This window comes from Pteronotus mesoamericanus, unplaced genomic scaffold (assembly GCF_021234165.1).
Source record: "Pteronotus mesoamericanus isolate MK-2021 breed Mesoamerican mustached bat unplaced genomic scaffold, CSHL_Meso_final scaffold_85, whole genome shotgun sequence".
Lineage (NCBI taxonomy): Eukaryota > Metazoa > Chordata > Mammalia > Chiroptera > Mormoopidae > Pteronotus > Pteronotus mesoamericanus.
Window position 1 is genome coordinate 39,025,077 of NW_026555329.1, and position 72,089 is coordinate 39,097,165.

The following is a 72,089-nucleotide window of genomic DNA, read 5'->3' on the forward strand; positions in this document are numbered from 1 at the left end:
TTATGAATCTGTCACAGTTTAATTAATCTTTTTTTGAATTGTATACTTTATTTTTTTTAATTTTTAAATCATGTTTATTCAATTACAGTTGTCTCAACTTTTCTCCCTTTACTCCCCTCCACTCATCCCACCCCCACCCCTGACTCCCACAGTCAATTCCCACTCTGTTGTCCATGTCCATGGGTCATTCATACATGTTCTTTGTCTAGTCCCTTCCCCTTCTTTCCACCATTGTCCTCTTGCCCCATCCCCTCTGGTCACTTTCAGTCTGCTCCATGTTTCCATGCCTGTGGTCTATTTTGTTCATTAGTTTATTTTGTTGAATAGATTCCACTTATAGGTGAGATCATATGGTATTTGTCTTTCAACAATTGGCTTATTTCACTTAGCGTAATATTCTCCAGTTCCATTCATGTTGTCACAAAAGGTAGGAGTTTCTTCATTTCTTTCTTTCTTTCTTTCTTTCTTTCTTTCTTTCTTTCTTTCTTTCTTTCTTTCTTTTTTTCCTTCCTTCCTTCCTTTCTTTCTTTTTAAATGCAGATTTATTTCATTTATTTATTTTTTAAATGTCAAGATCCATGATAAAATATTAAAAAATTTAAATCCATTATAAATTCTCAGCAATTAAAACATGACACCAACACAATAATAATCAAGTAGATCAATGAAATATAATGAGCATTCTAGAAACAAACATATATATATATATAAAAATGTAATATATGATTAAATTGATATTTCAAATCAATGGAGAAAATAAGGCTTATTCAACAAATAAGGTGCATGGACCACTATTACTTGACATAAAACAAATATAGAGCCCTATTTCACACATTATACAAGAAATATTCAGGTGAGTTAAAAATCAATATGCAGAATCTAAGGAGTTTTAGGAGGAAATACAAACTAATGTTTTTCTTACCCTGAAGTAACATATTCAAACCCAAAAGCTATAAAGTAAGATGTGACAATATGACTACATTAACATTTAAGACTATATAGTAATATACATATAAAAAAGTTAAAGGAAAAGTAATAGAATGGGAAAATATTTGCCACACATCTGAAAAAAGGTTAATAGTTGTTTGTTGTTGTTGTTGTTGTTGTTTAGGGAAAAAAACTTCCACAAACCTTTAATCAATAAATGAATAAAGAATACCAAAAAATCATTTAAAGCTTTTTTAAAATAATATAAATAGGCAAGAAATATACAAAAGCAGGTTTAGTTTCAACAAATAATAAAGGAACAATTAAAACAACACATCACTGTCACAATCAGATTAATACATATTAAAAATATTGGTAATATCAAGTATTGGCAACTGTGAAAGGAACTGGGTATTCATAGATGACTCTTCATCTTTTTCAAGCAATCCCTTTAGCATATATGGCAGTGCTGGTTTGGTGGAGGTGTATTCTTTTAGCCTTCTTTTGTCTGGGAAACACCTTATTTCACCTTCCATTTTAATTGAGAGCCTTACTGGGTAGAGCAGTCTTGGTTACAGGCCTTTGCTTTTCATGAATATTTTCATTGGAATATTTCTTGCCACTTCCTTCTGGGTTGCAGTGTGTCTATTGAGAAGTCAGCTGCTAGCCATATCAAGGCTCCCTTATATGTTACTACCTCTTTCTCCCTTGCTTCATTTAGGATTCTCTGTTGTCACTGATGCTTGCCATTTTAATGATGTCTCTTGGAGTGGGCCTCATTGGGTTCCTCTTGAATGGGATCCTCTGTGCTTCCTGGACTTGTGTGGCTTTTCTCTCTACCAATTAGGGAAGTTTTCCATTATTATTTTTTCAGATAGGTTCTCTATCCCTTGCTCTTCTTCTTCTCTTTCTGGTATCCCTATTATACAGATATTATTCTGTTTCAGGTTTTCCTGAATTCCCCTTAACCCCTCTTCATTCTTTTGGAGTCTCTTTTCATTTTCTTGCTCTTTCTGGGAGCTTTTTTCTAACTTGTCCTCCAGCTCGCTGATTTGATCCTCGGCTTCATCTAGCCTGCTTTTGAGTTCTTCTACTGTGTTCTTCAATTCAGAAATTGTATTCTTCACTTTCTCTTGTCTCTTATTGATAGTTTCTATGTCCTTTTTCATGCTAATATAGTTTGCAGTAAGTTCCTCATAGTTTCTCTGTAGTTTTTTGTAATTCCCTCTGAGCTCACTGAGCTTATTGAGCTTCCTTAGAACCATTGTTTGGAACTCTGTATCTGCTAGCTTACTTTCCTCTTCTTCATTTAGTTCTATTTCTGGGGATTCTTCCTTTCCCTTTGAGTGGAGCTATTTCTTTGTTTTCCCATTGTTTGTGAGACTATTCTTTTTTGCTTCTAATTCTTAAAATGGTCTTGATTTCCCAATTTTGTGGTGTGAACTTCTTTGGTAGGAGACCACTCTTTTTACTTTCAGGATCTGCCTCTGACAATGTCAGATGTTGACTCTGTCTGACCTTAGGCAGTCTGTTTGAGACTTCCAGGAATCTACTATCTGTGGCTGTCTCCTTCAGTTGTTAATCTAGTCACTCTGCACTCAGCAGGCCAGCTTAGACAGCTCACGGAGGCGGGGAATCCATCCTAGGGTCAGGGCTATTGCATCCTTTCACACTGCTGCTCAGGGGAGTGGTCTGCCTGAGCAAGATGGCTGCTGCCGTATGGGGGAGGAGTCAGCACTGGGATCCCATGGGCTACTCTCTCAGTTCTCTCCCCAAAGCCTCCATCTCCAGTCTCTCCTCAAGTGTCTCCAGACCACCCTGTGCCTCTTTAGCCAGGGACCTACTATCTGTGGCTGCCACTTTGCACTCAGCAAGCATCTTAGACAGCACAGGGTGCGGTGGAATCCCATCTGGGGGTGGGTCTATTGTGTCCTTTAACGCTGCTGCTGCTCAGGGGGAGTGATCTCTGCCTGAGCAAGATGGCTGCTGCCGCATAGGAGATGAGTCAGCACTGGGATCCCATGGGCTACTCTCTCGGTTCTCTCCCCAAAGTCTCCTTCCCCAGTCTCTCCTCGGGTTCTCCAGCCCACTCTGCCCCTACCATTGCTGGAGACCAGAGCAAGTGGCTGCAAATAAAGATTTATGTGTTGGTCTTTTAAATGGTTCTTCGTGTCTCCAGCTGCCTGTCTCTGGCAGAGAGCAACCCTGCCGCTTTCCGCAGCTAGCTGTTTTCTCTGTACTTTTTGGGCTCTGGTGCTGTAGGCTGGAGATCCCTGCTTTCGGTCTTTGGGTTAGACCCCACTCTTCTCAGGGGGATCCAAATGGCCCTTTCAGTATCCTTCTGGTGCTGCCACCTGTGGGCATCCTGCCCACCTTCTCAAGTCTCTACCACACCCCTTATCAGTTAGATTGCGCTAAAGCTGATTCTTCTGTCTCCGAGGTTATAAGGCTCCTCTCTCACTATTGTTCAGTTGTTTGTTCCAGGTGATTGCTCCACAATTTAGTTGTAATTCCAGGTTGGTCCTGGGAGGAGATCAGTGTGACTTCCACTCACTCCTCCCATCTTGATTCTCCTAATTAGCTCATCTTTTACTGATAAACATCTAGATTATTTCTCTTTTTACCATTATATCAATACTGCAATCAACACTCTAAAACATTTATCTTTGCATACTTATCCAATTATTTCCTCAGGACAAATACCTATAAGTAGAGTTACTAGGTCAAAAGTATATGCCTTTCATGTGCATTGATATGAATTGCCACATATCCCACTAAAGACATTTAATATGTATTGTCAAATTTCCCTCCAAAATGATTATGCCAATTTATTCTTCAATTAACAGTGTACATAAGGGCCAGAATATCCATTTTTACAAACACAAGTTTAATGTCTCTATTTTCTTTTAGACCTTACACTATTTTATTTTATTTTATTATTTTCTTTAGTTCTGGAGGCTTCTCACAAATTTTAATATGTTGTGTTTTTAGCTTGATTAAGTTCAAAGTGTTCTCTAATTTCCCTTTTGATTACTTCTTTGACCCATGGTTATTGAAAAGTGTGTGATTTTATTTCAAAAATTAGTGTCTCTATAGATCTTTCTGTTATTGATTTCCAGTTTTACTCCATTGTAGTCAGAGAATATAAGGTATGATTTTAATCCTTTAAATTTATTGAAATTTGTTTTATGGCCCAGAATATGGTCAGTCTTGGTACACTGGGTTTTTCTATTCTTTTAAATTTGAATCTCTATATTTTCTGGAGTTTATTTTGGCATCATATGTGAGAGAGATGTTTAACTTTGTTTTTATTCAAGTAGTTATACAATTATCCCAGTACCATTTCCTAAATAATCTATATAGAATAATTTCTCCCCTGACATGGTATTTATAACACAACATTTATATTTAAGAATTACCATGGTTGACCAAATCACAGTTATCAAGAGCAAAGACTCATAGAAAATAGGGAATTGTTTGGGGGAACATGGCATTAGGAGGGGGAAAAAACTATAATAATTAAATATTCTAGAAAATAAAATTCAATTTTAAACCAAATCTGTGTTGGCTGGTAAGATATCACTGTTTAAAAATATATAAAGTAATTCCTACTTTTAAAAGTCACTTACTGAATGCTAGGCACTCTTCTAATAATATTGTATGTATTATGAAAAAACTATAATAATTAAATATTCTAGAAAATAAAATTCAATTTTAAACCAAATCTGTGTTGGCTGGTAAGATATCACTGTTTAAAAATATATAAAGTAATTCCTACTTTTAAAAGTCACTTACTGAATGCTAGGCACTCTTCTAATAATATTGTATGTATTAAATGCCTCATAATAAGCCTATGAAATAGGTACAATTGTTATTCAAATTTTATAGATAAGGAAACTATGACACATGGAAGTATATATTGTAACTGAAATATATTGACTCATTTTGGAATTGTCTCTTTAATTTTATTGAACTTTCTAGCACTATACCTCAGTTCTCATTTCCAAAGCTTTAAAATATATTTTAGTATCTGATAGGGTTAGCTCTCCTTATAGCTCTTCTTCAAAAATTCCCAGCTATTCTTACATGCATATTTTTCTGTGTGTATTTCTTAAATCATTTTTTAAGTTACAATAAGCTCATTAGGATTATTATGAGAGTATATTAAACTATTATGACAATTCCACTAAATTAAGCCATTGATACTATGGAAACTTCCTGTCCAAGAGAGTACTTTTTTCCCTTAATTGAGTTTTTATTTCTCTCAGTAGAATTTATAGTTTTGTCATATAAGCTCTGCAGAGTCATTATTAAGTTTGCTCCTAAATATATTATATATTTATTCTTCTTGCCAGGGTTATTTCTTATTATACTATTTAATTAGTTATCATTAATAGAGAAAACATTAATATTTTAATATTTATAGTCCATCTGGCTTCTTTGCTTAATGCTTTTATTAGTTTTTCTGTTCTTCCCTTCTGTTTTTTAGATAGACTATCATATACATTGCAAATAATAATAATTGTATCATTCTGATACATATTATATTTATTATATATTCTTGGCTTTATATTGGCCAGAGCTTCAAGAACAATTAAAGTGTTTTGTAAGTGATATGTGGGTTAATTAAATTATTCCCAAGAGCTTGTTTATATCTAAGAAGGCAAGTTCAACTGTTAGCTAGATATTTAATGTATGTCTAGTTTTGCTGGTTTATGTTATTTTCAAGTTGTAGTACATGTAGTGTTATATACTGAACATTATTACATTCCTACACCTTCATTAGATATGATCATTTTATGCATAGTATAAAAACTTATAAATTTCATATTCAAAATAATTATAAAACTTATAATGATTGCATCATTGTTTTCATGATAAATTATTAATTGAACCTAAATGTTTTTGATACAAAATTCTAGCTCTTGAACATAATTGTCATATAAAATGCTCCTATGAAAAAGTACAGTCTGCTTTGGCCATCCACTTTATTTTGGTTTCCAAGGACATATTCCAGCAAAAATCAGGGACTGCACATATAAAGCTAACTTAGGTACTACAAAGCTTCTATAAGCTGTTGGATGTCATGATGGAATGCTGGGTATGTTGGCATTGGGGTAGTGAGCTAGAGCCAAGTTGGGGGATTCTAAAAGCAGGAGAGTCACAAATGTTGCAAACTCTGAAGGCCAAACACAATAATATAGCTAACAACAAAAAAATGCCACAGGACCTGTAATGACCATTGCATATATTAAATATGAGCCCAAGAGAGAGTTTCCCAAACTGTTCAAATTGTATTTAGAAGTTTCCTACAGATTGCTTAATCAAAGCCATACAGAATTTCCTGAGCTTTGATTTTGTAAGGGTAAATCCCAGTAAATCCCAAATCCCCCAAATCCCAGTAAATATTTTAATAATTTTAAAATGTATTTTATAAAATTATCAAATTGGTGTGAATAATCAGGAAATAACTTGTAAATACAAAAATGAAACAAACATTTTTCAGTTGCCACACAACATGTTTGGTTGACTCCTTGAGTTGCTACTAAAAAGAGAATTGGATCATCACAACTCAAGTTATAAACAATGTGAGAATTTTACTTTTGATTCACTAATTTTATTTAGAACTGGAGATCTCTCTCTTTTTATTAATCATGTGTTCTACCATGTAATTGCTATAAAATGAATACTCATCTTTACTCAGCTTGAAGACAAAGAATTTTTCAAATGAGTATGTGATACCTTGGCAGATATTTTTACACTTCAATGTTGAAGTCACTCTATGAGGTAGGCATGGGAGTGAAGCAACAACCAGATTCTGTTAAAGGTGTCTTCAATTTAACTCCTTTGCTCTTTGCTTATAGTAATCAGAGACCCATGTAACACCCCCAACCTCCCCACATCCCTCATCTCTCCTCCTTTTGCTCTTTTCTCCCAGATGTCAACTAATTTGTGACCAGAGGACAAGCAGCTCCTGGTGTAGGAGGTAGAGATTTTAAAAAAGCTGTTTTGGAGGGCAGTGTTCTAGGTGAGTTGGAGCTGGCCACATCTGGCTTAGGCAGAGTGAGGTCTGTGTTTGACCCCAATGGACCTCTGATCTGTGGGCTATATCATCTCAGTGAAGCATGGTGAACATGTTCTCCTGGGCTGTCTTCAGCCTTGCTGAGGAGCAAAACAGCAATAGGATTCAGGTGTGGACTTTATCTTTGAAGAAGGGAAGGTGGCTGTCTACAGTCATGATCTGAGAGATGCGAGAAAAGTCCCTTTGAATGCCCAAGACTTGCCAATCTCCATTGTTGACCTGCTTCCAGTCATTAGTCATGGCATTCCCAAATACAGGGGGTTTAAAAATATTTTAACAATAAATTTTAACCTGTGGTAAGCAGGGATCAAGATTTCTTATTTTATTTCTTCTGTGATCATAACCAATTACCTTGGAAAGTGATTCCTTAATAGTAAATGGTCAGCCTGCCAAGAGCTGTGAAAAGTCTGAAATTCTACTCTATAGGCAAATTAAGAAAATAGCCTATTATTGTTCCATGGATGCTGGAGGAAGGCACAAGACTTCTAGATCAGAGACAAAGGATTTTATCACTCAGAGCCCAGAAGGCAGCACAAACTTCAGGTTTATGTCAATTCCCAGTTCTCCTCAAATTCCACAGAGCCATCTGGATGGATGCTGTATATGTGGTAGATTTGCATTACAGCTAAGAAACTCCAAATTTAAGGAACCCCAGTCTTTTACATCAGTCTACAAGCAAATCTATTCATTCTTTGCTTCCAATATCTGCATTATATTGGACAGTAAACAAATCTGTTCTTTGCTCCATAGGGAGACACTATCTCTATCTTCCAATGCTGTTCACTATGCAAACATCCTTGAAAAGATATTCCACAAATCAGTATGTTGAACACCAAAAACTAATATAATGTTATATGTCAACTATATCTCATTTTTAAAAAAAAAGAAATGAAAGAAAGGACAAAACTACAGATCTCATGTGGGGGAGAGGGAGAGATTATTCAAAACAGAAACAGTCAATGTCTACACATGTAAAATATGCAGAAATGTTAGAGACCCATCAATCCACTCAGGCTGCTATAACAAAAATACCACTTATTGGGTGGCTTAAACAACAAACTTATTTCTCACAGTCCTGGAGGCTGGGAAGTCCAAAATCAAGGTGCTAGTAGATTCAGTGTCTGATGAAGGCCCACTTTCTGGTTTAGAGATGCTGCCTTCATGCTGTGTCCTCATAAAGCAAAAAGGGTGAGGAAGCCCTCTGGTTTCTTTTTTATAAGGACACTAATTTCATTCATGAGGGCCCCACCTTTATGATCTAATCATCTCCTAAATGCCCCACCTTCAAATACCATTACATTGAGGATTAGGTTTCAACGTATGAGTTTGGGGGCAGGAGGATACAAGTATTCAGTTTATAGCAAGATCCATGAAGAATTGTCTCCCAACACAACTCTAGTTATCAAACCCTTGGCAAGACCACAGTCTATAGACTCATCATTGGTATCTTACCTCACATTGAGTACTATAAGAAGGCAATGTTTTCTCCCTCTTAATAAGAGGGTTTCGAAAGAGAACCACATTTTGATTTGGAAGAGAATAAGGAAGATGAGGCCAGCAGTGCACTGTTGCCCTTTCCACTGTTCCTCATCTCGGGGGCCTTTGCAGCATTACAAGGTCAGCTTTGAACCAGATGCAATCACTTGAGCCACAGAGAGTGTGAGAATAAAAATATTAGCATTATTTCCATGGCACCATTCATGTAGTGATTATAGAAACAATCGACATCAGCATATTACAATGTTTATTTTGTTCTTGAATGTTATGACACCCTAGGAGGAAAATTATCTTTATTTGGAAAAGGTTTAAATGAAAGTACAGGTTATGTATCTTTGTTGAAATAATAGTGAAAATGGATTTGTTAAAACCATATGGAAAAGAAGAAGAAATCAGTCAAAAACAGAAATCTAAAAATGAGAGAACCACAGTTTAGTAATCACACTATGAAAATGGGTATCAGAGATCCACATAAAGAAAGTTTCCTAAAATTCAAGGTACAATATGTCATCAGTTAATTCTACTTTTAAGTGATTACTCATGGTACTAACAAATTACCTAATTTTTTACAATCACAATTTGAGTTATTCTTTGTCTTTGTGGTGTTATAGAAATAATAATTGAACTGGAAGTCAGGGGACATTGCTGCATGTCTTCTCAGCATGGCTTTGGGTGTTACTTTCTTCCTCAGTAAAATAAGGGGCTACACAGCTTATCACAGGCTGTCTAGCTCTCAAATGCTAATGCACCCTTCAGAAAAGGGAATTTAATTCATTTTATCCCATTATTAAATGATTAATTTAATCCCATTATTAACTGCAAAATATTCATATATGAAAATGGACTATGCATGCCTGAAAAATTACCATGAAGAAAATCACAACCTAAATTGATAAAATCCAGATTACATGAACAAATCCACATAAATTCTTAGAGGTTATCTAGTTCATAGTTCTATTCAGTGCTGTTTTTTCATTCCCTTCTTGTCAATATAACTTCAGAGTTATAGATTCTCCACCTGCCCCCAGAATAAAAGTTGTCCCTTTAGAATCCAATGATTGATAAAACATAATGCAAAACAAGAATGAATTCCATACTGCTTTTGAAATTAAAAATTATTTTATTTATCAGATACATCTGAAAAATAATAAATAATTCACATTATTAATGTGAATACAATGTGGAGCGTGTATGATCTCACAGATCCGCTGCAATAACCGGTGTCTTTGTCCTCTCACCAGCCCTACTCCTAAGGGTCTGCAGCCCATATGCCAAGAACTAGTCCTTTATCATATGCCACCATAGAATAATTCTAGCAGTAAAGGGACTTTAATAAACATGATTTCTAATACACTTTCTTCAAAGAATAATAAAAATGAAGTAGGAGGATATTATTTATCAGTAACAAAACTAAAGCTAGAACTCAGGTGTCTTGATTCCTTATTTTATTGCTATCTTGGAACATGGCCAATCATCCTATTTGTTGTAGGTGTTACTGGTGCCCTACCCAGATCCTATTTACTTGTCCAATGTCTCCATTCTCCGCCTATTGTGAGTGTTGGCCACTGACAGCTATACCCTTCACCTGAGAATTACCTCCAGCAACGTTGTCTTGCTGGGAAATGTTTATGAGGGTATGCCTTCCCTTGCCTCACTCTCCCCAACCCCCCATGTTGTACAGTACAAACATACCATGGGCAGCCCACAGGCATTGGCTGACTGATATAGGGGCATCACAACTCCCTGTGGGTCAGGTTGAGGTCAGACTTTAGTTGAACTCGTATCTCTGTCCAGCTTCTTCCCTGTCTTATCCTGCTTCCCTTATTCTTATATAGGTTTCTCTCAATGAATCATTTGCAAAAGAATTTCCATTTCAGGTTCTGCTTCTAAAGGACCTGACCTAAGACACCCTCCTTGAACATCTCCAAAAATAGAGCTGACAACACTTTAAAGCATGTGATTCAGTTTTTTGGACAGCTCTGATCATCAGAAAGTTTTCGGGTTTTTTAACTATAGTAAGAGCCCATCTGGCTCTATCATTTCTACCCATGGTTCTATGCAGAATGAGTCTCATTTCTTTTCCACATGATAGCCCCTCAGATGTGTGAGGTAGGGAAATGTGTTTTTCTTAAATATTTCTTCTAGGCTATGAGAAAAAAAAGAAAGGTCTTTTTAAATAAAAATCAGTGTAATATTTTAACTCAAGGTAATGTATATCTGATATTACAAAAAGAAAAATAATGGAAAATAAACCAGGAGAGAATTTGAAGAAAGCAATGTTCAAATCCACTGGGGGACAGATGGAAGAAGAGACTATCCCAATACAGGAGTTAGGAGGAGATCAAATCTCAGGAAAAAAAATAATAATAAAGACAGAAACTACTTAAAAATTGAACAATGAGTGACCTCAAGGATCCCATGAAAAATAGCTCATTAATTCTCAGAAGGTGTCATAGAAATAGGTGAGGAAAAAATCTAGAACTCAAATGTGTATATGTATATATACGTATATATAAACAGTATATATACATTTAAGATTTTTAGGTAAGGAATGATGATACTGAAATACTGTCTCAGAAGTATCCAGACTTATTGATAAGATGCATACAATAAAAGAGTATGCCTTGTCCAAAGAGAAAATGTTTCATTGAAAGTATAGGCTAGGAAAACTCTGTGTTGAGAACACAGACACAGATACACTCATATACACACAAAGAGAATATATATTCTCTTTTATTGTTGTATTCCAGGCATTCACCTCATAGAAAAAAATGTGTACATTCCTATGGAAATTCAAAATCCAAGGGTAAGGAGCATTTAAGAGAGGATAAACCCAAATATGAAATAGAGTTGACCTGTGAACAACATGGATCAATCAATTGTGCAAGTTCCATTTATAGGCAATTTCTTTAAATGAAGAACTGTAATGCTTTCAATTCATGGTTGGGAGTTTGGAGACATTGAGAGTCAACTATATGCACTGATCTATGCCACTTTATATAGGAGACTTGAGCCCCAGTAGATTTTGGTGTTCACGATGGGTCCTGGAACAAATGCCCCACAGATACTGAGGAACAACTTAGCTATTGGTGGAATTAAAAGTTATTTGTGGATTTTTGACTGTGCAACAGTTGGTGTCCCTAACCTTCACATTGTTCAAAGGCTGACTTTAGTATCTTAAAGGAATAAAATATAGATAGCCCTCCAGATAAAGAAAATTAGGCTTATAAATGCTGAATAGCATTTATTGGAGTTTTATAATTTAAAATGTCCTTGCCGTATTTTGTTTTACTTCTTATACTCTCACAGTAACCTTATCAGATAAATAATGAATTATGGTCATTTTATAGAAGTTATGTGTGATTGATTGACATGTCCAAATCACTCAGCTCATAAACGGTAGATCCAAGGCTTCAGCATGGGTCTTCTAACTCTATGTTCTTGCCACCTCACTATGCTGTCTTACAATACATGCAGCAAAACCACTACAGAACTGGACTTCTGGAATCTGTTAGTTAACAGCACCCATTAGTCTCCTGAGACTGCCATTATACAGTACCACAAACTGGGTGGCTTAAAAAAAGAGAAATTTATTGTCTTACAGTTTGGCAGCTAGAAGTCTGAAATCAAGATGTCAATAGAGCCATGATCTCTTTTAAGGCTCCAGGGGGAAATCCTTTCTGTCCCTTTCTAGCCTCTCATGGTTGCTTACAATCCTTGGCATTCTATGGCTTGTAGAGACATCACTCCAATCTCTGCCTCCATCTTCACATGGTGTTCTTACTGTATGTATTTCCCTGTGTCCAAATTTCCCCTTATTTACATGATTGGTGTCTTATAGAGACCATAAGTGTGTCTTACAAGGACACCAATCATGTAGAATTTATCTCCCTGCCTATCCATACTCTATCTCCAAATATGGTCACACTTACGGGTTATAGGTAGACATAAATGTGGGAGGACATAGTCAACCTAGTACCCAGCTGAAAACAAGTCACTTGTTCTCAGTTATGTTATTGACAATTTTTGCTCAGAAGATATAGGAAGAATTTTAGGAAACTTCTGTCCCGGATCCCAGTTTGACCAACAAGAAAGAATAAGGCACCATATGTAAAAACAAGAAAATCTCAGGATATACTGGTTTTGATGTTTTACAATAGTGAAAAAGGTACTAGTGAGGGCTTCAGTAAGGGAGCTTCAAAAATAGTAAAGAAAATAATAGTGCCCAAATAATTTTCAAAAGGGATGTGAACTCTAAAAATGGGATTCCTTCAGCATTATAAAAAATTGATGCTGTTGAGTAAGAAATACAGGCTGCCTGAAAAGAAAATGCAATAGGGATAATAGTGTCTAATGACTGGCTGTAAGTGAGGTGCTGTGCTTGAACTGAAAAAATAAACAGCATAAGGAGAGAGGTGGCTTGTAAGCAAACACCTCTCAGAGGAATTGAAAGGAGCATTCAACCTGGAATCAGAAGACTTCAATCCAAGCTCCTGTGGCTCAGTGGGTTCTCTGATGAATTCACAAAGATGCATGGTGTAGACAGAGTCATGGATATAAATAAAGAAAGAGAAAGAAAAACAGGGTAGAGTAATATGAGAGAATAAAGCCTTAAGATAAATTGGGGGGATGGGTACTGAGAAGAATACGAAATACTATAAGAAAACTGTTTTTCTTTTTTTTTTTTTTTCCTTTTTAATCTGTGTAGTCAGGAGAAGATCAGAGAAGGAATAGTTATGCCTGATCTCAGACAATATAACCTTAACAAATGATAGCATAACCAAAGAACCATTCAATTTTCTGCTTCATTTCCATAATCTTTCTCATGAAGAATGACTATCAGTTGTGGAGTAAACACTGTTAAGAGAGAATTAAAACTTACAATATGAAAAGAGATAGGAAGAGGTCCTCACCCATTCAAAACTTCAGTTAATACAAATTCTATCCCTTAATGGGAAGAGTTGGTAGATGAGATCAGACAACTGCTGCTGAGAAAGAAGAAGAACAAAGGATGCATCTGGTGACTGAAAAAGGTTTCCATTCTTAAAAAGAGTGAGATTTATATATAAAAGAGTGAGCCCCATGCAGATTCTGAGCAAAATTCTAGAATGGATGATTTGTAAGCAATAAGGAAATGCTGACCACTAGCAATGACTGTGACTTTACTAAAAGCAAGTCATGTCAACCTAATCTCATTTCTTTTCTAGGATTTGGTTGCCAGTGAGTCAGAGGAAGGCATGAGCACAGCATGTATTGGTTTTAACATAATATTTATAAGATCTTATAGTGTGCTTACTTTTACTGTTAAAATGGAGAAATGTAGGTCAGGTGATAGGAAGATGTCTGAGTAGCTAGATTCGTAGCTAGGCAACCAAAGTCACTCAAAGTGTGCTGGTAAAATGTTTGGACATAGCCTTAATAGGCAACTCCAAGAATGTATGATTTGCCTATTCCTGTTCAATGTATTTGTCAAAAACATGGAAACCTAAGAACTCAGGTTTATTAATACTTGGATGACAAAAATTTGATACAGCTAATAACACCATGACACAATTCAAAAACATTTCTTCACTTAGAAACCAGAATCATCACAAAGAAACTATAAATTATTTGGAATAAATGTGAGGTCCTGTTCTTAGACCAGAGAGAGGAGGAGGAGGAGGAAGAGGAGGAGGAGAAGGAGAAGGAGAAGAAGAAGGAGGAGGAGGAGGAGGAGGAAGAGGAGGAGGAGGAGGAGGAGAAGGAGAAGAAGAAGGAGGCGGCCAATAACATTTATTGAACATCACTACGTATTATATCTTCACATGAATTACATTTATTTAACTTCACAACAAACATATTATACTTAGAATAGTTAAAACTATTATAATTCACAAAATCCAAGGCTCAGAGAGGCTAAGTAAATTTTTTTTAAGTTACACAGTTAGCAAATGGTAGAGGCAGAACTCAAATCCAGGTCTAACTCCAAAGTTTGTGGTTTCAACCATTTCACGATTTTCATTGATGCATAATGTAATAAATGTGTCATAGGCTTATTTTGAGTTTTAAGTAAAAGCACCTAGACAAAAGTGTCTAATAATATTGCATAATGGTCATTCAATAATGTTTTCTTCTTTGCATAATACTTAACATTTAGAAGAAAAGTGATAGTTGAATTCAAATATTTTAAGACTTGATAAAATCTATGTAGCTTAAAATGAAAAACTATTAATGTAGCTAAAAATTGCACTGGGATAGATTTTTGTTCAAAAGAATTAGCATTTTGCCATGTTGAATCTGTTTGGCTGTAGAAGAATCTGGCTGAGCAGACCCAAAGTAGAAAATGTTCCTTATCAGCATTGCTCAGGACTGTCTGAGAAGAGGGTGCTTGAACCCGGAGGAGCAATCACTAGGTGACTTCTCAGAGTCTTCTGAATCTAAGATTCAATAAAGAAAATGGTTTCAAAGCTAAATGGTGTGAAGAGGAATTCTTGAGAATCAGATTCAAAGCTACAAGGAAACTTGAAGCCATCAACTATCTCAGTTAAAGAAGGTGTAGTCCAAAACCTAATTCTCCATCCTAATTCTATTAGGAAGGTATGAAACCCATGGAGCACTTCACTTATTTTGTTCTATTTATTTTTAGTATGTTTCTTGAAGTTAAAGCAACCATCAATACCCCTGTTTTACTGACTGGAAAATGGAAGAGATTCCACAGCTAATGAATGGCCCAGAAGGATGGAAAGTCGGTTCCTGCAGACATCTGGTAATCTTTCTAGGACATTACTGTTCTCCCAGCACCAATTAGCTCAGCAGATCTTGCCAAGATTTTTAAAAATCAAACAAAGCAAAAATTAATTTTGATTCTTTTAAAAATATGTATTCAAAATATTGTATTTATACAAAGTTTATAAGAAACACATTCAAGAAAAAAACTCATTAAATCTAATTTGCCACTAACAAGAATGTTCACGAATTGGGAGCTTAAATTAGGATATCTTTCTAAGGAAGATTTGTTGAATGTCATGACCTAACAGAGTTAAATATTTTAAACATTTTGATTTGTTACCATAAGCATAGGTAGATACTAAGTAATCAGAAATTTTTATCACCTTAAAATAATTTAAATGACGAATGACTGTATAACTTATTTCTTTGTACACTTTATACAGGGTGGGACAAAAGTAGGTTTACAGTTTGTATAAAAATAATACAATAATAAATAATAATACAAGAATAAACTTTTGCATACTCACAACTGTACACCTACTTTTGCCTTACCCTGTATACATTTTTCTAAATATATAATAAAATATCAGTGTTTCTTTTTCTTTTTCTTCTGTTTAAGCTCAGTGTTTCTCTGGGTGAATTTTAACAAAAAAATTTTGAGGGACTTTGGACTGGCTGGGAGCCCGAGAATGTTTCTTTTGCTGCCATTCTTTATTGACTGTAAATATTTCAGTTAAAAGAAAGTCATGTGAGAGCAAGTGGTTAGATCTTTCTGGGTTTAAAAACAGAAAAGTAGTTCTGCTTTCTTTGTCACCCTTCCTATCAGTAGCTACCTAACTTTGCTTTCTGATGTTATGCAGGAAATGGATGCTTTTAGATATCAAACTCTTATACATGCTTACTTTTTTGTCCTTTGATCCCTCACCTTTCTGCCTCTTTGAGATATCAAAACACCACAAAGCTTTTGACTTGAATGGTGTCAAAACACAAAGACACACAAGTATTGATTCAGCTCATAAATCCTCAAAAGCAAAGTTATTCTACCTCAGCCAAATGCCCAGCACTTGTGACTTAAGGTAGTGAATCATAGGGTAAGGAAGTGAATCACAGCCGCCCAAGAATTCTTTTTATTTTTTTTTAGCTCTTTCTGAGGAATTGTAGAGATCAGAATTCAAAGCTGCCTGGAAGGTATTAAGATGAAGTTTTCCTCCCCTACAACATATCAGAAATTACACAATCAACAACCTTCAAAGTAATTTGCTTACTTAAAAAAAAAGAAGTAAACAGCCCTGGCTGATGTGGCTCAGTGGGTTCGGTGTCATCCTACAAACTGAAAGGTTGTTGATTTGATTCCAGGTAAGGGCAGGTCCCTCGGTTGTAGGCAACCAATGAATGTTTCTCTCCCTCTCTTTCTCCCTCCCTTCCCCACTCTAAAAATAAATAAATAAAAAATTTTAAATAATAAAAATAAAATAAAAAAAGTAAACATTTTTTTAAATTTCCAACAAATTGCTACAGAAAACAGTTTATTAACTTTTATGTAGTCACAGCACATGTTGCCTGGTCTGATGCTTCTTTTCTTATTTTTTCTTCTCTCATCCTTTTGTTCCACTAAACTGACTCACCACCACATTTTTACCACCCCTTCCCATCACCACCACTTCTTCCCCTTTCTCTTTCACCTAGACAATCCCTGGAGATGGTTGCCCAAGAGCTGGGTAATAAACCCAGAAAGTTCCTAAGACTTCAAGTTTAGGTGGGTCAGGAAAGTCTTACTTAGGTGGGGAACGTGGTAAGACAGGCCGGTTCATGTAAATTCATTCATGTGTAAGGTAATTGGCTAATTGGTATAAATGTAAAATGCTAAAATTAAAATCTCTGACAAACAGCCCATTCTGTAAAACAAAACAAAAAAAAAAACCCTTCTCTTCAACAATTGATTCATTCTATATTTGTCCTGCCAATCTTCCCATTTTTAATGATATCATCCTTCCATTGTTTCCATGAGCTTTGGGCAAACCTCATCACTTAGCACATCCAATAAATTGGAGTAAGTTCAATTGTTCATCTTTGTATTTGCTGAGGATAACCAAGATAAAAAAAGGAATTGTTTAATATTAGGAAACTAACTTTAAAAAGTACACTACTCATTAGACTGAAAACCAAAGCAAACTTCCAGAAGTTAGATTCAGCAATTTGAAAGTCAGACCATGTGAATCAATTGTCCAGAGCAGGAAGCTTGCTCCTCTTTACTGCTAATGTATATGCCTATGTTTTAGAAGTAAATGCAATGTGGACTTTCATGAAACTTTAATACCCATATACCTAAATCATGACTTATAAATATAAAACTCAGCAACATTTTTTGAACAGCTCACATTTCGTAAGAAGTGTTTCTATAACAAGTAAATGAAATAAGCAGTTTTTACTCTTCTCTCATTATTCTGGAAGACAGTGTTCAAGTACCAAGCCAGCAGGGACACTAGAACACCACAAGTAAACCCTGTACCACAGTAACTTCAGTTTACAGCAGTACACTGTTTCCACCAAGGGACAAGGGCACATAATGTTTTTAAAGGCATTTTTTAAAAACACAGACCCAGATTATGCATCGGCCCATGAAAAGAAATAATCACATCTGCCCGCCTACAGCCTCTTCACTTTAATATGCCCCATTTCCTCTCTGTAACTGGGTTTCATGGGAGAGGAGGTAGCTTCTGTCGTTCAATACTTCATGAAAGCAACAAAGGATTATTCACTGAATTATGCTTAGGAATAAATCATGCTTAGTTCACTTAACAATTATATTATATATCAACTTTTATACCACAAGTTTTTAAATGGTATCCAGATAAAATTACAGAGTGAGTCTGAGGGTTCTTCACAACTCTCCTAAACAAGCATGCCTTCCTCCTTTTGCAAGTCCATTTTCTCTTTGTTGCCAAGTTCTGGGCAACCTTCCATTCATTCATTCGCCAAATCTTCACTGAGTACATCCTAGGTGTCAATACTGTTCTAGGCTCAGTGAAGAAAAAGAGCATGAATAAAAATCATGGAAGTCACATTCTACTGGGGTGAGACACAGAATAGCCAATAAACATAATAAATAATAGTGTGAGGGAATCTGGGACTCTGGGCAAACTCTGGAACTTTAAACAGGGTGGTCAGGGTGGTCTTATTGAGAAGCTGACATTTGAACAAAGATTTGAGAGTGATGTAAAAGGAAGGCATAAGCTTACTTGAAGAAAGGGCAGGTAAGGGAGAGGGAGGACAGAGGGCTGAGGCTATGAGACAGGGTGTGTTCTTGATGTGTCCAAGGAAGTGGAAGGACCGTCAGTAAAGGCAAGGTTCCCAGATAAAGCAGGACCCTGGAAGGATTTAGGCTTTTACTCTGAAGGAAACAGAAGGACCTAATCTGGCTGAAGTGTCTGGCTGCTGCCTTGGACAGCAGGCATGAGAAACTAGCCAGAGACTGAGGCCATCATCAGGGTGATGGCAGTATGGACCATATGGCCACAGTGGGAGTGGTAAGAAAGCATCACACTCCAGATACACTCTGAAGAGAGAGTCAGCACAAGTCCTTATGGACTGTGAGAGAAAGGCTGAGTCCAGGATATTGGCCTGAGCAAGTAGAAGGATGGAGGAAAGGCTGTAGGGGTAAGATCAAGAGTTCAGGTTTGGATATGTTTTAGACATCAAAGTAGAGGAAATGAGGAAGCAAGGGGATATCAGCCTATAAAGGAGAAGATCCAGGCTGGAGCTATAAACTCAAGGTTTGGATGATACTTAAATCTACGAAACTGGCTGAGATCACCTGGGGAGTGAGTATAGATGGAGAAGGTAAAAGATCCAAAGTCCAGAGTCATTGCAGATGTAATTAGTCATGTTAAGATGAGGTCTTATTAGAATATGGTGGGCCCCTAAATCCAGTATGGCTAGTGTCTTTATAGAAAAGCAAGAGTTGGACACAGAAACACACACAGAGGGAACACCATGCGAAGATGAAGGCAGGGATTGGTGTAATGTGTCTACAAACCAATGAATGCCAAAGATTGCCAGGAAACCCCCAAGGCCAGGATAGAGCCATGAAACAGATTCTCCCTGGCAGCCTTCAGGAAAAAAAACAAACCTTCTGACATCTTGATCTTGGATTTTAAGCCTCCAAAACTGCGTAAGAATAAACACTTGTTGTTTAAGCCACCCAGTGTGGGGCACTCTGTTATGCAGCCCTAGCAAACGGAGCTAGAAAGAGTGGGTGTGCTAGAGTAGGTGGGAGTTGGAGAGGGAAATGCACACATTGTGATCATGGAGGGCACACAGCAATGGGTAATGATGGGACTGGTATGACAATGGCAGTAATGAAAGGTAAGAGGCCATATTGTTAGAGGAGGTAAACAGGGAACTGAGAAGCCAGGGGAATGGAGGAACAATCTACGTGTATCTTGAAACTGCCAAGAATCAAGGCTGGAATAGGACAGTGACACGAGACAGGTACGGAGGAACAAACCCAAGACAATAGATATAAGCAAAATAGAACAGGAGACACAACCTGATGACCTGAGATTTGATCTAAGACACTTTTTAGAGAAGAAAGAGAATAATCCAGAGGCAGTGAGGAACAAAAAAATAAATGCAGCCCTCCTCTAGGCTCCATAGCTCAGAACTGTGATGGAGAAAACCACAGCCACCACATGACAGGGCTGCAGGAGAATAGAAAGGCCATGTTTCCAACAGAGAGCCAGGTTTTTATCAGAGCACTTTGGTGGCAGAAACATTCAGGGGTGAGGCTAAGGATATCAAGTTTTGCTAGTAATTGACTGTGAGCTGTAGAAGGCCCAGAAGAGAGAAGGATTGGGGGAGCATAGGAGATGCCTCTTCTAAGTTCAGAACCAATGCCAATCCATATTGGACTGATTACTTCCTTTGTTCAAAGCTGATGTATTAGTAGCAATCAACCCTCAGTCTCCAGCTGTTATTACTCAAACACTTTATCTTAGAGAACCCTCATTGACTCCATTTTCTGGCTCTAGTAATTCTTCCCCAATACATGGTTATTACACAGCATAAAGCAATAGTGAAGCTTGACTTTTTTCCCTGGGCCCTGGAAATCATGGCTGTTGCAGCTGCCTGATCCTTCCCAGAAAGGCATTCTTTCTTTTTGCTGCAATGGAGGTGGGGACAGGAGGAGGAAAGAAACTAAATTACCCCTGAGTATCTCCTAAAGATACTCCCACCATTCTTCAACATACAGCATGATCATAGCATCCTCTATTCTGTGGTTACTTTGAGGGTCTCCCCCAGTAGACATTCCCTTTCTTACAGCATCCCAGAGTTGATCGATTTCATGCCCACTTAGGGTGTACCATGCAGTCTTTATTCCTAACAGTGTATTTATAATACTTTACAGCAACCTTACAAAAGCTGAGATTGCACCCCTATAGAACACTCACTTATTCATTCAACAAATATTTATTGAGTACTTCCAGACAATAGCAGGAGCTCATTAAGCACACAGGGCGGGCAAAAGTAGGTTTACAGTTGTGAGTATGTGAAACAGAGTTTCCTCTTGTATTCTTATTTACTAATAACTATATTATTTTCAATATGAACAACTGTAAACCTGCTTTTGCCCAAACTTGGGTAGTAAATAAACAAATTTATATGAAACATTGGATCCAGTAGTGATAAATTACATGGCAAAAAAGCAAAGAAAGAGGATAGAAAATGAAAGCAGGAAGTGATACATTAGTACCAATCAAGTTTCACGTCTTCATGTCCACTGAGGTAAACTCCCTTTTGAAATTCGTTGCACATTGCAACAAATTTCAAGCAGTTTCAAAGGATTTACTGCAGCCGGTTTGCTGCTCTGCCTAGAACACGTGAGGCTGTAAAAAGTCAGCATAAGTGTAGCATCTTCAGCTTTGTTGATCTAGAAATCCAATTTTGTCTGTTCACCCAGGGATGATCAGACTCTGGAGAACCAACCCCAGCTAGCCATCCTAAGGAGATCTTTCTATAAACCAAAATGTTAATTTCTTGATCTATATTAGGAGCCATATCTGGCCAGACAGCCAGGCTCTGCTCTTTGCCCATGTCTTTCTGCAAGGGAAGTCCCCATAGAAAAACACATTAAATGTTTGGCTACCATGGAAACCCAAAGGGACCCCTTTGCATGGATCTAGGCCTGAAAGTGTGTGATTTGAAGAGCAGACTGACTTTGTGTGATTAGAAAAAGACACCCTTCCTTCTGGTGAACACAGGCCAATGTTGGGACATGCAGCTTAACAAAGGGAAGGAGGACTAGATTTCAGCTCTGACTCATTTCTTAGGATAGATGCTCTTATGCAGTGAACAACCTGGATAACTGTATAAACCTAATGGAACCGAAGAATTAAAATGAAAGTAATTGAGTGTTTTAAGGAACATTGCCTTTAAGGTATCAAGTGAAGTGAATGTCATGTAATGAGGTCTTTTACACCTTGTAGTGTGTGTGAAATACATAAAAAATAAATCAAAGTATCCTTTGTTAATCCACTTGTAAAATAATTGATCCAACTTTGAACACATCTTTTTTTTTCTTATGTGCAAGTCTAGTTGACAATATTTTAAAGTCGTTCTGAAAAGTGTTCACATTTCTACTCTATCTCACGCCAAGAAAAAGTTAGGGCAACTTGAGTGATGTGGGAGAGGCTGGAATCCTGGGGAGAATGAGGTTAGACACCCTGGATTCCAGCCTTTCCCAAAAAGCTGAAATCAGCCAGTTCAGCAAAACAGAATTATGCGCCATCTATCTCTCACCTCATAGGTGAGAGGACAACAGACAGGCTTAGAAAATTTGGCCCTGCTACACAGGTCTGATTTTGCTTCCTCACCGGGGTCTGCCAACAGTACAGCCAAGCCGGGAGGTCACATTTACTTTTCTCTTGTCCATTTTTCCTTCCCTGGGGCCTGAACAGTGTCTTGATCAGAAGAAATCAATTCTAAGACATTAATAATTTGAAAATGTTAATCAGGTCTGCCCCTGTCATTTGTGGGACCTGAGACAAGAATACAATAAAAGGCCCACAAATCATATATCTACATAGTCAGAAGATATAAATCAAAGCTAATAAGCTGCTGAATAATACACGTTCTGTTCTTCTGATAAATATACCTTCAAAAAGGCTTGGAATGCCAGGTGTAGGAATATAGTGGTACAGGGAGAGCTAGCACCTGGCCCACACTCCTGCTTTTCCCAGAGCCAACCCTCCCTCTGGGGCTTTACCTGGCCACTAGTGGACACTACCACTCACACAGCCAAACTCAAGTCCACATCCCCAAAGGGCTTCTCCACCAGCTGAGGCCGAGAGCTGTCTACAGTGGGATATGCCCTCTGGAGGTCAGCCAAAGGAAGAAGTGGATGCAAAACCTGGGAATCAGCTCAGTGCCATTTGGGCAGAACATTCCAGGGACCCAGATCATGGTCCAGAAGGTTGGTTCTAGGCTCCAGGCAGGCACAGATCTGTGAGCCCACAGATTCTTACCTCATAAGAATGTCACAGCCAGAGCAAGATCCTCTCAACTACAACCCCAAAGCAGGAGCACCCCTGGCCTGGATCTAAGGATGATATTGTCACTGTGAAAATTAATTAATTTCTATGCTAGCCACTTCAACTATGAATCTAATCTTCTTAAAAACATGGCCCAAAAAAAGCCTATTAAAATGTAAATTCCTGAGCCCTAAACCAGACCTATGAATCAGATTAAATGAGGGTGGGGAGAGCAGCAGAGGTAGGGAGGGAATTACCTGGGATCTACATTTTTAAGCAATGTTCCTAAATGACTTATTCACATTAAACACTGAGAACTGCTATCAAACAGCTGGGAGCTGGAGCCAAAGGTCCTGCCTTCCACATGGACTCCATCAATTCTGTCCCCAAAAGCTGGGCCCCTAAACAAACTGATAAACTGTTCCCCATTTTAAAGACATTATCTAGATAAACCTGTTGGATTCCCAAAAGGTAAGGCTAGATTCTTCACAACAGTGTCAGATACACTGCTCACATCATACTCTCCAATTCCAAGAACACTATTACTTAATTCCTGGCAAGTTGCAGTGTAATTGAGTAGGCTGAGTTTCTTTATCCAGCTGCTGTTAGCCAACTTCCTGGGAACACCATGATCTCTTGATGAACAGGCAATTTCCCAATAGTAGTGGGCCAAGTATTATTGTTGTTGTTGTTGTTATTATTATTGCTGTGTACTTTTTAATTCTTGTTACCCTTTCCTTTCACTCACCATTCAGCAGTCAGGGGCACTATATTTATACACCAGCCTCAGGGCATGATCAGGCAGGCGGAACAAAAGCCATGGGTTATGAGCTACCAAGAACACTGGTAGATCCCTAGCAGAGGCCATGGTCTGTAGGGCATGTGTTTGTAAGTGGCAGGTGTTTGAGAGAATTAAAGAGGGTTTCTCTGTTTGTTTGTTTGTTTGTTTGTTAAATTTAATTACCAGAGGCTTAACTTTAAGTATTAAGACTTAAACCCCTAGAATTCAGAAGCCTGATAAGCCATTGATGGGAAAAGAATGTAAATGTAGACTAAAAGCACATAAAAATTAAATCAATGGGAAAAAAATAAAAGTCATAGAGAATATGACTGGGATTCAGATATGGGTAAGTCCCTGAGAAGATACCCAGCTCTCCATCCCCAGTAAGAAGTTCTGAAAGGAATATGGGGAATAGCAAGTTAGATATCTAGAGGGAAACCCCAGAAAAGTTGAAAGGGGCTGTACAAGAGAAGGGCCAGGGCCTGGTTCCCTGATGAGATGCAAGGTTCCTGAGAGATTGCAAGCTTCAGAGAAGCCTCACATGCAACATGGCACCTGAGTAATAAATGAGCAATGGCCGAGGCAAATTGCCAAGCAGATGGGTCTCAGAGAGCCCTGCATACCCCAGAAGGCACAAAAATATGGAATAAAGAGGTACTATATGCCAGTAGAGACCAGAAGAGGTCTCTGATTGGTAGATGAGAATAGAATATATGAATGTGACAACTGAAAGTCATGATAAAGTCAGAGATATCACTGTCCATGCAGCAGGAAAAGCCGAGATGCCCAAGACCAAGTTGGACAAGTCACACCTCAGCAGAGGCCATCACAGGAAGAAAATACCTTAGCCCAGCTTTACCTTATCCCACCTCACCCTATGTTACAGCTTAGGAGAAATGAGAAACAGGATGGAGGTAATCTGAGTTCCAAACTTTACGCAACCGAGTCACCTTATTATCTATCATTGGCCAAGATTAGAACTAGAAATAAAGTTAAATTTCCTTACAAAGAAACAAGACTACATTTTTGCATACCTGGGTACCTAGCCTGACACCATGATATATGTAAAATAGCAAACCTGCTTCATAAGAAACAAATCCCTTGAACTTCATCTGTTCTGTGTATGGTTTTTTCCAAACAAGTATGTGTTAATTTTTACCACCTTCTTTTTGAGAGAACTACTTCCTGATGCAGATTCCTGAATGCAGATTCTAGGGGTATACCCCATTGGAAGTCCAATTTGAGGCCTAGCAAACCTTACACATCCTTACACATTGTCCTCAAATATCCTGCAAGTACATGTCATTGCCATGTCAGGTCTGAGATTTGATTTTATCCTGCATACAAGGTAATAAGTTAATTTGTTTATATTTTGAGGCTCCTGGGTCAAAGACAAAAGGCTTTGTTACAGCACAGTAAGAAGCATTAATATCAGTACATTTGCCCTCAAGACCCACAGGGTCATCACAATCGGCCCAGTTGAATGATAAGCACATAGTGGGTTTGTATAACTAAGAGGGCTTATTACCCAATCTCTCAAGGTTAGCAACTGCATAAACAACCCTGAGAAATGGCCCAAGTAAAAGAGAGGTCAGAATCTTACAGATTTGGTGCACCCAACTTGATGTGTAGGAATAAAAGAGATCCAAAGAGGACTGTCTACTCAATGCACAGGAGAGGAAAAAATGAGTCAGACTAAAACATGGTATAATGGGAAAAGTGCCAAACTAGCCTCAAGGACCTGGGCTCTATCATATTCTGCCATTTAGTGCCCATTTGATGTGGTCAAAACCTAATTCTTTTAGCTGATAATGTTCTATCTCTGAAATGAAAGTAATTATACAGGTCTTGCCCACCACAAGGGTTGTTATTAAGATCAAATGAGCTACTTTTTGTGAAATCATCTTATAAACTACAAAACACTACACACATAAAAAATTGTTATAATTATCACAAACCCATCACCACCTTCTTTAAAAATAACTCAAAAGATACTTGCTTTAAAACTTTTGTTCAGAGAAATGTAGGGTATAAATGAAAAATACTAAAAGCACATCATCATTGACTTCCAACTTCCTATTACATTAATTTCCAGTTTTCTTTTATGCTGCAAACTCCTTGAGGGGTCTTTTCATGTTCATCTTTGTAACTCTGGCAACAAGCTCTATGCCAACCACATAGCAATCATGGGTAAGAAAATGGAGCCTAGGTCTCCAATACCATTAAACCTGTCATAAGAGTAAACCACCTTTCACGTGATGGATGAAGCCATGTCTCAAACATGCTAGCCAAAAATTTAGAACTTTAGGAAATGTCTGCAATTTGGGGCTTTTTGGGTTATTATTTCTCCAGCTCTAATGTTCAAGAGCTCATATCAATAGCATACTTACGTCTGCCCTTGTCTGTGCTCAAAATTTTTCTGTCCACTTTTTCCCCATGAAGTCCAGTATCATCAACTTTTAAAACTGTAAAGATTTGACACATTAAATCAATGACCTTCTAACTTTTTTCTCTCCTACATTCTAAAAGAATTTTGAAAATTATGTAACCCCTTATACATTTTTAAGTAGACACCTAAAATTTTTCATAAGCTGGAATAGCTTCAAAATATGTACTTTCTAGCATATTACAAATTGATTTTTAAATAAAACATATATTATACCCTGTATTTAATGGACTTTAAATGCCCAAACAATTTGATATCTATCCTCACTGATTTAAAAATCTACAGACAAGCTCTTTTTTGACAACTAGAAAATTTATATAATTTCTTTTTCTTCTCAATCTTATATTTCCCCAAAAATAGTGTTATTAATGCAATATACTTTTATGCTTCAAAGGTTTTATCTGGAACCCTATTAACTTCTCTACAATAACAAAATTAATTATCTGTAGGTTGAAACTTAAACATTGTAATTTTATATGCCTGTAACATTCTAACTATTTTTAAAGTTTTCTGGATTGTGTTATCTTTACAATGATTTTTACTACACAATTGACTGAAGCAACGTAAATGCATAACATATTTTGAGAAATAATTATAAAACATACCAAGCTTAATTAAGGATTTAACAAATGAATAGAAAAGTGGATGAACTGTGACAGAGCAGCAGAGTTGTACCTTCATTGATCTAATATTTTTCTAACTTTTAGTTAACAAAAATGTTTCTCTTATGATTTTGAATAGATATTCAAGGAAATACTAAACACCAACTTATCTTTAATATATGTTTCTCATTAAAAAATGAAACATTGATATGTTGGAGGAAATTGTTGGGGTTTTTCGCCTTGAAATCATGCAAATTATACTATTGAGACTAGATTAAAATACAAATAAGTGAGAGTAGTGAGGCAGGGCTCATCCTCATTACTGAGATGGTGAAATTGCAGAGAAAATGTAGCTCATAGAAGACTGGCATTTCCCAGTATGCTTCTTACAAATCTTGAATATTTCAACATAGATAGATAGCTAAAGTACAGAAACTTATCATGAGTTTGTCACCTGGGTGAATAACATGCTGCCATTTTCAATATTTCAAAAAAAGTTCTTTTTAGTCTGATTTCAAGAGCTTCTTTGCATAGTATTGAAGAGAGTATTCCATAATATACTTGAAATCAAAATATCCAAATTGCATAATACACTTGAAATCCATAATGTACTTGCCCAACCCAACAATATATTTGCAATATATTTGCAAAACATCCGAAGATGCATCGGCATTCCTGTTTAAAATATTGTCTCAGGCAGTTCAGGCTACTATAATAAATTGCCATAGACTGTGGCTTAAACCAGAAACATTTATTTCTCACATTTCTGGAGGCCAGAAGTCCAAGATCAAGATGCTAGAAATTCAAGTTTCTGATGAGGGCACTCTTTCTGGTTTGCAGATGGCAGTATTCTCATATCCTCACATGGCAGAGAGCAGAGAGAGAGAGAGCAGCCTCCCATGTCTCTTATTATAAGAACACTAATCCCATTTATGAGGGCTCTAAACTCATGACCCAATTATCTTCCAAAGGCCCACCACACTCCACATACCTTCATGTTGAGTGTTCAGATTTCAACATATGGGAGAACCAAGATGGTGGAGGAGTGAGTGGAAGTCACACCGACCTCCTCCCAGGACCAATCTGAAATTACAACTAAATTGTGGAGAGATCACCTGGAATAAACAACTGAATAATAGTGAGAGAGGAGCCTTATTACCTCAGACAGACAGAAGTCAACTTTAACATAACCTAACTGATAAGGAGTGAGATAGAGGCTTGGGAAGGCAGGCAGGGCACCCACAGGTGACAGCACCAGAAGGATGTTGAAATGGCCAGTTGGATCTCCCTGAGAAGAATGGGCTCTAAACCATAAGCAGCAGTGTCCAGGCTACAGCAGCAGAGCCCAAAAAGTACACAGATAAAAACAAGCTGAGAAAGTGGCAGGGTTGCTGTCTGCCAAAGACAGGTGGCTGGAGATGCAAAGAGCTGTTTAAAGGGACAACGCATAAATTTATTTGCAGCTACTTACTCTGGTCTTTGGCAAAGGCAGAGGCAGAGTGACCTGGAGATGCCTGAGGAGAGACTGGGGACGGAGGCTTTGGGCAGAGAACTGACAGAGTGGCCAGCGGGATCCCGGTGCTGACTCATCACTCATACAGCAGCAGCCATCTGACTCAAGCAGACCACTCCCCTGAGCTGTAACAGTGTGAGAGGACCCAAAGGCCCACCCCCAGGAGGGACACTGCCCTGCCCTATGGTGTCTAAGCTGGCCTGCTGAGTGCAGAGCGACTAGATTAACAGCTTAAGGAGACAGCCACAGACAGAAGATTCCTGGAAGTCTAGAACAGAGTGCCTAAGATCAGACAGGGTCAACATCTGACATCATCAGAGGCAGATCCAGAAAGAAAAAACAGCAGTCTTGTACCACAGAAGTTCACACCACAAAATCAGGAAATCAAGACAGATCAATTTAAGAAGCAAAAGCAAAAGAGAATAGTCTCACAAATAATGAGAAGATAAAGAAACACCCCCTAGTCGAAGGGAAAGGAGAAATTACCAGAAATAGAGGCAAGTAAACTATCAGATATTGAGTTCCAAACAACAGTTCTAAGGAAGCTCAATGAGCTCAGTGAGCTCAGAGAGAATTACCAAAAAATACAGGGTAACTACAAGGAACTTACTGCAAACTACATCAGCATGAAAAAGGACATAGAAAATATCAATAAGAGATAAGAGGAAATGAAGAATATAATTTCTGAATTGAAGAACACAGTAGAAGGAATCAAAGGCAGGCTACATGAAGCAGAGGAACAAATCAGCAAGCTGAAGGATAAGGTAGAAAACAGTTCCCAGAAAGAGCAAGAAAATGAAAAAAGACTCAAAGAGAATGAAGACGCGTTTAGGGAAATGCAGAACAACCTGAAACGTAATAAATAATATCCATATAATAGGGATAACAGAAGGAGAAGAGGATAAGGAAGGGATAGAGAACCTGTTTGAAAAAGTAATAATGGAAAACTTCCCTAATTGAAGGAGAGAAGACATCACACAAGTCCAGGAAGCATAGCGGGTCCCCTTCAAGAGGAACACAATGAGGCCCACTCCAAGACACATCATCATTAAAATCGCAAGCATCAATGACAAACAGAGAATCCTAAAGGCAGCAAGGGAGAAGCAGGTAGTAACATATAAGGGAGCCCCAATACAGCTAGCAGCGGATTTCTGAACAGAAACACTACAAGCCAGAAGGGACTGGCAAGGAATATTCCAAGTCATGAAAAGCAAAGGCCTGCAACTAAGACTCCTCTACCCAGCAAACCTCTCAATTAAAATGGAAGGCGAAATAAGGAGTTTCCCAGAAAAAAAGAAGGCTGAAAGAATACACCTCCACCAAACCAGCAGTGCAAAATATGCTGAAGGGACTGTTTTAAGAAGATAAAAGAAAAGAGTCTATGAATACCCAGTTCCTTTCACAGTCACCATTACTTGATATTACCAATATTTTTAATACTTATTAATCTGATTGTGACAATGATGTGTTATTTTAATTGTGACTTTATTATTTGTTGAAACTAAACCTATTTTTGTATATTTCTTGCCTATTTCTATTATTTTTACAAAGCTTTAAATGACTTTTTGGTATCCTTTATCCATTTTTTTATTGAATGTTTGTAGAATTTTTGCCCTAAGAAAAACTGTTAACCCTTTTTTAGATGTGTTGCAAATACTTTCCTATTCTATTACTTGTCCTTTAACTTTTTTTATATGTATATTACTATATAGTCTTAAATGTTTAATATATCATATTGTCAATATTTTACTTTATAGCTTCTGTGTTTGAATGTTTTACTTCAGGGTAAGAAAAATATTATTTTGTATTTTCTCCTAAAACTCCTTAGATTTTACGTATTTATTTTTAACTCACCTGAATATTTCTTGTATATGTATGAAATAGGGCTCTATATTTGTTTTATTTCAAGTAATAATGGTCCATGCACCTTATTTGTTGAATATACCTTATTTTCCCCATTGATTTGAAATATCAATTTAATCATATATTACATTGTTAGACAGATATATACATTTGTTTCTAGAATGCTCATTTTATTTCATTGATGTACTTGATTATTTCTGAGCTGGTGTCACGTTGTTTTAATTGCTGAGACTTTGTTCTGGATTTTAAAGTTTTAATATTTTATAATGGATTCTGACATTTAAAAAAATAAATAAGATCAATCTGCATTTTAACAAAATATTTCAACATATGAATTTTGGGAGACACAAGAGTATAGTACTTAACAGTTACACTTTGCTCTTAAAAGAGATAAGCATAAGACAGCGAAAGACATGGTGGCCTATTACGTTTGGTTCATGATGCTATTTTGATTAAAGGAGGCTCTCAAGATACCTGTAGTTCGAGTTTCCTCTGCTTAGTTTCCCAGAGGTTTCTATACCAAAGCAATGTACCACAGTATGATTTGGGTTTAATGAGAAATTTGTCTCTCTCCTGTAAACAGAAGAAGGAAGATTATGAAAGGAATTGTGGAAAAGAAGAAGCAGCCTGATGCAGGTACATATGCAAGGTGATGAATATAGAAAGAACATACACAGGGAGAAATATAGACTCTGGAAATTGAGTCCCTTAAAATTATATGAATCTATGTTCCTCTTAGAATGTCTTCATGTGCCCATAAGGCTATGCAAACTCCAATTTGAGTTAAATATTTCTACTATTGCTAATAAGTATCATTGCAATGCACTAAAAGTTTAAGTATTAGATTCTCCAGATATACCAGCTCAGCTCATTTAAATTGTGTTTTTCATGTGATAGCCATTAACCCCATTTATAGATGAAGAAATTGGGGCTCAGAGAAGTTAAGTAATTTATCCAGAATTTCACAGCTAGTAAATGCCAAAGCCAATTCAATCCCAGTTCCATTTGACCCCAGAGCCTGGCCTTGTCTATGTATTCTTGATTGATAACAACCTAATATAGCCTTCTCCCAGAGAAATGGTGCTCCCAAAAGTATGATTCTCTAATTGTGAATTTTCAGGATTATGGCAGAGTCTTTGAGATATAGGTCATCAAGACAGCCTTCCTAGTGTTTCCTCAAATCATGAAACATATATACGTGTGTGTATATATATATACACATGTTGCTCTTATGATACACATATTACTGTATTCCAATGAAATTACAATGAGAAAATCAAATATGAATAGCAAATAACCATTCAAATTAAGAAAATGAGGTTATTCCAAGGTTTTTATTTAGTCCACTGTTAGAAATTCTCTCCTCATGTTTCATACTTAATTTAACTTTGTGGTTACTGGGTTTTTCCTTTAAAATATCTCCCAACAGATTACTTCTTTAACTCTCAATTTTTAGTCTAAACCTGTGAATGCATCTAAAAGCCCTTTTATTGATTAACCACATAGTTAAAAATTAAAGGTGACCATAGACCATAATAGCAAACCCTAAAGCATATTCCATTGTTGTTTGCAAAAAGTAGACAAATTTATGTACACACATAATTTTCAGGGGAATTGTGAGTAAAGTGAATATACATTCATATTTCATAATAGAGCCTAAGCTAATATTCACCTATGTATTCTTTAAGACAAATCAAAGCTTGTTTCTTTGGGTAGAGTTGGGCCCATGTTTCTTCAGCCATAAAGATATCTTAGAAGCAGCAAGACACAGGGTGAAGTCAGGTCAGTTTCCCACATTACAGCTTTAGGAGAGAGTAAGCTTAAAGATCGAGGCTGAAAACGTTATACAGCAGTCATTAAGACAAAAGAGCACCTCTGATAAAAGCCACGGTGCATGGCTGAAACACTGGTAAATGCAGGAGAGGGGAAACCGAAAAATCTAAGGAATTTAGTTAGGCAATGAAGTAGCAGAAAGATATTGTGCTAGCATTTAAGGGTATAGTCCATAAAAAGAATGAACAAAGATATATGTTTATATGGTTCACAATGAAATAATAACAATGTTAAATATTTATGTTTTGCTTAAAGAACTTTCATGTAAATTTATTCTTTATAAGAGCAGGTGGAGTTTATGACGCAGACACTACCTTCATTATATGGCAAAAAGGAAAACTCAGGCACAGAGAGAGTAGGTGAATTGCCCATTATCCCTCACCTGCTTCCTGGCAGAGTAATGATCAGACAGACCCAGTCCAAGAGAGCCGCACTTCTTTCTAGCAGTCTGACACACTCTCCACCTCCTTTGTACCTCTCTCTTCTAATGTCTAGTATTTGTAATGGCTTCTTCCAGCCACTTCCAGAAGTGCCATCTACTGTACCCTTTTATAGCTACATCTCCTGTATTGCTTCATTTTTCAGCAAGGTAGAAACCATAAGAAAATTCCAGGACCCAAGCTTCTGTTAGTGGTACCAAGGGCTGTGAGCTTAGAAGGCCCTACTCTGAGAGGTTAAGAATTCATATGACTCCCCACATCAAGCTATAACTATGAACTCTGTCAATGTCTTTTTTTTCCTATTCCTTGATTATTGTATTACACAGAAATAGTGACCATTTTTTACTAGCTGATATTTAAAACAATGACTTCGCTTGTAAAATATCAACAAGAATGTAAAAAAAATGCATTTGAATATCTATACAATCCTAAACAACAGCCTCTGTTCTCTTGAGTAGATTTAAATGCTTTGTTATTTTGAGCCTGTGTAAATTTTGCCATTTCTGGATGAAGAAACATATTTATAAGCATCTGCAACTGGACAACAATTTAGCAGACATTTAAGTTAAAAAGTTCAAGTTAAGTTAACCTCTCCACTTTTTTGTATACACAAGAATTTTTTTTCACATGAACTCCTTACTTGATCACATCTCCTCTGTAACAGTATGATTTTTTTAAGCTTTTATTTATTTATTTTTAGAGAGAGGGGAAGGGAGAAAGGAAGAGAGGGAGAGAAACATCAGCGTGTGAGAGAAATATCAATTGGTTCCCCCTCACATGTCTCCTGCTGGGAACCTGGCCCACAACTGAGGCATGTGCCCTGATGGGGAATCAAACTGGCAGCCTTTTGGTCTGCAGGCCAGTGCTCAATCCACTGAACTACACTAGCTAGGAGCAGCCTGATTTTTTAACTTATGTCAGATTTGAGTGGTAACAATAGGTGACATTTACCGTATTTTGCCATGTATAGTGTGCACCCACATTTTTGGCCCAAACTTTCAGGGGAAAAAAACTTTCATTTTAATTTTTTAATTTAATTTATTATTTATTTACACTTAGAAACAAAACTGATTATTGTATTCCAGGGTATTATTTTGCATATGGATATCATTATTGCTTCTTAGAGTTGTACTTTTAATGCAGAAGCATAAATAAAAGAATTTAAAACATGTATGATACAGAATAAGTATCATACAGAATGAGTAGACACAGAATAAGTACTACACATATATAATGTGCATCCTTATTTTTCCCTCAAAATTTGGGCAAAAAATTGTGTATTATACATGGCAAAATATAGATTTGAGTACCATTCCAAGTGTTCTGTTTTTATTATCTCTTTAAGCTCTCATAACAACCTTAAGAAGCATGTACATACTCTCATTAATCCCATTTTGCAGATGCAGAAACTGAGACAGAAAGGTCACAGGACTTCCTAAAGGTCCCCAAGGAAATGAAGGCATTTGAATCCTAGTAATCTGGCTCAGTGCCCATGTTCTCAGCACCACACTAAACTGTCTCTGATGTGCATAGGAATTTGATCTTACCAGTCCAGCTGCTTGTGTCACCTACATGCTTACTGTATCTTCAAATTCTGTGATTTTAAAAGTTGAACAAATTGAGTTAATCCCAGATGGCAGAGTAGTAGTAAGTAGAAGCTACACTAACCTTCTCCCAGGACCAATCTGGAATTACAACTAAATTGTAGAGAAATCATCCAGAATAACCAAATGAACACTAGCTGGAGAGAAGCCTTGTAACCATGGACAGATGAAAGAAACCACTTCTCCACAGCGTGACTGATAGGGAGTGTGGAGGAGATGCAAGAGGGCTGGCTGGAGTCCCATGGGCAGCAGCTGAAGTGCTGAAGGGGCATTTAAGCAGCCAGGGGTTTCTCCCTGAGCAGTGTGGGGTCTAAACCCAAAGCTGGGCTCCCCAGCCTATAGCACAGGAAAGGAACCCAGCTAACATCCAGCTGTGAAAAGCAGGAGGATTTCTTTCTGCCAGGGAGAGAGAGCTGGAGATGCAGAGCCTCGTAAAGGGCCAATGCACAAAATATCATTTGTAGCCACTTACCCTGGGCTCCAGCAGAGGGAGGGCAGAGTGAACTAGAGACACTAGAGGAGAGCCTGGGGCTGATGGCTCTGGGGAGAGAACTAAAGGAACAGCTGCCAGTATCCTGTGCTGAGTCATTCCCCATACTGCAGAAGCCATCATTCTCAGGGAAAGCACCTCCTCTCTAAGTGGCATCAGCCAGAGGGGAAGCAATAGCCCTGCCTACAGGAATTACTCAGCCCTAACCTGTAGTGCTTAAGCCAGACTGCTGATTACACCTTGATCAGGTTAACAAATGATCGGTTTTATGGCTGATCAGCTTAAAATCTAAGATGGAAAATACAAAGGAGCAGCCAAAATGGGAAGACAAATAGATCCCAAATGAAAGAACAAGAGAATTCTCCAGAAGAACTCGATAAAATGGAGGCAAGCAATCTATCAGATAGAGAGTTTAGAGTAATGACTATAAGGATACTCAACAGCATGAAAAAAGACATAAAAACCATAAAAAAGGACCAGTCAGAAATAAAAAATGGGATACCGGAAATGAATGACACACTGAAATGAATAAAGAGTAGGTGAGATGAAGGAGAGGGTCACAATAGTAATTTGGAAGACAAGGTAGAAAAACACACCAAGCAAAACAAAAAAAGAATTTTAAAAAATGAGGGCAGCTTAAGAAACATTTTGGACAACACGAAACATAACAATAGCTAGCAGGAGGACGATGATGGAAATAAGGAAGAGGAACTAAACAAAGAACATGTATGAATGACCCATGGACGTTAACAACAGTTAAGTTAAGTAATTCTCACAGTGAGAATTAACTGTGGGAGAGGGGGACAAGATGGGATGGGTGGAGGAGGGTAAAGGGGGAAAAATTGAGACAACTATAATTAAATAAACATGATTTAAAAATAAAAAAGAAAAGCAAGGTGCCCTCAACAATTACCATCAGGAAACTTTGGGGGGGGGTTATTACTTACAGATCCTAAAAATTACACAGTACACATGGGGCCACACATGGAGGCTGTACGTAGAGAGAGAGAGAACGAGCATGAAAAGAAAAGAAAAACATAACATCTACATCATGGTAATACTAGAAAGAGACTGGAGCAAGAAAGGGATCAAGAACCTATTTGAAAAAACAATGACCAGAATTCTGCTGAAGAAAAAAGTCACATAAGTCCGGAAATCTCAGAGCTCCCAACAAGTTGGACCCAAAGAGGGCTACAACGAGTCATATCGTAATTAAAATGACAAGGCTTAAAGACAAGGAGAAAATTCTAAACCACAGATAATTACCTACAAGGGAGCACCAATTAGACTAGCATCTGATTACTCAACAGAAACATTTCAGGCCAGAAGGGAGTGGCATGAAATATTCAGATGAAGAAAAGCAAGGACCTACAAGCAAGGCTACTTTAACCAGCACGGCAATCATTTAAAATCAGAGAAATAAAAAGCTTCCCAGACAGGAAAAACTAAAGGAGTATGTTAACACCAAACCAGTTCTGCAACAAATGATAAAGGGCTTGCTTTAAGAAGGAGAAGGAGGAGGAGGAGGAGAAAAAGAGAAAGAAAAGAAAGAAGAAAACAGTCTATCAATAAAATGGCACTACATACATATCTATCAATAATCACCTTAAATGTAAATGGCTTAAATGCTCCAACCAAAAGACATAGAGCAGCTGACTGGATAAGAAAACAAGACCCATATATATATGCTGCCTCCAAGAGACCCATATCAGATCAAAAAATATACAGACTAAAAGTAAAGGGGTGCAAAAAAATATTTCATGCAAATGGAAAAGAAAGAAAAGCTGGGGTAGCAGCAGTACTTGTACCTGACAAAATAGACTTTAAAACCAAGACTATAGTAAGAGACAAACAGGCACACTACATAATGATAAAGGGAATCCAACAAGAAGATAAAACCCTAATAAACATTTACGCATGCATCCAACGTGGGAGCACCTAAATATGTTAAGCAAATCTTAACACACCATGGACATAAAGGAAGAGACGGACAGAAATACAGTCATAGTCAGGGATTTTAACACACCATTGACTTTAATGGATAGATCTTCCAGACAGAAAATCAACAAGGAGTCAGTGGCCTTAAATGACATACTAGATCAAATGGATTTAATTGATATCCTAGAGCATTTCACCCCAAAGCAACAGAATATACATACATTTCAAGTGTACATGGAATGTTTTCTAGGATAGACCACATGTTGGGACACTAAACAAGTCTTGAGAAATTTAAGAAGATTGAAATCATATCAAGCAACTTTTCTGACCACAATGTTATGAAACTAAAAATCAATCACAAAGAACACTGAAAAACAGGCAAACACATGAAAGCTAAATAACATGTAATTAAACAATAAATGGGTCAACAACAAGATCAAGAAAGAAATCAAAAGATACCTTGAAACAATAATCCAAAATCTGTGGGACACTTGGAAAGCAATTCTAAGAGGGAAATTCATAGCATTACAGGCTTATCTCAAAAAGAAAAAGCTCATATAAACAATTTAACTTCACACTTAAAGGAATTTGAAAAAGAAAAGCAAAGTCAAAAGTGAGTAGAAAGAAGGAGATAATAAAGATCAGTGCAGAAATAAATGAAGTAGAGTCTAAAAAAAGATACTAAAGATCAATGAATCCAAGAGCTGATTCTTTGAAAAGATAAACAAGAGGACAAACATTCAACCAGACTCATCAAGTAAAAAAGAGAAAGGACCCAGATAAATAAAATCAGAAATGAAAGAAGAGAAATAATAACTGACACCAAAGAAATACAAAGGATTGTAGGAAAATATTATGAACAAATATGCCAACGAACTGGACAACCTAGATGAAATGGATAAATTCCTAGAAACATACAATCTTCCCAAAAAAATAAATCAGGAAGAATCTGAATTGACAGATTACATCTAATGAAATTAAAGCAGTAATCAAAAAACTCCCAACAAACAAACGCCCCAGACCAAATGGCCTCACAGGTGGATTTTACCAAACTTTCCAAAAAGAACTAACACCTCTCATTCTCAACTATTTCATAAAATTCAAGTGGAAGGAATGTTCCCAAACTCACTTTATGAGCCAGCATTATCCTAACTCCAAAACCAAATAAAGACACTACAAAGAAGGAAAATTATAGACCAATATCCTTGATGAACATAGATGCTAAAATCCTCAATAAAAAATAGCAAACCAAATACAGCAATGCATCAAATGGGATTTATTCCAGGAATGCAAGGGTGGTACAACATTCACAGATCAATAAATGTGATTCACCACATAAACAAAATGAAGGATAAAAACCACATGATCCTATCAATAGACGTAGAAAAAGCTTTTGATAAAATCCAGCACCCATTTATGATAAAAACTCTCAGCAAAGTGGGATTAGAGGGAACACGCCTCAGCAACATAAAGGACATATATGACAAAACCACTGCCAGGACCATATTCAGTGGACAAAACTACAAGAATTCCCTTTAAGACTGGGAACAAGACAGGGATGTCCACTTTCACTTCTCTTATTCAACATAGTACTGGAAGCCCTAGCCACAACAATCAGACAAAAAGAAGAAATAAAAAACATACAGATTGGAAAGGAAGAAGTAAAACAGTCTTTATCTGCAGATGACATGATACTGTACAGAGAGAACCCCAAGGATTCCATCAAAAAAATTCCAGAACTGATAACTGAATTCAGCGAAGTAGCAGGATACAAAATTCATGTCCATAAATCTGTTGCATTTTTACATGTCAATAATGAACAACAGAAAGGGAAATTAAGAAAACAATCCCAGCCACAATTGCTTTCAAAAATAATCAAATACCTAGGAATAAACCTAACGAAGGACGTAAAAGACCTATACTCAGAAAATAATAAAACACTGAAGAAAGAAATAGAAGAAACAAATAAATGGAAGCAGAAACTGTGTTCATGGATAGGAAGAATTAACATCATTAAAATGTCCATTCTACCCAAAGCAATCTATATATTCAATGCAATTCCTATCAAGATGCCAAAGATGTATTTCACTTAACTAGAACAAATATTTCAAAATTATATGGAACCGCAAAAGGTCCCACATAGCAACAGTGATCCTGAAAAAGAAGAACAAAGTTGGAGGAATCATACTACCTAATATCAAATTACACTACAAGGCTATAGCAATCAAAACAGCATAGTACTGCCATAAAAACAGACATATAGATCAATGGAACAGAATAGAGAGCCCATAAACAAACTCACACCTTTATAGTCAACTAATATTGACAGAGGAAGTAAGCATATACAATGGACTAAAGATAGTTTATTCAATAAACAGTATTAGGAAAATTGGACAGATACATGCAGAAAAATAAAACTAGACCACCTTATTACACCACACACAAAAATAAATTCAAAAAGGATCAAAGACTTAAATGTTAGACCCAAAACATTAAAAATCCTAGAATAAAACATAGGCAGCAAAATCTTGGATATTGCTTACAGAAATTTTTTATCAGATATACCTCCCCAGGCAAGGGGGGAAAAAAAGAAAAAGTAAACAAATGGGTCTACATCAAACTAAAAGGTTTTTACACAGCAAAGGAAAACATCAACAAAATAAATAGACAACCCACAGAATGGGAGAATATATTCACCAATACATCTGATAAGGGGTTAATATCCAAAATTTATAAAGTACTTACAAAACTCAACACCAAAAACACAAACAACTCAATTTTTAAAAAATGTCAAAAGACCTGAATAGACACTTCTCCAAAGAGGACATAGACATGACCAATAGACATATGAAAGGATACTCAACATCACTAATCATCAGAGAAATGCAAATTAAAATCACGAGACACCATCTTACAACTGTCAGAGTGGCTATCATCAATAAATCAACAAACAAGTGCTGGTGAGGATGTGAAGAAAGAGGAACTCTTTTGCACTGTTGGTGGGAAAGCAGATTGGTGCAGTCACTGTGGAAAACAGTGCAGAGATACCTCAAAAAATTAAAAATGGATCTGCCTTTTGACCCACCAATCCCACTCCTGGGAATATATCTGAAGGAGCCCAAAACATTAATTTAATAGAACATAAACACCCCTATGTTCATTGCAGTGCTATTTACAATCACCAAGATATGGAAGCAACCCAAGTGTTCATCAATAAATGAATGGATAAAACAACTTCAGGACATTTACACAATGAGATACTACTCTGTGGTAAAAAAAAAAAGAAAGAAAAAAAAAGATTTTTACCTTTTGCAAACAGTATGGATGGACCTGAAGAATATTATGCTAAGTTAAAGAAGCCAGTCAGAGAAAAACAAATACCATATAATTTTACTCATGTGTGGAATCTAATAAATGAAGTAAACTAACAGGCAAAACAGAAAGACTCCTTGATGGAAAACAGATGACAGCTGGTGGAGGGGGGTTAGCAAACGGAGAGACTGAGCAAAAAGGAAAAAGAACTCAAGGGCATGGACCACAGTGTGGTGATTGCTGGGGGGAAGAAGTATAAGAGGACTAAATGGTAATGGGAAAAAATACAATAAAGATTAAATTTAAAAATAAATAAATAAATAAATTACACAGAACATTAAAAAATGTTGAATAAATTATAATGATGAAATTGAAAACAAAATAAAATAAAATTTTTAGGAGAAAATTAAGAAAACATCTTCAGGACTACATGAAGAATTTTTAGACTCAATACCAAAAGCATAATCCATTAAAGGAAAATTTAATAAATTGGACTTCATCAAAATGTAAAACTTTTGCTCTGCAAAACACCCTATTAAAAGGTTACAAAAACAAATGATAGATTGAGAGAAAATATTTGCAAATCATATATCCAATAAAATACTTGTATCTAGGACATATAAGGAAGCCTCTAAACTCAACAGTAAAGAACAAATAATTCAATACAACTCATTTAAGAAATGCATAAAAGACATAAGTAAACCTTTCACTAAAAAGAATATACAACAAGCAAATACACATATGAAGGATATTCAGCATCACTAGCCATTAGGAAAATGCAAATTAAAACCTCATTGAGGTATTACAATACATATATAAGAATACCTAAAATTAAAAACATTGATAACACCAAATACTTACAACTCAGGCTTTGCTGATGGGACTGGTGTAGCCACTTTGGGTAATAATTTACCAAACTTATAAAATGAAACACAATTATTATATAACATAGAAATTTCACTCTTGGGCACTTATCCCAAAGAAATTTAAACTTATATTCAAACAAAACATTTATTAAAATGTTAATTACAGCTTTATATATAACAGCCAAAACTGCAAACAACCTAAATATCCTTCAGCAAGTAAGTGGTTAAACAAACTGTGGTACATCCACCCAGTGAAATACTGTACTACTGACAACACATTAATGCTACATGCAACAACTTGGATAGATCTCAAGGGAATTATGCTGAGTAGAAAAGCCAGTCTCAAAAGATTACATACTATGATTTATGATTTCATTTATACAACATTCTTGAAATAACAAAATTACCAAGATGGAGAACAGGTTAGTAGTTGTCAAAGGTTAAGGACGGAGGGTGGATGTGACTACAAAGAGATAACAAAACAGAGTCTTGAGGTGATAAAACAGTTCTGAATCTTGATTGTGGTCATGGCTACATGGATTTACACATGTAGTAAGGTTTCAGAGAGCTATACATAAATACCCACACACACAGACACACTTGAGTATATGTAAAACTGGAGAAATCTGAATAAGCATTGTGGATTGTAGCAATGCCAATTATCTGGTTTTCATATCACAGTTATACAAGATGTTAATCATTGGGGGAAACTGAGTGACACATACATGCAATTTCCCGATGCTTCACTTTTTACAATGAGAATCTATAATTATTTCAAAATAAATCATTTTTAAAAAATTGAACTGTCAGGCCCAAGATTTTAACCCTGTGGCAGTCCATCAAATATATCATTCCAGGTAGAAAATGCTATAATCGACTCCATTTGAGTAAAATTATTTCTACCAACTGTAAATTAACCTAGCAGGGTGATCATCAAGTCTTTATCTCACCAACATAACAAAAAAAAAAAATCAAGGGGAACTTTAATTGCTTTTCTGAAATTAAGACAGACTATGTCCACAGCCTTCCCTCAACCTGCAAAGCGAGAGGCTCTACCAGTAAGATTACCAGGGCCAGTCCTTGATAGGCCATGTTGGGTCCTGGTGATGATGCCTTTTCTAAATATTCAGAAACCACATTTAGTAAACCTTGGTTGATCTGAGATTAACAAAAAGCTGATGCCGAGTTTCCTGCTTCCCGTTTCCTCTAACCTGTTGGTTTGTTTTACTTTCTTGCATCCATCTCACACTTACTAAATGTTCATCTTACATGCGCTACTGCTCTCCATGGGGCCATCTGTCTTGCTTCCGTCCTTCAGCTGCAAGCTCTTTATTTTTTTATAGAAACAGAGGAGGGAGCAACTAATTCAGCCTAGAGGGATCAGACAGCTTCACAAAGCAGACATTTAAGCTGATTTTTTTTCCTCCCTCCTCCAGAAGATGGATTGGAAAAGCCCTTATGATCACATCAGCAATTCTCCTGCCAAACAAATTCTTCCATCTTTGAAAGATACACTTTGATATGTTTGGCTATTATGCAAGCAATCTAATCTAATTCTCTAAACCAACAATAAAAGCCAACTCTTCCTTCCCCATATCCTTTTCTTCCAAAATTAATTGAAAAGAAAAATAAATGAAAACTCTATATAAATGTTTTCTGTTTAAAACTCCAACAACAGAGATAAAAGTCCAACTTCTTAAAGTCATAGAACTTTGTATGAGAAATAGATGTTAGAGGCCCACCTCCTCGTCACAGAGAAGAGCGACTCCGCGGGGAGCACAGTGCCGAGTCAGGCCGCTGAGAGAAGACAGGCTCCTCACTCCTGGCCAGGGCCCCTCCCCCCAGCCATATTTGCTAAATATTTTCTTACCGGTATTTCTAGATATCTTAGGATAGCTGCTCAAGGAACAGGGCTTGTCCACTGATGAGCTATGTCAGACACTTCACAAGTCTCTTGTGTTCCAAAGGGCGTCTTACAGGCAACAACATCTGTGCTTCCTTCTTATTTTATTTTCTTATTATTTGTGATGCTAGTTAGGGTTGGAGTTTCAAGAAGTCAACAAAATGCCCACTGCCTGAGGAGAGACTGAAAGGGGAAGCCCAACAATGCTTCAGGTAAGATCAGGGACCCTCCACATTTTCTCTTCCATATCACTATTAGCAGGAACGAAAAGGGGACCATTCATGCTCTGGCAAGAGACCACCCTACAACCCCCAACCCTCGATCCTCCTCCAAGCCCTACATAACCAGCAGGATCCATTAGTTCCTAGGCATGTGTTAATAAATGCTATCAGGCTTACACCCTGGATGCTGTCCTCCTTGCTCTCTTTTCTTTTTCCAGCTTTATTAATGTATAATTGATAAATAAATTATATGTATTTAAAGTATACAACATAATGATTTGACTTTTGTATACATTATGAAATATCTACAACAATCAAGTTAATTAAAACAACCCTAAACTTACATATTTACCCTTTTGCGTATGAGGGTAAATATGTGAGAGGGTATATATGGTAAGAACACAGTATCAACTCTCTTAACAAATTTCCAATATGCAATACAACACTATTAACCATAGTCACCATGCTGCATACTAGAACCGCAGAGTTTTTATAACTGAAAGGTTGTAACCTTTGACAAATAGCTCCCCATTTCCTGGCAAACCTCCAAACTCCCAGCAACTACCACTACTCTGTTTCTATGAGTTTGACTTTTTTAAAGATCCCATAAATTACATGAATTATGTAAATTATTAAAAAAAGTGATAACATAAATTATTTGTCTTTCTCTGCATGACTAGTTTCACTTTGGTATTATGTCCCTCAGGTTTATTCATGTTATTGTCACAAATGGCAGGATTTCTTTCTTTTTTATGGCTGAATAATATATTGTGCATACACACCATACGAAAAAATATAGAATTCTCTATTCCAGTCCTACTTTGCTTTTCTTTTTTAAGATTGTTTTAGCCATTCTATATCCCTTGCAACTCCATGTGAATTGTAGGAGTGCTGTCAATTTCTGCAAAGAAATTTTCTAGGAATCTGATAAGGGTTGTATTGAATCTGTAGACTAATTTAGGGAGTTTGCTATCTTAACAACATTAAACCTTTCATTCCATGAAAAAAAAAAATATATAGAATTCACCAGAAAGTACTTTTAATGATTACATCTTTAAATAAAGAAAAAGTCCAGTGAAAGGGGGTTGATTAGATGGTGATTAGTATATAACCTGCTGGTATGTTTTGTAAAGTTTTTATGAGTAGAGTTTTATTAATCATTTCTAAACCTTAGGAGAAAAAAAGAGACTTTTAGATAAAAGTAGGAGAGACATGGTTTTGTTACAAAGTCTCACTAGGATAAGGAACACTTGAATGAATTTCTTCTGGGGTTGTGATCCCTGGAGAAATCTTCAAGAAAAGAATTTACATTGTTCATCCCAGTCCTAGAGAGGTTTTGATCCTAATCAGATGGCCTGTTGCAGGTCCCACCAATGGGTGGATCTAGAATTAAGAATGTCCCCCTACTCTTCACAGGTCCCCCTTGACATGTCAGCTGTTCCGAGCTGAAGTGCTTGCAGAATTAAGGTCACATTTAATGTATGTGATTATTGTTCCTCATTAAATATTAAGTATATCTATGAAATGACATTGTTTAAAGGTACTACGGTTTTTCAACACTTTAATTGTATAAAATGATCTCAGCCAAGAAATATAAGATTGAATACAGATCTTTAGATTTAATAGAAGAGGGAAACAAAAGCTTAAAACTAGGATAGTTGTAAGGAAGATGTTTATTTAAAATAAATGGAGTGAAGAAGACACAGAGTAGTTACAGGTAGCAGTTATGCTCCCACCTTCCCAGTAGATGTCAGTATAAGACAATGTTCCTGGCATTAACCAAGCTTTAAATCAGTAGCAAAAAGAGTATGAAGTTATAAAATAGAGAAGACATAATAAAGATGAGGGGACCCACCTTTAAATGTCATTATTTAAAAAGAGCTTAGCTAAAGAAAGTTTTTTCATGGGTGAGATCACAGAGTTGGATGAGAGGGCCTCAGAAGACCCCATCTGGCCCCCATATTCCTTGTCACTTCCGCCAGAATCCCTGGGATATCTCACAGGTCTCCAGAAGGACTTGGCATTGTAAAAAGAGTTGCTGCTAACTAGTGGAGTAACCAGTGAACACTCCCAGAGAATATCATTGTTCAGCCAGATGTACTCTCTTTGAGAAACCAAATACTACTCCTGCTTCTCCAAAATTTATAATATAAAAGTAGAAATCCTGTAATCCACAAAAATATATCATTATGAGGATTACAAAAGTGAAATAAGGAAAAAGAGGGGAATCGAATGTCGCATGGGTGGTTGTGGAAGACGTTGAGCCAGTGTGGCGAGGCTGCTCGGAAAAGCTGGCCTTTGAGCCGTGAAGGAAGAGCCCCAGCTGCTGCTCCACATTCAGTTTTTATCCTCCAAAAATAAACCCCCTGCACCCTAATAAAGACAAACAGAATGAAGAGAGAAAAGTAAACATGGATTATTTTTTAAGTTCACTACATAAAGTTATATTGATACTTTAAAAGGAAAATAAGGGGAAATAACATTTCTATTGAGCACCTAACACACGCATACACTGTTATATAGTTCTTACCAAAATCCTGAGATATAAGTGGTATTGTTCTCATTTTTAGATAAAAGAGCCAAGGTTCATCAAAGTTATATAATTTGCCCAAAATTATAAAATCTAATGTTTATAAGTGATTATTCTGTACCAGCTATCGAACAAAGTTCATTCACAACAATCCTAATAAAGTTACTATTATTCCCATTTTGCAGATAAGGAAGTTAAGTCTTACAGAAAATAAGTGATTGTTTCCCCAAGGTCACTGGGCTCCTCAGTACAAGCATACTTGGAGATACTGTGGGTTTGGTTCCAGACCACAGCAGTAAAGTGAGTCATATCTTTTTCTTAGTGGAGGGTCCTGCCTTTAATTTGTAAAAACCACAACACCTGTGAAGCACAATGAAGTGAAGCACTATAAAATGAGGTGTGCCTATAGTTGATCTGAAATTAACACTCGGGTTGCAAGTTCGGTTCTCTGGGAAGCAGCCTCTGAAATGAAATTAAAGTTGTCATTGCTTATTAGGGAATGCCCTTAGGATTAGCACCTGTGAGAGGAAGGGAAGGGCAGCAGGACTGGGAGGCCCATTTGAGCTGTCTGGCACTGAGCCAAATAGCCCAGTTTTTATACACATGCCCCTGTCAGTCATTGGATGTGAATGTGGCTCTGCGCAGCTGAGATAGACCATGCAGGGCTGACAGCTGACAACTGTCTACTGACAGCACTCCAGGAGCTGGAACCACAAGCCCTTCTAGGGAGGGACATCTGAGCAGCACACCTTTATGTCCACCGCATCGTGTCTCTATCTTACTCTCAGTTCTGTTTTCCTACTAGCCCCATGATGGTGGGAGCCCGAAGGGTGGTGCCAGGCTTTGACAGCGTTGTAATTATGGGGTTGCAGAGTGGTGAGCCCAGGCCCCGGGCTTCCCAGGGAAATGAGCCCCAGGCTCTCAGGCCTTCCATGCCTCAAAGAGCATCAGCCAGAAATCCAGAAAGAAGGCTCACAGCGCTGAATCAATAGTAGGGTCAGTCATTAATTTCTTGTTTTCAGTTGTTTATGAACAACCAGGTGACCTAGCAAGGGGGGTGCCAACCCACCTGTCAACCCAACAGTTGGTCCAGGCACTTCTCTTTAGTAACATCTGATCTGCCTGCTTCATGCCGCTTACCCCAGAGGCCACCCAAGAGGGCAAACCGACCTGGTATGCACCGTGCTGGCCTGGGCCCATTGCTCTGCCCGAGGTGAGGATAGTATTGAGTGGGCTATTTTCCATTTGTAAATATAGTCAGCTTGTGGTATCTCAAGTGGTGAGAAGAGCAAAAGTCCAGCCTGAAACACAACAAATTCTCACAGTTCTGCTTAAGTTCAGAAAACAGATGACCTGACAAGAGGCAGAAAGCTGGAGAGTATAGCTCACTCAATGGCAAGTGAGCACAAAGCAAAATCCTCTATCTATGGTGAAATTCTTCTCCAGTGTCATACTGGTTGCACATGCAAGAGAGTCCTGAGAGATTGCAGAATGGTCACTTAGAAAGGAAAACATGTTGCCTGGTTGCTCAGAAACCTCAGCGTGTCATCTTCTTCCTGTGCTGTAGTCACTGCCCCCATGCACTTCGTAGGAGCAGCCACTCCTTGCTCCTGAAATGCCACTTCCCCTTTGTCACAGGTAGCAGAACCCAGCAAAGCTGCAGTTTATATTCTCCTCCAGAAAACTGTCCCTCCCCTTCCTCCAGGGCAAAGTAATTTCTCTTTTAAGTTAATTTGGTACCTACTACAAAGCAGCAGGATTCTAGTGTTTTAAACTGTTCATGAGTGCTTGATTGAAAGCCAGATCTCTTGGCTCTGGGCTCTAGGTATTCTGACTCAACAGAATGGAGAGGCCTGAGAATCTGCACTTTCAGAATCAGCCCTGATAATCCTGCTGTGCTTGATCTGCAAAGGATACTTTGAGAAGCACTGGCATTGTTATTTACAAAGATTTCTTCTCTCCCAAAGAAGGAGATGACACACTTGCTATAGAGTCTATTTCTTCCCCCTAATTGCCTGTCTTATTCATTGCCCTGTCTCCCACAGCATCTAGCATGGTAACTTGCATACAGCCGGTGGTTGAACATTGTATATTGGCCTGCCAAGAATCTTTCTGTTCTCCTGATTTTCTTTTTACTTTTCCAAATGATTTGAGATTTGTAGGAAAGCCCAACTCATTCCTGTTTCTCACATATTTCCCTCCCATGCTTCTTCATGTCCCAAGAGCCAGAGGAGCTGCTTGAGCTGGTCCTCCTTTAGCAGATCTTTTAGTTGCTTAACAAGGGATTTTTGGCATGATATTTTTGCTCTGTAACTTTTAAAAATACACATTAGTCATATTTTAGAAAATAAAATTATTAAGAAAAAAAATCCTCATTTCCTCTTTAATGCACATCTTCACACATCCTGAAAAGACCCCTCTTTCTGGCATCTGTGTCAACAGACTTCTTTTCCTTTGGACCTCTCCTTCTTTTCTGAGAAGGCTGGGAATTAAAGATAGAAAGGGGATTTGAGGGGAACAAAGAATCTAAATACTGTTTTAAAAGAACAAAACTTGTTATATTATTTACTCCTACCTATAAAAAATTAAGTATGAAACTAATAGGACAACTTTGATCAAGCACACTGTGTCGGGGACAGACATTTGGACAAGAGCATTTTAAGGAATTCAGTATCTTTTTGCTGGCTTTCAGAATCCACTTAGCACAACAGGTAGATAATTAAAAGAAGGTAGGGACTGTGTACATCAAAAATACAATAGCAAATATCTATTACTTCCAATGTGCTGAGTACTGATATAAACACTAACATTAAATTATTTAGCTTAATTTTTGCATTAAATTATTTAGCTTCACAATAGCCCTATGAGGTAGGAATGATTGTTGCCATCATTTTACAAATGAAGAAAATGAGTCACAGAGAGGTTAAGTGACTTGCAAAAGGCCACACAGCTCTTCAGTAGCAGAGTTCGAATTTGAACCTAATTAGGCTCCAGAATTCATGTCCTTAAGCACAAAGTCCAAGTTAACTAGGGTTGTGCAAACAATTTTAACATTTTAGTCATTTGAAGACCTTAAGTAAAATTGCAAGGTCCCAACTATTCTAGTGTTTTCTAGGAAAATAAGCCCACAGTCAAGCCTTAATCAGACAATTGTTCTCATAGTTACCATGACCCAGCCTTATCCCTTATCTGACAGAGTTTGCATGGTTGAATAGCCAGGCTCTACTTTAAGGAAATGCTTCTTTTATTCCTGGACTTGGTTGTTCTCCTGAACTCCTTTATTCAAAAAATTTATCAGGCAACTACTATATGCCATGTATTATTCTACGTTCTTGATCCAGAAGATTAGTGAGCTGTGTTGTTTACCCTCCATGGGAGAACTCAGGTTCGTGGTCATGGATGAACAGGAGAGGTAGGGGTAGGTATGAATACTCATGCATAAGAAAAACAGCTATGTAACAGGTTAAAACCAGCACCTTAAATAACTATTGGATAGCTAACATATAAGACACTCGAGCAGTCCCCATAGACATCACAAACAAGCCTGGCGAGCCAGGGAGGGGAGCCCTATAAGCTCCTAGGAATTTTAGAGGTCGAGAACATTCCCTGTGCATGGGATTTGGCATTATATGGTTCCTTAGGAACTGTTGTGGCTGGTCTTGGACATCTTTTGTTAACTAGTAGAATTAGAAGATAATGTGATATTGGAGTAGAAAGATTTATCTTGGTGACTATAGGATGATGGTTCCATTGTACATATAATTATACAAAGCTAAGAATCCAGGAAAGAATTGTAAGAGAAAGAATTTAAAATAAGATTTTCTATGAAAATACCCACCTTGATCCTGAAAGAAAATAAACCAATGGCAACAGCAGCAATGAGCAGAGTCTTAAGCAAAGAAACAAAATTCAACTCACTGGAGTCAGTGTGAACAAAGTTGAGATCAACTATGTAAAATATGTGTACCATAAGAAGGCTTTCAATCAAATAAATAAAGTATGTACAAGTTAGAAAGGAAGAAAGAAAAAGGAAGGAAGGAAGGAAGGAAGGAAGGAAGGAAGGAAGGAAGGAAGGAAGGAAGGAAGGAAGGGAGGGAGGGAGGGAGGGAGGGAGGAAGGAAGGAAGGAAGCCCAAGTAGTATGTGGGCAGGTCAAGAATTTTTCATCTCTCTCCCAATGACAGGAGTAATAGGTGTGACCACGGTCACAGCTGATAAACCATTGAATACCCGTTTCTGGGCTCTCAGAGCTGTGTAAGGATGGGTCCTGATCCCACTGTGCTGTTTGTTTAGCCATGTATTCCTTCTATCAATACCTCCTTCTAACTTCACTGCCTTCTACAGTAAATATTTTCCCCAATTTGCCTAAGTATTAAATGTTTTCATGTGCTGCCACTGACATAGCCAAGTAGTACAATCAGTGAACAAAACAAAGATTGCTTCCCTTGTGGAACTTACATTCAAATGGGAGAGTCAGGCAATAAACAAGAAACACTAAATATATGTAAAAAGTAAATAATATCACCTTTTAACATACTATAAGTGCTGCATAGAAAACAGGCAGGACAGGGTAATGGGGATCAAACGTGCCAACATGGAAGGCGAACGGGACACAACCGTCAACAGAGAGGTCAAGACGAGTCTCAGAGAGGGTGGCACTTGAGTAAAGTCTTGGAGGAGGAAAGGAAATCTTACATGAGGATAACAGGGGAAGAGCATTTTAGGTAGCAGAGTTCGCAGGGAAGCACTAAGGTGAGAAGGTGCCTGCTGAGCTGGGGAACAGCAAGGCCAGAGAAGTTGGAACACAGTGAACGAGGGGGAGAATGGTGAGAGATGAGATGAAAAGGGCTCCCAGGCCCGGTTCCCACATGTGAGTGTGTGTGTGTGTGTGTATGTGTGTGTTTCAGCTTTCCCACACCATCCAGCAATTCTCAGACACCAGCAGGGTGAATTCATCTCAATTCTGACACTACCACTGGAGATAGAATCAGATTCGGCAGATAAAAGGCTCAGTCCCAAAGACCTCCCTCCACTTCAGGCACGAGTTGCAAGCCCAGGTTGCTACCTGAGCTTCTGACCCACCAGCTACAAATTGGAGGTTCCAATGACCCCCTCCAACTCGGGATGGTAATCACAAGTCCAGGATGTTGTATGTACTTCTCATCAACTGGCCATAAATCAGAAGTTCCCACCTCCACCTCCTCAGCCTCAAATAATTTGCTAGAAGCGGTCACAAAACTCAAGAAAACCCACTTACTCACTAGATTAACTATTTATTACAGGATATTAAAAGATACAAATCAACAGCCAAAGGAAGAGATACATAGGGTGAGATCCTCATGGAACTTGGGGTCCAGCACAGAGGTACATGGGAGCCTTCTGGTTCCCCAGTTTGGAAGCTGTTTGGAAAAAAAGGCCAAGGAACTGTTCTTTTGGGTTTTTTACAGAGGCTTCAGTACATAGTCACAATTGATTAAATTATTGGCCATTGATTACAGTTTATATCATTGATTCAACCTCAATTTCCTGCCCCTCCCCAGAAATCAGAAGGTTGGACTACAAATTCTAATCTTCTAACCACGTGGTTAGCTCCTACTGGAAACCAGCCTGTGCCTACAGGTGGGGGTCTAAAAGTCACCTCATTAACATAACAAGAACACCATTGTTGCTCCCATCACTTATGAAATTGCAAGTGGTTTAGGAGCTATGTGCCAGAAATAGGGAGGAAGACCAAGTATATATTTCTTATTATAAATCAGAGCATCATAGAAAGGAAAGGGGAACCAATTGTTCTGGGTTTCTTAGGCCTCATAAGGACTGGCTCTTACTCTAAATGAAACCAGGAACCACCACAGAGTTTTGAAAAGAGAAGTAAAACAGGTCTTAGCAGGATCTCTCTGGCTGCTTTATTGAGAATTGGCCATAGGAGGCTCAGGAAAGATGCAGAGAGGTCAGTTTAATCCAAGCTCAAGATGATGATGGTTTGAACCAGGATAGTAGCAGAAGTAATCAGAGTCTGGATACTTTTTGGAGGGTGTATTGGTCAGCATAAGTAGTTGTGCTGTGGTAATGAGAGACCCCAAAATCAACACTTTGTGTCCAGAGTGAGTCAGCTGTGGCTCTGCCCCTTGTGACCTGGCTCTGGGTCCAGGCTGGCAGAGTGGCCTCTCTATCTGGAACACTGCAGGAAGTTGTCGCAGAGGGAGAAAGAAGACGTGGCAAATACATATAAATACAACACATATGTTATCTCTTATTGCAAGCACTGTATATGATATCCATCAACTCTGCCCTCATTTATATGATCAAAGCAAGTCAGATAGGCACTCCTAAACTCAACAAAGTAGGGATATTTAATCCTGCCAGGGGGTAGGGTATGGCAGGAACAGAAACTAGATTATTAGGTGAAAAGTAACACTATTGGCCATATTGAGTCAACAGAATTTCTTGATGGATTTGTTACCAGATGGGAACTGACCTAGAGTCAGTCAGCCTTGGTCTAGCCTGCAGTGTGTGGGTTCTTGACTTCAGGCAGGAAAGACTTCACAACATGAGTCCAAGTCATTATGAGAGTACATTCATTAAACTGGGGACAGTGAAACAAGGAAGGACCTTGTTTCCTTGGACAGAAGGAACAACAGGAGAGCATAGGCGGTTCTCCGCTTTGGCTCCCTAGAAACCTTATGGGAAAGAAATGAGCCAAGACAGGGCTGCTGCCATCTCACTAGAGAGTCAGAGAGAGGGGGCCTTGGAGACAGAATCACAGGGTAAGCCCAGGAAGAGCTACTGCTGCCCATTGCTCCCCTGGTTGCCAGTCTCATGGGGATCCTTAGAGTTTAAGGGAAAAGTCACTCAGAAAGAAGACTCAAGTGGGCAGAGGGTGCTCACTAGTTCCCTTGTCTTGAAAGGTTTTATCTGCTTTTGCAAAGGGGGAAATTTTAAGGAAGATCTCAGCTTTTAAAGGTGCACCCTTCCAGGGTTGTAGTTTCTCCTGTTTGGTCAGAAGAGGAAAGTCCACCCTGGGGGTGGGGTCTCGCACCAGTTTTGCCCACTGCTAGGCAGCCAGGGCTTTCCGCCATGGTATCCTTCTGTATCTGGCTGTAAATTGCTCAACCACTTTGTTCAGCTATCTGTCTGTTTACCCATTCTACTTGCCACAGAATTCTCCTAGCTTCTTACTCACCTGCCTCAGATTGAATGTAGGGGTATGAGTAAAAGAAGTGTCAGAAATTACTTGAAGATTTTGATCTGAACAACTATTTGAGTGGATATTTGCCATCCACTGAAATGTCCAAGCTATCAGTAGGCTATAATAGAAGACTGGGAGTTTAGTTCTGGGCATGTTCAGGTCAAACTGTCTATCAGACATTCTAGTAGAGATGTCAAGTGGGAAGTTAGATAATCTAAGTGTGGATTTCAGGTCAGGCATCTGGACTGGAGACATAAATTTGGAAAACATTGTCATATGGTTGGTATTTAAACCATGAGCCCAAAGCGATCACTAGCAGCATGTAGACAGAGAAAGGCAGGAGATCAAGGGCTGACCCTGAGGCACCGCAACATGAAAAGTTAAAGACAAGGAAGTAGCAAGGGAGACTAAGACTGGGAAGAATTGAGCAATAAGGAAACCCAAAAGAGTATTGTGGAAGCCAAGTGAAGACATTTTATAAAATGAGGAAAGGAGCCAATTGCATGAAATCCTGACAAAGAGAGTTTTTCTTTTGCATTTGGAAGTGTGGAGACCATTTGTGACCTTGAGAAGAGCAGATTCGATAGGGTGGAATGAGTAAAGCCTGAATAGAAAGGATTTCAGACTCTCTCTCAAATAGGGAAGAAGAATTGAAGTCAGAGAATATAAACTGCACTCTGATTTTTGCAAGAATGAAGAGCAAAGAAATGAGGGCTAGTAGTAGTGGTGGAGTCAAAGAGAGTTGCTTTCTTTTTCTTTTAGGAATTAAAATAACATAGAAGGAAATGCTGAGGAGAATGGGGTCAGCAGTCAGAAGTGTATGAAAAATTACATAAGAGAAAAGGAAAAGAATTGTTGGAGTGCTCTTCTACTGCATGAGAGGAGAGGGCGGTGCTTAGCTCTAGACAAGAGCACAGATAGTACATCCCGGTCCAGACAGGAAGTATGTAGATGCAAATGCTAGTAGATGGAAAGGAGTGGCAAGGAAAGCATATGATAGGTCTCTTCTTGCTGCTTTCATTTTCTCACTGACTGGGACACAAGGTCATCAGCTGAGCGTGGGGATGAAGAAAAGGAGGTAAAGATTTGAGGAGAAATGAAAAGGTGTGAGATAGTCACTCAAGATAGAAATCAGAAGAGTGATTGCCTCTCGGCGGGTGGGGAGGGTTAGGAACAGACTGGGAAGGGACTTCAGGGAACATTTGGAGTGATAGTGGTATTCTACTGGGTTGGCCAAAAAGTTTATTTAGTTTTTTTCTGTAAAATAAAAGACATTTTTCTTTTCACCAGTAACTTTATCGATGTGGATATTTTGAATATGTCGGCTATCTCTCATGTGGTACAATGTTTATTGTTCTCAGTTAATGTCTCTTTTCAATTGCTATCAACTTCAATTGGCCTGCCAACTGTGGAGCATCATCCAGTGAGCAATCTCCAGCATGAAACTCCACAAACCACTTTGAACGCATTAAGCCAGTCACAGCACCGTCTTCATACACTTCTCAAGATGTTAACTGCACAAATCTTTTTTGGGTTTCAGTTGCGTTTTACCTTTTTTGAAATAATATAATTCAAAAATAATAAATTATATAAAAATATAATATGCCAAAAATGTTGCATATTTTCTTCCATCTTCAATATTAAAATGGCTACACAAAAATTCACTAATTTTGATAAGTTTTTTTAATGCATGCTCATATGACAGCTGTCACAATACAATCAAAATTGTTTCGAATGAAGTTAATGACAATTAAAACTACTACTTAACCAAAAAAACCAAACAGACTTTTTGGCCAAGCCAATATGTCTTGATAAGGGTGTGGGTTACTCAATGTATGCATTTGTCAAAATCATCAAACATAATCTGTTCATTTCTCTGAGCATAAATTGTATCTTAATTTAATAAGAAGGATGTGGAAGAGGAGAATAAGAAGGGGGAAGAGAGAGGGGAAAGAAGTCATAGAAGAATGAATGGAGCAGAGGAATGTGGCATTAAAGTCCTACTTGAAGTTTATTCAATTCAAGTAGGACTTGAATTCAATTAACATCAAAGTGTGGTATGTTATTTACCTGCCACATTCAGCTGCACAGGTGCAAGGCAAAATTGGGTTGATACAGGGCTATGGTTTTTCCAAGCAGGTAGTGTGAAGTGAGAGAGGTATAGAAGGGAGTGTTTGTAATGATTGACTATAGTGATTGTAGTTTTCAAAATAGAACCTCAGAGTGAGTGGACTGTATATCAAATCCATTAGAAGATGGTAATAAATGTATGCATGCCTTTTAGAGAAAACACATTCTTATTGTTGATCTGTTGTAATCAGTATCATGTATATTTTTAATCATCTCTAATTGCGTCTTATTCACAATGTATTCATGTGCTCTTTGGAGATATCCTATAACAAGCAAAGGGCCCTCCCTTGGGAGGACAGGCAGAAATACAGGGGTGAGCAAAAGTAGATTTACAATTATTTGTATGGAAAAACATATAATACAAGAATGAATAATAATACAAAAATAAACTCTGTTTTGGGTACTTGCAACAGTAAACCTGCTTTTGCCCACCCCAGTATTTTACTCAGCACATGCACATTTTCTGGCTCTCTGCCACACGGGCCAACGACAAAGCTATTTTTGCCTTCCTGGGTTCCAGGTAGTAATTCTGCCATTGCCATTCACTGGGTCTGGCCTCATGGTAGATGAAGTGAATAATGGTCCAGGGGATGTGACTCCAGAAGTGCAACCAAGTTTCTTACTCCTGAATGAAATCTTTTTTGCCTAATGTCTTGGCTAATGCCTGAATATTGCCAGAATTACAGTCTTCCAGCACAAGGCTTTACTCATAAATTAAAATTTAAGTGATCTGGTTATTGATAAATGATAATTACACTTATAATTTTCCCATTCTACCTTCTGCATTCCCACAAGGTTTTAAGAAGCTCTGAAGACAGTTTTGTCTTAAGGCTGACGAACTCAGTGCCGTTCTCTCTGCCGAGGACCCTGCTCACGATCCCACTGCTCCGCTGCAGCATCTGCAGACACAGCTCAGATCCTTCCTTTTGCTGCCTTGACTCTGCAACCCAGCTCCCCCAATTTACCTACGCCAGCCATTTTGGGAAAACTTCTTTACTGAAGGATCAAGGTAATTTTAAAGGGAACACAGGGAAAAAAATAAAAAAGTTAATCTGATGCTGGTTTGACTTTCTTCAGAATAAAGGTAACAGATACCTAAGATGTTAACTCCTCAAAACAGGGCTTCTGCTCGGGCTCAGAATGAACCTGTTTGCATCCTGAATCCAATGCCTTCCTATCTAAAGATCTCCTTCATCCCTGACTGGCGTGGCTCCATGGGTTGGGCATCATCCATTAAACCAAAAGTTTGCTGGTTCCATTCCCAGTCAGGGTACATGCTTGGGTTGCAAGCCAGGTCCTCAGTTGAGGGAGTGAAAGAGACAATCAGTCTATGTTTCTCTTACATATCAGTGTTCCTCTCCCTCTTTCTCCATCCCTCCCCTCTCTCTAAAAATAAATACAACCTTTAAAAAAAAAAAACTTCTCCCTCAAGGAGACTCTTGCCTCTAGTTGTCAGGAAAAAAAACCTTCATCACCTTCTGAAAAAGAGTGCCCCTCACCCAGAGGGGTTCATTATCACCCCGGAACGCCTCCTCCCCATTGAAGTGCATCCCAGACCTGAGCCTTTCATCAGGGGCTTCAGCAAGACAATTAACAATGTCTACGACCCCTCATGTGCCCATAGACAACCAGGGATCGGAAGAGGAGGAGCTATCCAGGGAGAGCACAGCTCTCCAACTCGGTCTCCTTTTTAGGGTTCCCCACAGGGTGAACTGAGAGCACACACCTGTTTATTTAACATCTGTTGATTTAAAGGTGGACCCATTACACTAACTCCATCACACATCCTTCAGGGACAAACATTAATGCTCATGGACAGTCTAAACCCATAATGAGGAAGAAGATTGTATTTACTACAATCACTGTAATTTTTTCCATAGAGCCAGGAACTCACATTAGTACATGGAACACAATCTAGTTTCTTTCTTATTTCCACATTCTTGATGGACATTTCCTTGGTTAATAAGAAAAACTTTGAGATAAGCATCTGTTGCGGGTTTGTTCTCATTCTGCTAATCTCTCAAACGGGTAAAGTGAATCAGTGGTCTATTGGTTTAGTCTCTACATTGACAACACTAAGCATTGGGTGATATCACTCTCCAGGCACTCTCCTCCTTTTCCTCACAGCGCTACCCCACACACTGGAAGGACTGTGTGGGGCAGAGAAGGGTTCACAGCAGTGACACAGAAACAGCGTGAACTTTGACTACAGAACTGAGATGGGGACATAAACCTGGGGTAAAGCACGTGCTGGGGAGATAGGCAAAAGAAGAGGCAAGCTTCGGTGGCACACAGAGACATATCATGAACAGACTTAAAGGCCATGCTGTTCCTACCCCTTTGAAAATATAAGGCAGGAATTCTGAGGCCTGGCTTTGTCAGATTGATGGCTCATCACACGCCCAGAAGGCTTTCACAGAAAAGAAAATTGGAAGCCTCTGGGTCTCACAATATATATTTTTAGCTTCTAAGTAACAAAATAATTTAATAACTTTTTGTTAAACATACATAGAGAATAACAATGATAACTTTTCATAAATACTGATAAGACTGGCAAATAAAACTAATTGAGAAGCAGTTGGCAAGGAGTAAATTGGCAACTATGGTTTAATATACAGTAGAGTAAGTTACAGATGAAATAACAACCCCAGTGGTAAAAATATTAAGAGCTGCTATAAAACATTTTGATGCCAAACTCCTGATTCTGTTAAAGTTTATTCACAATTATTTTTCTAAATCTTAGTTACAATAGTCCCTAATATTTGCCCAGAAGAATGTTTTCACTCTTTTCACATTACTTCACAAAAAACCTATAAGCACAGTGCTATTATCATTCCTATTCATGGAAAAAAAGGCTCAGAGAATTCAGTGGCATGCCAAGCGTTACGTTACGCAAACGAGGCAGCCACCCACATCAAGGAGACCAAGCCCATTCCTCCAACAGGACCTTTGACTCAGCTATTCCCTCTGCATAGAATGCTCTTGGCCCCAGCTTCATAGGGCTGGTTCCTTATTATTCTACTTTCATTCCAAATGCTGCCACCTCGGAGGAGTGCTGCCTAACCACCCAGTCTGAAGTCACCATCTCCCACTCCAGGTACTACTCTACTTCAGGGGTCACTAAACTACCTCCCCCTCAGTCCTGGCCCACCACTTATTGTTGTTATTTTGTAAGTAAAGTTTTATTGGAACATGGCCATATCCATTCATTTACATATGGCAGAGGCGAATAGTTGAAGTCAAGACAGAGATTGTATAAACTGCAGCTTAAATATTTACTATCTGGCCCTTTGCAGAAAGAGCTTGTCAGCCCTTGCTCTATATTCTATTGCTCCATTTATTTTCTTGACCACGCTAGTCATAATATGTGTTTGTGTGTGCGCCCCTACCATGCCTCTAGAATGTAAGCTCCATAAGGGCAGGGTTTGTCCATGGTCTTCACCATTGTATCTTCACCAGCTACGTCAGTTAGGTGATCAATAAATATTTTGTTGAGTGATAAATGGCTCTCAATATATTATAATTTCACAATCCCCAGGAAATTTTCTCTTCATAAGTAGGCTGACCAAAGAGGGAAAATCTGATCCTGTTTGCTGTTATGTATTTCATTGTTCATCGAATGAGTCTTTTTCTGCATTTAAAATATGTACCACAGGGGCATTGCCACAGAATTTGTTTTAATATTATTACATTAAATTATTTAAATTAATTGATTACTGTTTAATTTTTAAATTATGATGAACATTGGCATTTTGATAGTGGTATGAATGTTAACTGATGAAGTTTCAAAATCCTCAAACCATTTAATTTCTTAACACAATATATATTTTTCTAATAAAACAAAGCTGGGAAACACTACCTACTAATAATTACACAGTAGGACCATTTTAATCTATGTCTCATCTTCTCTCTACATTACTAGAAAAACCCTGGAACATTTATCATGGAGACTAAGAAAAAAAGGAAACTATTTGATTCCTGCTAGCAAATTCTTATTTATGTCCTTCCACCACCAACTCTTGCCTATTTCTCTGGCCCAAAAGACCAAAGAGAAGTTAGGGGTGGTGAGACAGTAACTAAATGAGGTTACCAGAGTCGATTCAGATGAAATAAGCAGAAGAAAAAATTTCTAAAATAGCATTTTCCAGTAAAATCCCCCACAAGCATCCCCCCAGACATTAATATATGGGCAGCCACTTGTAGTTCTAGCCTGAATCAGTGACAGGAGTCCAGCTCCCTCTGAAACGGAAGATCTAGTCTTTGACCTGGCTTGTCCCTTCTGCACCACTATGACCTTATCACATCACACCTTTCTTTATAAAGTTATTGTGACATTTATATTCTCCAGATGTTCAGTTTAAAAACAACAAAGATAGTTTATAAGCCAGATGATTGTGTTTTCCTCTTTTCTAATCATTCTCCCCCAAGTAAGATTTTTTAAAAATTGAATTCTTAACAAGCAAACTTAATTTTCTTTTCTCTTTGCTTCTCCAAATATTTGACTTCAAAACATTTAGAAATAAATGCAGAGGGGAAAAATTTTAAAGGCCATTTATTTTATGTTTGTTGTTCCTATGTCAAGAATACCTATTGTGATGGTTTTATTCAAATAAGAGACTCACTTCCCTTCTATGAGCTCCGTGTGAAAGAAGTTCCCAGGGTTAGGGAGAAACAATACACAATGCCAGTACTTCCTAAAGGCTAACTCCATGGAAACTAAAATACATTTCTTTATATAATTCATTTATTTAGCTTATCCTGAGTACCCTACCTAATCTAGCACCCCTAATCATTGTTTATTTCCTTGCCCTGTAGTCTTCATAATATGTATCTCCACATTACTGAAGGTTATTTATGTATTACCTAATTTATCATCTTCCCCATTAGCACAGAAGCCCCACAGCCTTATACACCACTGAATCTTCAGAGCTTTGAACAGTAACTAGCTCATAGTAGGTGATCAATAAATATTTGCTGAGTGCAGTGGACAGCACTGGTTCTCCCTACTGATTACATTTTTCTAAATCTTACATTGTTTCTGTGCATCCCTTTATGAACTTTTGATCCCAGTGGCCCCATCCCTCTATTCATCTTTAGGGCACTGCTCTGGAGCTACCAGAGCTATTTTGCCACCTGGTGCAGAGGACCTGAGTGCCTGGGCATTTCCATCTCCCATGGGCAGCCCACAGTCAAAGACTGACCGCTGTGGGACTATGAGCCCAGCTCACTTGCCCACAAGTCCTCAGTTCAGTATCTGTTTCTAAGGAGTCTGACCTATGACACTGGGTGATTGACCGAGTGCACTATAATGTTTTATATAAACTCAAATTACTCCTTGAAAGTTTTGCAATAACAACAAAAATGTCAACCACATTTTTCTTGGTTCTGTTCCAAACAGTAATGGGTTGATATTTACCACCTGGATTTATGGTAAAATTAGTTACCCAGAGTATTTTCAAAAGGACTCAACTTCAAAAGTAATTTCACAAACAATAACTATAAACCATTGGAAGAAAGAAATCACAGATTCAATCCCCATTAACCATGCAGAATTATACTTCTTTGAATTAATGCTATGATTTGAAAAGTACTGCTATTTTGAAAACAACAGAACTGTAACAAAAAAAAATGCATTTTCTTTTAATGCTCTTTCCTCATAACTCCCTACCAATATCTTCACTTCTCAGTCAAAATGGGGATAAAATAAGTTTACTTTGCATTCTTCAGAATATTATTAGCAAAATGATAGCATATCTAATTTTGTTTAAACTGTGCTTCACCTAAATATCTAAGTGCCAAGTTTGCTTCTTCAAATGTCCTTTACTTAGCTTCCAGTATCTCCCACAATTCATTTTCCTCTACAGGAATGGTGAAAAAGGACACTGTCAAAGGTCAAATCTCAGCATTAACTGCCAGATATAGAAATAGATAATGGCAGCATTTCCAAGAACAGGTTAATATAATTTTATGAAATCAATGCTAATAAAAAAGACAGCCACGTACATTTCCATTTTTCTGCCCTATAGATCTTGCAGCTATGCAGGAAGCAGGTATTTCCCAGTAATGCTTTTAGGATCATGACTAATATTTAATGAAATAAAGGGTGGCAGTTTGTATATGCAGTAGTGTGAATAAGCTGTAGAAAGAAAATATGAATGCTTTCATTTTTATAGTTTCTGTTCCCATATGCATAGTTTCCAAAGCTTCAGTCATCCCCTTTTACTTCGACAAATTTTTCTGTGTCACTCCTCACACCAAAAGTATATTAATCAAGAGTTATTCTTAACAGCCCTGGGTGGTGTGCCTCAGTGAGTGACAACATGTGAATCAAAGGGTCACCAGTTCGATTCCCAGTCAGAGTTGCGGGCCAGGTCCCCAGTCGGGGCGTGCGAGGGAAAACCACACATTGATGATTCTCTCCCTCTCTTCCTCCTTCTTTTCCCTTCTCTCTAAAAAATTAATAAAAGATTTTTTTAAAAAAAGAGTCATTCTAATCAAAAATCCTTAAGAGTCTCATTTTATTGTGTATCGTGTATCTCCCCTTACATGTATAGCCCTGGCTGTAACAACACTGCATCTTCACAGGATTGCTCTCTCTGACATTATTTCTGATGAACAACTGATTTTAGACTATATGTCTGAACAGATTTTGTTCACTTAATGCTTTTCACTTACATGGACTTAGTGAGGATCCATGTCCACCTTAGCCACTTTTTTTGCCAACAGCCAAGACAATAGGAGTGATTCTTATTCTTCAAGTTCCCTGGGCCAATCAATGGCTTCACCCTGGCTCTTCCTCCACATTTCAGGGGGCCTCAGTTGGACATCCAGGGCATTATGTGTTTGGAGCATCCATTCTCAGTCATGTCAAAACATCTGTGACAATATATCTATAGAGATAAATAAATGCTAGGAACTTAACATAGGCACAGAGAGTGCATTGTCTAATTTATATATGCACACAACATGTCACATGTGCAATGAACTATGATAATTGTATATATGTGGGTTTAGGGTTATCAGAACTGTAGAGAAGCTAATTCAGCTCCTTCATGATAAGTCCACTAAATATTTTGTTGCATAGTAATTAGGCATAAGTTGCTGTGATTATTTTGACCAAACCGAGTTTAATAGTTTCTGTCATTTGTTTGTTTTGCTGCATGTGCTTTAACAATGTTTGTAAATGTCAATGTTGACAAATTTCCTAACATCTTATGAATCCAAATAAAAAACAGCAGTCCAAAGACACTCCCTCTCTCTCTCTCCATCCTCCCTCACTCACACACACATGCACACTCACATACACACACCACCCCTGGGGCTCCCTGGGCAGTAGTCCTTACCTATTGTCCCTAGGATCAGGTATTGTGTTCTTATTTCAGCATCCCTCTTATTTACTGCACCGGTTACCCCCAACCCTACTCATAACAAGGCTTCTTCAACTTGAAAAGCACAGTATAGAGTCAATTAAATCTTTTCCATCCCTCTTCCCAAAAGCTGGGCCCCACACTCTAGAGGCCCCATGTGTTCAAAAAAATAAAGTTCAAGAAATATATCAGATAACCCATGGTCACCTCTGTTCCTCAAAACCTGGTGTTCAGAACTGACACAATATAGCCTATAATCCTAAACATCCATTTTTATAACTAACACCATCCAGGTCCCAGGGAAGTATTTCTTTACATGTCTCGCCCTATGCTCCATGATCTCAAATTGAAGACATGAAAATTTGTGGGATGTATGGTTGCTGACTTTAGAGATTCTGCTTTGGCTTTTGGGGAGATTTGAGAGACAAAAACATTTGAGTAAAACAAATACAAATTAATTAATTTCTCAAATCTTCCCTCTCAGCATGAATATAATCAGTCCTTGTATTAACCAAAGAGAATTTCCCGGTGGTCTCAAAGCCAACTCCAGAGGGACTGTTTCCAGGACACTCACAGATGACCATGGTACTCACAGTATATCGAGCAATGTTAACCAAGTCATTTTACTCTTCAGTTGTATATGTGTAGGTTTGAATGTGATATTTGTGAAACATGATACCACTTTCTATATTGCATGTCTCTTGATAAGGCTTTAAGAAATTGAAAAGTCACATTTATAACTGGTATGACAAAGTATGATATTATGTAAAATTTTTTTAGCACAAATCAAAAAGTGTTTCAAAAGAATCTCGCTGACTAAAGAACTTTTTGTAATACTTAAAACAATTTATCTCACTTTTATTTTCTTTTACATATACTATAAAGCAGCAGCTCTCAAAGTGTGTCTGTGACCTCCTGGGAGTTCCAAAACCCTTTCAGGAGATCCTCGGATCAAATTTATTTTCATAATAATACTAAGATGTTATTTTTTTCACTGTGCTAACATTTCCACAGATGGTACAAAAGCAATGATGAATATAACTTTTGGTGCCTTACTACAAATCAAGTCAGTGTCATCAAATTTACTAATAATCACTGTATTCATCAAACTGTACACTCACATTTTTAAAAAAAGAATATCCTGAATGAAGCAAAAAATACTTCTGCTACATAATGAAGTGCTATGCTTATCTTGAGGGAAGGCACTTGTGCAAGTGGGAAGTGAAAACTGTCTGCCACTGTGAACTTGATAACTTCCCAATATTTCAAGATTCTTCTGACTAGGTTGGTTACAATATTAACAAATGTGATTATTTTTATATAGTATAAGGAAATGTGTGAACATTCAGAAGACTGGCATAATTCAGTGGACCCATATTTTCCAAATAACCACTGCATGTTGTTACAAAATCGTACATGAGGAAAACACTCATTCAACATGCAAAACACCGATGGATGTTAATGTAACAGAATATGCAAGTTCATTGATATGGTTTCAGGTTTGATATTGCAACTAATAATCAAGAAAATACCATTTGTCAGGTTTTTGTGTAATATCAAAGAAGAATACCCACAATTATTGAAAATGTTGTTAAAGGCTATTAAAACCCAGATGATATATAATCTGATATATATGTAGATAGATAGATAGATAGATAGATAAATAGATAGATAGATAGATCTTTCCAGATAAAGGCTAGATATTTTTCATATACTTCCACCAAAACAACATAGTGTAATAGATTGATACAGAAATAGATATAAGAATCCAGCTAAATTACATTAAATCAGATATTAATATTAAAAAGATTTGGAAAAATGTAAAACAATCCTACTATTCACACTAATTTTTTTGAAAATATGTTATTTAGTTTTATTTAGTTTACATATAATGTTAATGATTTGTTATTGTTGTTTTAAAGTAATTATTAAATATTTTTAAATTTTTCTCAGTTTTAATTTCTAATACTATAAATATCAATGAACAAAGTTTACAAAAACTAAGGCTTTGGGGGCTCCTCAGTAATTTTTATAAGACAATTCTGAGATTTTTTAAAATGGAAATTGCTACACCAGATTGATATAGAGTAAAAATCTATATCTAAATTAGTCTAGGAACTCTTTCAATACATATAAAATAAAAAGTTATAAAACATTACTTTATCAGACTACTTTCTTTTTTGGTAGAGCATAAAATAATGATGCATCTGGGGGAAGGGTCAAGTCAAGGAACATGTATAAAGGAGGCATGGACAAAGCCAAAGTGGGGAAGGGTTGAGAATGGGAGGTGGGGGTGGGTGGGGCAGGGGAAAGTGGTATCAGGAAAATGGAGACAAATGTATTTGAACAACTAAAAAAAATTTTTAATGAAAAAAAAGAAACATTATTTAGGCTGGAAATTTCTAATTCACCAAATACACATCTCCAGACCTACAACCACCCACACAATCTAAATTTTGGGATTCATAGACTTAAGAGATATGTATTACGATAGAGAAAGATAGTTGAGCCTATAAAACAGGCTCCGAGTCAACTTAATCCAACCAGCCACATGGATGAAGATGTCACGTCTCTTGTTTTCCATTTACTTGTCTTGCTGTAAGAGAAAATGGTCAGCTTTCTTCTCACCTTCAAGGCACTGTACCTCTCCATTAGAAAAAAGTCCCAGTGAATTTGCCAGACTGTAAGCCATCAAATTGGCCACTTTTTTCAAAGTGCAGAGAAAGGGAGTGGGCAGAGGCTAAATTATATTACTGATGGTGACTGAAAGAACACTTTTTTCTACTGTAACAATTACATTGTTTGCATATAGTAAATGAATAAATTCATATTCAGAATAAATACTTTACCTAGGCGTCTTCCACACATTCTTTTGAGTTCCTTGGATCTTAAAAATAAAAAAATGTGAGGTTGGATAAAGGATTTCCAACTGTCCAGTTCTAAAATTCTTTGATTCCATGGAGTAGAAAGTGAATGTTCCATTAGCAAACTGAGACCCAAAAACTCCAAGGGTGAAGCCCACATCTGGCACCAGTTTTCTTCTGTTAGGTTACCCTTCAATGGGAACCACTTGCCAAAACATTAGAATAAAATAATAATAATGATGCATCTTACAATATATAGATTTTTAGGTTTATTGAAAAATGAACCATATGCCCAGAAAACCTATGAGTAATTACACCAAAGATATCTCACAGTCCTACATATGCAATTACACATTCATTTTAGAAAAGAATCTCCCTCATGCCTCCTTATATCACTAGCTTTTTTAGCACATTTAAATGTGATCTTCATTACAAAAATTCTATTTACACTTACTTTAGCAAGGGATCACAATCATACTTGTAATGTGAGAAGGAGATGCTGGCTTTCATTTCAGTCATGACTTTTCCTGATATGCATGACTCACACATCCATATCCAATTCACATTGTTTAGTTCAAAATTATCCAAAGACCTTTACTTGGCTTTTCTCTTCATCCTAATGGGACTTTCACTTTTCCTGGGAAGAACTACACCCTATTTGATAGTTGCACTGAGCCGTTATATCTAGAGCCATAACACGCAGTCAATTTTGCTGAGGCTCACGGCTGTCCCTGTCACCAGGCCACCCTGGTGGAACACTCTACCACTCATTTGTGATGCTGTCATAGGAACTTCTGCAAAAACAAAAATTTAAATAAAATAGATGAGCAGTTTCATGGTATTTGACCCAACCACGAAAGTGGTTTTGTAAGGAAATGCTTACAACACATACTCATTAAGTTCAGTTTCATCTACGTACTTAGTTTTCTCATTAATGCAGAAATTTGTTTAAAAATTACTAATATTTATGTATAAGAACCACATGATAACTTGTCTTTTCCATAATCCACTTCAGAATCGATTGATAGTTATGGGAACAAGATCAAGAATTTTTGTTTTCTTATCTTCTATATCCCTTTCCTGAAGCAAAGAGCACAAAACAAAAATTCATGAAAACATGACCTCTGACAACATAACTCTTCCATAACATGACACCATGACCTCAAGTCCTCCACCCAGCTCCCATTCTCAAACAAGGGTAGGTCATCAGGATAACTGCCTGGGAAGGGTGTGTGGACGACATGGAAGTAAGAGCAAGACTGAAAGGGAAGATGGCAGGCAGCCCCAGAACAGAGAGCAGAAAGGAGGGTAGATTTCTGCCACGAAACCTGGAAATATTTGCAATCTTCATTAAAGTACTGGAAGTCCTATTCAAGCGCAGGACTCAGAATGGTCCCTTTAGGTGTGTAAGCTGTAGCAAACCTCTGCCATCAGAATAACCCAGGCAGACCCATGAAATTCCCGGCCAGTTAGCTATGCAGACGCACCTAGGCATTTCATTGCTCATAAAATAACTCAGTCCTACAAAATATCATTGAATATTTTAGATCCTGCTCTTCCCATTCTTTATGGTACATATTTACTGTTGATATTACTATACATGCTTAATGGGGAAAAGGAAATAAAAAATACAGGAATAAAATAAATATTTTTTATCTCCACTAATATCCTACTGCAAGAGGATATAGGAGATTAGGAAGTATTAGATCACCCAGGTATGACATCATGGCACCCTGGACTGGGCTATGGTTGTGGGGCAGAATGAAGTGGTTGTATTTTGAGCATTGTTTTGAAGTTAAAATCAAAAGAACCTGAGGTTGGTTGGATGCAGCCTGTGAGAACAGTCAAAGAGAACCCATAGTTTTCTGGCTTGTGCATCTGGGCAGATGGTGGTGTCATTTACTGAAACGGAGCACAGGAATAAGGGGGGTTGGAGAAGGGGGAATGATGTGTTCAGCTTTGGACCATTGGTTATTTAGGTGCCTGTGGGACATGTCAGCAGCTTTGGAGGACACAGCTGCAAATCAGAAGAGAAAGCAGCCAGCAGTGCCAGAGTGACAAACTGTGCAGCTCTTCGCTCTCTGCAGCCAGGGAGGCTAATTAAAGAACGGCTGACTGGTAATCAAGTACGTTAGAGTGGAGGCATGCATCTCCTGTAGAGAGGCTGTAGGCCATTAATACACTCTGCAGCACTTTTTACTTATGTTACTCTCAAACCAATAACACATCTAGAAAGTTAAATGCCAATTCCACATTCCTTAGTATCTGCAAATCAAAACTTGTCTTCCAGTAACGTGTAGAAAAAAACAAAGTTGCATTCAAAGGTGCATACGTGATTATGCCATGCTAAGTGAAGCTATTCATGAATCTCACAGGTTGTCTCTTTGTCATTGTTCATTAACCAACCTGCCTCGCTCAGTCCATAATTTTAAACCCTTCGCTAGGCGATGCTTGTGGCACCTTCCAGGAGAAATCACAGAAACAATTTAGCATGAGGGTGACTGATAAGTTCATTGAAGTATACTGTCTATCACATGATCAACAGCAATTGCCCCCTTCCTTGACATGTTGTCTGACAAAAAGATCTCCTTTTTCCTAAAATTAAAACCAAATATAAGCTGAAAAATATTTTGATCACATTTATGGGGCAGGTATATCAATATTTCAGTGTTGCAAACCAACCCAAGCTAATTTGGTCAATTAACAAATTGTCATATTAAAAGTAAGGCTGTCACCTCTGCAAACTCACTACTAGGTGAATGTTACAACAGAAATCTTGGACAAAATTTTGCAACATATACAAATTTATTAGTAATCAGGAGCAAAACCTGGTTACTCCTAAAAAAGTCCCTGCCCTGTGTCGTAGACAATATTCTCCAATAATTGCCTTGCAGGAAGAGTTCCCTCTGAGACAGATGAATGATTTTCTGAGAGTAGAATCAGCAAATCTTCTAATTTTATTAGGTAGCATTAGGTGGCCTGGTCCTTCACCAAGCAGGGAACGCAGAACCAAATAGAGTTACAGACCTTGTTCCTAACTCCAAATATTTGTTGTTGCTGTGCCTGCTTATTCTCATGGTTTATTTATTCAGGGAAGGTGGGGCCCACCAAATCTTTCTAATGTACCACATATTTTTAAAACACTAAATTTCAACAATTAAGTATCATTGTTAACATCCCTTATGCTGATAATTAACAAGCCCTATGGTGCAGACTTAGATGCCTATATTTACAACACTAGTGCTCATCTCTTTAGAATGTGGATTTTTAGATAGAGAGCTTTAAGTGCCAATTAACCAATTCTGCCTAGAAGACATATTCTTGGTTAAAGCTTCTCAAAATGCTAGTTTAAGGCCCCTAGGACTTAGATTACTGTTACATTATGTCCATGTATCTCACATACTAAAATGTTTTAAAGTAAAAATCACACATAGACAATATGACATTTGGGTTCTTATTTTTGTTGTTGCTTTAGTGTTAAAAATAAAACCAAAATCTCATAATATGGGCTGTGCTCTAATTACCTTTCACTACATAATAAGCCTTCTCAAAACTTAATGGAATCTAATATATAGCATGCCAATTATAGATAATAATACTGCATATATGCTAAGGGAGTAGATTTTAAATGTTCTCACCGCAAAAAAGAACTGGTAATTATGTGATGTAATAGTTGTATTAGCTATCAGCTATGGTGATAAACATTTGTAATATATGTGTATCAAAGCAATACATTGTATACTTACACAATGTTATATATCAATTATATCTCAGTAAAAAATAAAAAAGCCTAGTGGAGAAATATAACAACAATCATCATTTGCTTTGTTCACAAGTTTACAATTTGGCCACGGCTAGGAGGGGGCAGCGACTCCTCTCTGGTTCAGTTCCCTTCTGAGGCCTCGGCTGAGGAATTTAGAACAGCAGGCTGGGGGAAAGGGGCTGGGATCATGGGAAGGCTCTTGACTCATCTGTCCGGTACCTGGATTGGAATGACTCAAACAGGCTCAGCCAGAACTGTCAACCTGAGCATCTGTACATGGCCCCTCCATGTGTTTTGGGCTTCTGACAGAACGACGACTCGTTCCCAGGGGGAACATACCCACAGTCAGTGTTACGAGAGAGCCAAAGAACATGGCCTTCCCAGTCCTAGGTTCAGAAATCACACAGCCTCACTTCCCCAATGTTCTATGGTGACAAGTGAGATACAAGCTACCCCAGGTTCATGGGAGGGAAGTTAAGAGCCCATCTCTAGAAGGGGAGTGGGGGATCACACTGCAGGAGAGCAGGAGGGATGAGAAATGCCATTGTGACCATCTTTGAAAAAACAAACTGCCACACAAAAAACAATAATATATGCTTGCTGGGTTCTTATTCTCAAAGAACTTACCATTTAGTTGAAGAAGCAGACACACAAAGTAATAATCACAATGCAATACAATACAATACAATACAAGATGGCAATAGATCAGGGATAGGCAAACTACACCTTGTCCCCTGTTTTTGTAAACAAACTTTCTTGAAACATAGCCATGCTCATTCCTTCACATTGGCTTTGGTTGCTTTCATGTTACAGAGGCAGAGCTGAGTAGTTCCAACAGATGCTATATGACCCACAAAGCCTAAAATATTTACTATCTCTGGTCCATTAGAGAAAATACTTACTAACTCCTGCAATAGATTCTAGTAAAAAAAAATGTTTTGGCATTATTGAGGATAGAAAAATTAAATTTTTGTGGGTATTTCAAAAGAGATGTCACAAAAAAGGTAAAATTTAGACTGAACTTTATTCACTGACATTCCTATTTGCCTTTTTTGACAAACATTTAAGGCAGTTTACAAGGATGTGGAAAGAATAACTAATGATCACCCAGCAGTGGTATTCCGGAAGGGACATTCCAGGCAAAAGGAACAAAACACAGAAAAGATGTCTAAGGAGATGAAAAGTGTGGTATGTTCAGAGAGCTCTAATGAGTTCAGTGACCTGGACCATGTAGTGGACACTCCAGGGCATGAAAGGAATGAGAGGTCAGAGGAGACCAAGAAATATGAAGTTTGAAGCATGGAACCAGAAAACTCCCAGCAGGGCAGCAATGGAAACTGAACCTGGACCTGGCCAGTGGGAACACAAAAGCCGGGCTATGTCCAGGTACTCCATTCCTCAGGCATTCAGATGTCTTTTCATTTGTGACCTCAGCAGAAGTGTCTTCTCTAATCAATGTATCTAAAATGGTAACTCCCTTCTTTTACTCTTTGTTCCCTTACCCTGCTTTATTTTTCATCTTGGCACTAATATCAGCCCACCATTACATTGTTATTTGTCCATTGCCTATGTTCCCCTATAAAATATAAGTTCCAAGAGCATGAACTTTATTCATTCTGTTCATTGCCTTTACTCCAGTGCCTGACACAAAATAAACTCATTCACTGAATGAATGAATGAATGAATGAATGAATGAATAGAAAAATGTCAAAGAGCAGAGTGGCAACAATTCAGAAACAAACTGGATGTAGGAGGTGGGAAGGGTCACTCTAGATTCTCTAGCTCAGTTGGTTGGGTAGAGGTTGATGTTGTCAACTACGGGAAGGAGAACAAGTTTTCTGGGGAATTGGGAATTGGGTAGAGAGACTGCAAATCTGGTTTCAGACATATTGAGTTCAAGTTGCCTGTAGATACTTGAACAGAGGAGCTGTTCAATAGATAGCTGAGAATATGGATATGAAGTTTAGGAGAAAGGAACTTGGTGTATAGATTTGAGATCGCATGAGTATAGGTGATAGAATATAAGATTTTCCAAGAAAAGGCATAAAATAAGAGAGCTGGTGCCTGTATCTAGGAAGAGAAAGAACATTTAAGGGACTGGCAAAGATAAAGGAATCAAGAAGACTTTGGGGACAGTCAGAAAAGAAGAGACTCAGAGAAGAGCTCATACCAAGTGAACCAAGATAGTATACAGTAATCCTCCCTAATCCATGGGGGATATGTTCCAAGATTACCAGTGGGTACTTGAAACCATGGATAGTAACAAAACCTATTGTAGGGTAAATGGAGGCAGCCTGGCATCCTCACCCAGGTGTCTGGGTAACAAAGAGAAGCAGTTTCTCACAACCTTGAAGGAATCTGATAAAGTAGGGTTCTCATAGCCTTGAGACTGGGTCTCATAGCCTTGAGTCTGGATCTGATAAACCGTTCCTGTAACATGAAGTTGGCTAGCATGCATAGCTCATGCTATGCTACCTAACCATTTGGCCTGTAGCCGGCTTTGTTCTCTCTAGCACTTAAAGGTAGGGGCTTCTTAGAGTGGGCACAGACATAGACATGGGCTAGTGGCCTGTAGGGTTCCCTCAAATAAAGGCTTCTCAAGCATCCCCATGGCTCTGTGCATTTTCTTCTGTCTGCCTAAGTCTCAAGTGGACTTGTCCAACCTAGATAGGCTGCAACACACCTATATATATGCTACATTTTTCCCTATATATTTTTTAATTTATAAATTAGGCACAGTAAGATATTAACAATAACTAACAGAACAATATGAAAATATGCTATAATAAAATTTATGTGGGTGTCGTCTCCCTATCTCAAAATATCTTATTGTACTGTACTCACCTTTTCACTTAAAAGAAGCACTGTGGCTTCTCTTTGGCATATTCAAATTGCCAGCATCACTACTCTTCCACTTTGAGACCATTATTAAGCAAAATAAGCATTACTTGGACACAAGCACTGTGATACCATAACAGTGGATCAGAGAACCGAGATGGTGGCTATGAAGTGACTAACAGGTAGAGAATGTCAACAGCCTGTAGATACTGGACAAATGGATGGTTCACGTACTGGATAAGATGGAGCAGGACTTTGTGAGCTTTCATCACACTACTCAGTATGGCTCACCATTTAAACTTTATGAATTGTTTATTTCTGGATTTCCCATTTAGTATTTTCTGACCACAACTGACATCAGGTGACTAAAATCGTGAAAAGTGAAACCAAAAATAAGGGGGGAATACTGTATTTTTTATAGAGAGAATGACCAACAAATTCAAATCCAGCAGAAGACTTGTGATAGAAGGACTAGTGAGAAACCACAAGTAGTTCCTAAAATGTTCCAATGGTGACTCTTTCTGTTTAACATAATTTATAACATAAAATTTGCTGTAACTTCTAGGACCTACTTCCTTTTTAAAATTTTCTGCCAGCCTTAGAGAAATAAGGTTCATAGATCTAAAGACCAAAATTCTTTTTCTAGAGCTGACAGCCTCTCTTATCTCTATGACCAGGTAAATCCATGACCAGGTCAAGAAGATATTGATCCAAGTGATTTTTTGTTTGTTTGTGTTCCCTCTGTGTGTTTTCCCTTTTTCCTCTCCCATTCTAACTGGGTCTATTTGTCTTTTCCTCTGAATAGATTTTTAGCTAGACTTCCAGATTGAGTTCCAAATAAATACACCAAGGAG